The sequence below is a fragment of the Salvelinus fontinalis genome, chromosome 16 (assembly GCF_029448725.1).
Source record: "Salvelinus fontinalis isolate EN_2023a chromosome 16, ASM2944872v1, whole genome shotgun sequence".
In the NCBI taxonomy this organism is placed as follows: Eukaryota; Metazoa; Chordata; class Actinopteri; order Salmoniformes; family Salmonidae; genus Salvelinus; species Salvelinus fontinalis.
The window spans coordinates 41075414-41147502 of NC_074680.1; the positions used below are offsets into that span (position 1 = coordinate 41075414).

A 72089-nucleotide genomic window follows, 5' to 3' on the forward strand; every position below is an offset into this window, starting at 1 on the left:
ATAGCGCACTACCATTGACCAGGGCCCATATTGCTTTGATCAAAAGTAGTGCACTATAAATCGAGATTAGGGTGCCGTTTGGGACGCATCACATGATGGTAGGTTTGGCTGTGGAAACAGACTTATGTTGTAACTAAACCCTAGGCAGGGGATGTTTGGAGGACTAACAGCGCTGTGGGAGTAATGTCTGGTTCCGCGTGTATTTACACAGAAAACACCAGATGTAGTCTCCCTTCCAAATGGCACCCTATTCTCCTATATAGTGTACTACTTTTGACCAGAGGTCTATGGGCCCTAGTGCACTATATCGGGAATAGGGTATCATTTGGGATACAGTCTTATTCTCACATTCCTCTCTACAGGATGGGTTCATCTGAACAGCATTATGGTTAAAACCACTTGCATTGTTGGATGGTGCAAACGGACGCCATGTCCCTCTTCTCATTTGGTGGAACGTGTTGTGTTCCTATGGTGTGTGTGCCTGCGTGTGTGTGCCTGCGTGTGTGTGTGTGCCTGCGTGTGTGTGTGTGCCTGCGTGTGTGTGCCTGCGTGTCTGTGTGTGCATGTGTGTGTGTGTGTTATCTGTGGTGTGTATGGAAATAAAAAAACATTCTGATCATGAGAACTTGGACTCAACCCTCCGTCTTTCCCTTCAGAGGAACCACATTCCATTTCATCCCAGCAGAGAAACTCTGGACCACAACCTGATCCCACGCTGCTCCACAGACCACCTATTACAGTCATTCTCTGGTCTCTAGGCCGCGCAGAAAATGACTCCCTATTCCCTATGGGCCCTGGTCAAAAGCAGTGTACTATGTAGGGAATATGTTATCTTTTGGGACGCAGCCTGGTACTCTTACAGCATGGACAGGATGGTGCTGGTTGCTATACAGGAGCAAGGAGGAGGAGTGGGGTTTGGTTCCTGCTGGGCTGAACCACTCTGCTGGACTGAACCACTCTGCTGGGCTGAACCACTCTGCTGGGCTGAACCACTCTGCTGGACTGAACCACTCTGCTGGGCTGAACCACTCTGCTGGGCTGAACCACTCTGCTGGACTGAACCACTCTGCTGGGCTGAACCACTCTGCTGGGCTGAACCACTCTGCTGGACTGAACCACTCTGCTGGACTGAACCACTCATCATGGTGGCCTCAGTCACATTGTTCATGTCCTTGGTATCAAACAACGTTTTTAGGAAAGAAAGGACAGTGAGTCACAATTTGGTCAGAATATATGTGTGAAACGTCATGCCATGTTTCAACCTTTAGAAAGAGAGAGAAAGAAAGAGAGTGTGTTTTGTAGCATAAACAGGAAATGGACATACAATAGGTGTGGAGGGGAAAAAAAGTTCCCCCTTAACACTTCAGCCAATTCAAAAGATTCAAAAGATGCAGAATGAAATGAGTGCCTGGCCCGTTCTCCTCATTGCTTTGCCTGCCTGCCTGCCTGCCTGCCTGCCTGCCTGCCTGCCTGCCTGCCTGCCTGCCTGCCTGCCTGCCTGCCTGCCCGCCCGCCCGCCCGCCCGCCCGCCCGCCCGCCCGCCCGCCGGCCCGCCCGCCGGCCCGCCCGCCCGCCTGCCTGCCTGCAGTTAATGCCCAGTAATTGAGCCACATAAAAACATCTACAGCCCAGTGCTTTCCTATAGAGCAAGCCAGGACCACCTGACTGAACTGGGCCTGCATCTCAAATGCCACTCTGTTCCCTTTGTAGTGTACTACTTTTGACCATAGTCCTATGGGCTCTAGTGCACTACTTTATAGGGAATAGGGTGCCATTTTGGGAAGCATCTTTTGGAATAATACACTGTTTATCATTCCACAGTGTTGGCATGTACCACAACACAACCAAAATAACAACAAAAACAGTTCAGATGAAATGCATCATACTATGCATGCTGTAACTTGGATCTCTTTGGATCTCTCACAGAGAGAAAACACAATCCAATTGTTTAAATAGCTGGTTGTAAAAAGTCTATGATCTGTTTAAAACTTTTGTTGTTTTCAAGCTCTTTGGTAGATTGAAAAGTGTGACTCCAATTTGTGGTGAACTAGTCAACATTGTAACGAACTGCGTAACATTTCAAACTAATGTAACGGAAGACTTACAGCCGAGTATGAACCTTTTTCTTTTTCTTAAGGCTGGCTTGTCCCTCAGCCAATACTCCAGGACGCATTAGATCACTAGACTGGCGTGGCCCTCAGCCAATACTCCGGGACGCATTAGATCACTAGACTGGCGTGGCCCTCAGCCAAAACTCTGGGACGCATTAGATCACTAGACTGGCGTGGCCCTCAGCCAATACTCCGGGACGCATTAGATCACTAGACTGGCGTGGCCCTCAGCCAAAACTCTGGGACGCATTAGATCACTAGACTGGCTTGTCCCTCAGCCAAAACTCTGGGACGCATTAGATCACTAGACTGGCTTGTCCCTCAGCCAAAACTCTGGGACGCATTAGATCACTAGACTGGCTTGTCCCTCAGCCAAAACTCTGGGACGCATTAGATCACTAGACTGGCTTGTCCCTCAGCCAAAACTCTGGGATGCATTAGATCACTAGACTGGCTTGTCCCTCAGCCAAAACTCTGGGACGCATTAGATCACTAGACTGGCTTGTCCCTCAGCCAATACTCCGGGACGCATTAGATCACTAGACTGGCGTGGCCCTCAGCCAAAACTCTGGGACGCATTAGATCACTAGACTGGCTTGTCCCTCAGCCAAAACTCTGGGACGCATTAGATCACTAGACTGGCTTGTCCCTCAGCCAAAACTCTGGGACGCATTAGATCACTAGACTGGCTTGTCCCTCAGCCAAAACTCTGGGACGCATTAGATCACTAGACTGGCTTGTCCCTCAGCCAAAACTCTAGGACGCATTAGATCACTAGACTGGCTTGTCCCTCAGCCAAAACTCTGGGACGCATTAGATCACTAGACTGGCTTGTCCCTCAGCCAAAACTCTGGGACGCATTAGATCACTAGACTGGCGTGTCCCTCAGCCAAAACTCTTGGACGCATTAGATCACTAGACTGGCTTGTCCCTCAGCCAAAACTCTGGGACGCATTAGATCACTAGACAGTGGACTGGCTTGTCCCTCAGCATGGAGTATCATAAACACTTATCTTGGTGTAGAGTTAGGATTGATGCATTTCTTATACATGTTGTTTGCTGCTCTGTCCCTGACTGTCACGTCTGCGTCTACTGTTTCAGATATTTGCATGATTGCTGAGCTGAGTCTCTCTCTCTCTCTCTCTCTCAGCCCTTCCTAATACTCCCAGACTCTGCATGTATCTGTGTGATGAGTTAGATCCTGTCTAACCTGTGTATTGGCTCTGCTTGTCCATACCTGCCCAGGACACTTCCCAAAGACGGAAACAATATCGGCCCGTCCCAATTGACACCCCATTCCCTATATATTGTACATTGAACAAAAATATAAATGCAACATGCTACAATTTAAAATATTTTAATGAGTTACAGTTCATATAAGGTAATCAGTCAATTGAAATAAATGTGTTAGTCCCTAATCTATGGATTTCACCTGACTGGGAATACAGATATGCATCTGTTTGTCACAGACACTGTACAAAAAATTTTTTTTAAAGTTAGGGGAGTGGAAAGCCAGTCAGTATCTGGTGTGACCACCATTTGACTCATGCAGCGCAACACATGTCCTTCGCATAGAGTTGATCAGGCTGTTGATTGGGCCCTCTGGAATGTTGTCCCATTCCTCTTCAATGGCTGTGCGAAGTTGCTAGATATTGGCAGGAATTGGAACACACTGTCATACACGTCAATCCAGAGCATCCCAAACATGCTCAATGGGTGACATGTCTGGTGAGTATGCAGACCATGAAAGAACTGGGACATTTTCAGCTTCCAGGAAATGTGTATAGATCCTTGCCTCATGTATCCGTGCATTATAATGCTGAAACATGAGATGATGGCAGTGGATGAATGGCACAACAAAGGGCCTCAGGATCTCATCTCGGTATCTCTGTGTATACAAATTGCCATCAATAAAATGCAATTGTGTTCGTTGTCCGTAGCTTATCCATGCACATACCATAACCCCACCGTCACCATGGGGCACTCTGTTCACAACACTGACATCAGAAAACCGCTCGCCCACACGATGCCATACACATTGTCTGCCATCTGCCCTGGTACAGCTGAAACCGGGATTCATCCATGAAGAGCACACTTCTCCAGCGTGCCAGTGGCCATCGAAGGTGAGCATTTTCCCACTGAAGTCGGGTTATGACGCTGAACTGCAGTCAGGTCAAGACCCTGGTGAGGACGACGAGCACGCAGATGAGCTTCCCTGAGACGTTTTCTGCAGCAATTTCTACCCACAGTTTCATCAGCTGTCCGGGTGACAGGTCTCAGATGATCCCACAGGTGAAGAAGCCGGATGTGGAGGTCCTGAGTGGGCATGGTTACACGTGGTCTGCAGTTGTGAGGCTGGTTGGACGTACGGCTTACGGTAGAGAAACGAACATTAAATTCTCTGGCAACATCTCTGGTAGATATTGCTGCAGTCAGCATGCCAATTGCACGCTCCCTCAAAACTTGAGACATCTGTGGCATTGTGTCGTGTGACAAAACTGCACATTTTAGAGTGGCCTTTTATTGTCCCCAGCAATAATGATCATGTGTAATGATCATGATGTTTAATCAGCTTCTTGATATGCCACACCTGTCAGGTGGATAGATTATCTTGGCAAAGTAAATGTAAACAAATTTGTTCACAAAATGTTTGAGAAATAAGCTTTTTGTGAGTATGGAAAGTTTCTATGATCTTTTATTTCAGCTTATGAAACACGGGACCAACACTTTACATGTTGCGTTTATATTTTTGTTCAGTGTATAAAATGCACCCTAAGTTGTGCACTAAAGAGCGAAAAGGGTTCCATTTGGGATGAAGCCTATACCTCCTCTAACAGATACAGTTACACTCTTAAAAGTGAAAATGGAGAGGAAAAAAATGATGGTTCCAGGGTATCAGAATGACTCAAGAAAAGAGGTCATAGGTCAGAGTTCATAGGTCTTCTTGTATACATGTCCTGCTGGTGCTGTTCGTAATTTATGTTCTTGTGGAACAAAGCAACGTTAAAGTGTGTCCAATAAACAGTTTTTTTGCTGCCTGATTGGATTACGAGGGAGGGAGGGAGGGAGGGAGGGAGGGAGGGAGGGAGGGAGTGCAGGCGGAGACTTTTTCTCTCCTGTGTTATAGTCTGATATGTAGGAATGTAGCGATATAGGGGAGAGTGGAGTTAGGTATCTGGTCTGGTCTCTGGTCTGGTCTGCTCTCTGGTCTGGTCTCTGGGCTGCTGGTCTGCTCATCATCTGGTTGTCTGGGCTCCATGGGATAAAAAGTGGGTCTTCCAGAGCTGCCTGTCCTTCATTGCAGATGCAATCTCCTCCTCCTCCTGTCCGGTGTCGCTCCTGTGCTAGTCCACGTACGTGATCTCTGCCCTGCCCATTCTGCTGGTACTGTGCTGTGATTGCCAGAGGATCAGCTGACTAGAAGGGGAATTCTTCTGCCTGTAGACATGACCAGGGGTGGTGTGGAATTCATTGCAGCATCAGAGGGGTTATCAGAGGGGTGAGAGGTGAAAGGTGAGGGGTGAGCCTCTTTAGTCGCGGGACATGAATCTTCCACATTAGGCATAGAAGGAATCTCAAAATCCCTGATCCCTGCTCCAGACACTCTGGAGTTCCCTCCTGGGAGTTCTGGAATGACAGAATCCCTGCTCCCTGCTCCAGACACTCTGGAGTTCCCTCCTGGGAGTTCTGGAATGCCAGATGCCAGAATCCCTGCACCCTGCTCCAGACACTCTGGAGTTCCCTCCTGGGAGTTCTGGAATGCCAGATGCCAGAATCCCTGCACCCTGCTCCAGACACTCTGGAGTTCCCTCCTGGGAGTTCTGGAATGCCATAATCCCTGCACCCTGCTCCAGACACTCTGGAGTTCCCTCCTGGGAGTTCTGGAATGCCAGAATCCCTGATCCCTGCTCCAGACACTCTGGAGTTCCCTCCTGGGAGTTCTGGAATGGCAGAATCCCTGCACCCTGCTCCAGACACTCTGGAGTTCCCTCCTGGGAGTTCTGGAATGCCAGAATCCCTGATCCCTGCTCCAGACACTCTGGGGTTCCCTCCTGGGAGTTATGGAATGCCATAATCCCTGATCCCTGCTCCAGACACTCTGGAGTTCACTCCTGGGAGTTCTGGAATGCCAGAATCCCTGCTCCCTGCTCCAGACACTCTGGGGTTCCCTCCTGGGAGTTCTGGAATGCCAGAATCCCTGCTCCCTGCTCCAGACACGCTGGAGTTCACTCCTGGGAGTTCTGGAATGCCAGAATCCCTGCTCCCTGCTCCAAACACTCTGGGGTTCCCTCCTGGGAGTTCTGGAATGCCAGAATCCCTGCACCCTGCTCCAGACACTCTGGAGTTCCCTCCTGGGAGTTCTGGAATGCCAGAATCCCTGATCCCTGCTCCAAACACTCTGGGGTTCCCTCCTGGGAGTTCTGGAATGGCAGAATCCCTGCACCCTGCTCCAGACACTCTGGAGTTCCCTCCTGGGAGTTCTGGAATGCCAGAATCCCTGATCCCTGCTCCAGACACTCTGGGGTTCCCTCCTGGGAGTTCTGGAATGCCAGAATCCCTGCACCCTGCTCCAGACACTCTGGAGTTCCCTCCTGGGAGTTCTGGAATGCCAGAATCCCTGATTCCTGCTCCAGACACTCTGGAGTTCCCTCCTGGGAGTTCTGGAATGCCAGAATCCCTGCACCTGTGATGTTCCTCTTCTTTTCAGAGCTGTAATCTCTGAACAGCACGGAGTCTGATGTGTGTCGACTGAAGAATGAATCGGGGGAAAATAGAATATTGTGTTCAAACCCACACTTGGGTTACAGGGTTACCGTTATGTATTCTTATAAACCGCCCTCACCACACGCTGCCTGATCACCTACTGTTGAGAACAGAGCTTGATTTTGGGGCTTTTTGCATAAAGCCATCTGCTTGTCGTTTATCTACTCTGCCTGCTGTAAGCATGATGAATTTCATTAGGGTTTGTAGAAGTTAAATGAATTATAAACTGAGTGTACAAAACATTCAGGACACCTGCTCTTTCCATGATATAGGTGAATCCAGGTGATATCTGTGATCCCTTATTGATGTCACTTCAATCAGTGTAGATGAAGGGGAGGAGACAGGTTAAAGAAGGATTTTTAAGCCTTGAGACAATTGAGACATGGATTGTGTATGTGTGCCATTTAGAGGGTGAATGGGCAAGACAAAAGATTTAAGTGCCCTTTGAACGGGGTAGGTGCCAGGCGCACCGGTTTGTGTCAAGAACTGCAACGCTGCTGGGTTTTTCACGCTCAACAGTTTCCTGTGTGTATCAAAAATGGTCCACCACCCAAAGGACATCCAGCCAAACTTGTCACAACTGTGGGAAGCATTGGAGTCAACATGGGCCAGCATGGGGCAGCAGGTAGCCTAGTGGTTAGCGTGTTGGACTAGTAACCAAAAGGTTGCATGATCGAATCCCCGAGCTGACAAGGTAAAACTCTGAACATGGCAGTTAACCCACTGTTCCTAGGCCGTCATTGAAAATAAGAAGTTGTTCTTAACTGACTTGCCTAGTTAAATAAAGGTCAAATAATAATCCATGTGGAATGCTTTTGACACCTTATAGAGTCCATGTCCTGACGAATTGATGCTGTTCTGAGGGCAAAAGGGGGTGTGCAACTCACCATTAGGATGGTGTCGTTAATGTTTTGTACACTCAGTGGATATCTGTCTTCATAAAATGAAGCCTTGATTGTGAGCCATGTTACCACAAATAAACCTTTAAATTGGTGTTGGAATTCAGAGTTACGCACCTTTAAAACGCTGGCTTGAGTGCCATGGTTGTCATGGTTTGATGACAAATGCATGTGTTTCATATGACAGTGGATGAAAGGAGTAGAGCCCACAACATTTCTGCTTCTATTATGACAAGTAAAGCACACAGGGAACTTTCCCAGAAAGACATAACCCTCACCAGAGAGTGATGACACCATTACTCCACCACCTGAACACCAGAGGGCACTATATGTTGGGGTCATGGGTCACTGGTCTTGTGTGCACATAGGTAGCACAGGTGTACAAGATGGGTAAGCACAGGTGAGAGGAGAGCACATACAGATGTTACCGAATCACAGATACAGCTTATAAAATGCATCTCTCTGCACCTTTTCTACAGGAATATGTATTTTGGAGTTATTTATATTTATATAGGCAATAAATGGGAACTTCACCCCAGAAGAGGAACGTTTGAAAGCTGATTCTTGTGGCGGTAGTTATGGACAGCTCTCTCTTGTGCCAGTGGCTTTTCATAGTATATCTTCCCAGACAGACATAACCCTCACCAGAGAGTGATGACTCCGCTATTCCACCCACTGAACACTTGTGTTGCGTTCCAAATGGAGTACTTTTTGACCAGGGCCCATTTGCATCGGTTTCACATTTCATTTTATATTCTCTTTGTAGGTTGAACGTTTGAAGGAACGTGAATGTGATTTATGGTCACTATGACAACTGGAACTCAGGTGACAGTCGGTTCTGTTTGTGGTATGACTGAGACTGGGACCTGCACATGGATGGAAATTATTAAGCTATCCAAGGTTAGTACTTTTGTGCACAAAATACTTAAGTTCCATCACTGGGACATACAGTACCCTCCAAGTACCGAAACGGGTTCTTCCTCGAACCAAAACGGGTTATTGAAAGGGTTCTCCTATGGAGACAGTCGAACAAACATTTTAGGTTCTAGATAACACCTTTTTTTCTAAGAGTTTACACTGCCCTGTCTGAACAGTACTGACACATCCCCAGTATTCTCACATTACACTGCCCTGTCTGGACAGTACTGACCCATCCCCAGTACGCTCACATTACACTGCCCTGTCTGGACAGTACTGAGACATCCCCAGTATCCTCACATTACACTGCCCTGTCTGGACAGTACTGACCCATCCCCAGTACGCTCACATTACACTGCCCTGTCTGGACAGTACTGACCCATCCCCAGTACCCTCACATTACACTGCCCTGTCTGGACAGTACTGACCCATCCCCAGTACGCTCACATTACACTGCCCTGTCTGGACAGTACTGACACATCCCCAGTACCCTCACATTACACTGCCCTGTCTGGACAGACTGACCCATCCCCAGTACGCTCACATTACACTGCTCTGTCTGGACAGTACTGACACATCCCCAGTACCCTCACATTACACTGCCCTGTCTGGACAGTACTGACCCATCCCCAGTACGCTCACATTACACTGCCCTGTCTGGACAGTACTGACACATCCCCAGTACCCTCACATTACACTGCCCTGTCTGGACAGTACTGACCCATCCCCAGTACGCTCACATTACACTGCCCTGTCTGAACAGTACTGACCCATCCCCAGTACGCTCACATTACACTGCCCTGTCTGGACAGTACTGAGACATCCCCAGTATCCTCACATTACACTGCCCTGTCTGGACAGTACTGACCCATCCCCAGTATCCTCACATTACACTGCCCTGTCTGGACAGTACTAAGACATCCCCAGTATCCTCACATTACACTGCCCTGTCTGGACAGTACTAAGACATCCCCAGTATCCTCACATTACACTGCCCTGTCTGGACAGTACTGACACATCCCCAGTATCCTCACATTACACTGCCCTGTCTGAACAGTACTAAGACATCCCCAGTATCCTCACATTACACTGCCCTGTCTGGACAGTACTGAAACATCCCCAGTACCCTCACATTACACTGCCCTGTCTGGACAGTACTGACCCATCCCCAGTATCCTCACATTACACTGCCCTGTCTGGAAAGTACTGACATCCACTGAGTGATGGGACTTTTTATTTTGATATATTCCGGTTTCGGTTGCTTCTCACACAACTCAATTCATACTTTTATGGGGAGAAATAATGACCGTGTCAAAAGTATCAGCTGTTCAGTTTCATATCTGTCTGGATTATGTCTGATGCTGTGTCCTAAATAGCACCCTATCCCTTTGGTTCTGGTTAAAATGGGTCCTGGTCCAAATTAGGGAATAGGGAGGTAGCAGTGGGGGGGGGGGTCTTAGCAGGGGGTAGGAGAAGTGATGGAACAATGAAAATATGATACATGAGCACAGTCTATCTGATGAGTCCATTGCTGCAGTGAATTAACAGATGTGTTTCTCCTCTGTCTCAGTCTAATCAGCAGAGTCGTAAAATCTCCCTCCCCATCTCCTCCTCGCCTCTTCCTCCTCCCGACCTCTTCACTCCCTCCTCCTCCCCACCTCCTCACCTCCTCCTCCTCCCCACCTCCTCCTGTCCTCTTCACTACCTCCTCCTCCCCACCTCCTCACCTCCTCCTCCCCACCCCCTAACCTCCTAACCTCCTAACCTCCTCCCCACCTAATCACCTCCTCCTCCTCCTCCTCACCTACTCCCCACCTCCTCCCCACCTCCTCCTCCTACTCCTCACCTCCTACTCCTCTCCTCACCTCCTACTCCCCTCCTACTCCTCCACCCACCCTCCTCCTCTCCTCTTCTCTCTTCTCCTCCTCTCCTCTCCATATCCTCCTCTCCTCTCTTCTCCTCCCCACCTCTACCTCCTCCTTCTCTCCTCTTACTCATCTTCCTCCTCACCTCCTCCTCCTCACATCGTCCTCCCCACCTCCTCCTCCTCCTCCTCCTCCTCCTGCTCCCCACCTCCTGCTCCTCCTCCTCCTCCCCTCCCTCCTACCCACCTCCTCATCACCTCTTCACCTCCTTCTCCTCTCCACCTCCTCCTAACCTCCTCCTACTCCCCATCTCATCCTCCTCCTCACCTCCTCTTCACCTCCTCCTCCTCCTCCTTTCCTCCCCACCTCCTCCTCATCCCCACCTCCTCTTCCCCACCTCTTCATCACCTCCTCACCTCTTCTCTCCTCTCTCCACTCCTCTCCTCTCTTCTCCTCCTCTCCTCTCCATTCTTCACCCTCCTCCTCTCCCTATCCTCCTCCTCTCCTCCTCCTCCTCCTCCCCACCTCGTCCCCCTCCTCACCTCCTCCTCCTCCCCACCTCGTCCTCCTCCTCACCTCCTCCTCCTCCCCACCTCTTCCTCTCCTCCTCCTCCTCCTCCTCCACACCTCCTACTCACCTCCTCCTCCTCCCCTCCTCCTATTCCTCCTACCCACCTCTTCACAACTTCCTCATCACCTCACCTCCTCCTCCTCCTCTCCACCTCCTCCTAGTCTCCTCCTACTCCCCACCTCCTCCTCCTCCTCACCTCCTCTTCACCTCCTCCTCCTCTCCTCCTCTTCACCTCCTCCTCCTCCACACCTCCCTCCTTTTCTCACCACCTCCTCCTCCTCACCTCCCCTCCTCCTCCTCCTAATCTCCTCCTACTCCCCATCTCATCCTCCTCCTCTCTTCTCCTCCTCACCTCCTCTTCACCTCCTCCTCCTCCTTTTCTCCCCACCTCCTCCTCACCTCCTCCCCACCTCCACTCCTTACCTCCTCCCCCTCCCCACCTCCTCACCTCATCCCCACCTCCTCCTCCTCTCCACCTCATCTCATCCCCACCTCCTCATCACCTCCTCACTTCTCTTCTCTTCTCTCCTCTCCTCTCCTCTCTCCACTCCTCTCCTCTCCCTTCTTCACCCTCCTCCTCTCTTCTCCCCCTCCTCCCAACCTCTTCATCTCCTCCTCCTCGACATGAATGGGAGTGCCATACCACTGTTGCCAAAGCAATACAAATTATATTATAGTATAACAATTCAATTATTTAATAAGGTTAATTCAAACATAAAATGATTTCTCCCTCTGGCTAGCTACTCATAACTGCATTCTCTGCCAGAATATTGGTTGGGCCTCTTTGATGTCATGTGGGTTGATTCACTGCTATGTTTTCTTTTATAAAACCCTGTTACAAAACAAATCATCATTACTAACCTAGACATATGAGTTACCACCCCCGGTTTCAGAAATGGCTAACTCTGGAAATTCCACCAGTCTGTACTGAGTTGGGGAAATCTTTTTTTTGCACTGTATTTGTGGAACAATCTTCAAAATGTTCTTAAATGTGATGTTCTGGTGCCTCTAGGGCAAGTATTCCCTCAGGGGTACTGTAACGATTGTCTAGATCTTCCTCCTCCTCAGACGAGGAGAGGAGAGAAGGATTGGAGGACCAAAATGCAGCGGGTTGTGAATACATACTGAATTTATTGAAAGACGAAAACGAAAACACTTGGAGAATTACAAAACAAATAAACGATGTAGACAGACCTGACTTGAGAACTTACAAATAGACGAAGAACGTACGAACAGGAACAGACTACATACATGAACGAACAAACCGAAACAGTCCCGTGTGGTGCAACATACACAGACACGGAAGACAATCACCCACAAACAAACAGTGTGAACAGCCAACCTATATATGGTTCTCAATCAGAGGAAAACGTAAAACACCTGTCCCTGATTGAGAACCATATAAGGCTAATTACAAACGACCTAAACATAGAAACACAAAACATAGAATGCCCACCCCAACTCACGCCCTGACCATCTAAACACATACAAAAATAACATAAAACAGGTCAGGAACGTGACAGAACCCCCCCCCCCCCTCAAGGTGCGAACTCCGGACGCACCACCAAAAGTCTAGGGGAGGGTCTGGGTGGGCATCTGTCCATGGTGGCGGCTCAGGGCGTGGTTCCCATCCCACCATAATAAATCCCCGCTTCTTTATCCCCCTCACAATGACCACCCTCCAAATAACCCCACCTAAATTAAGGGGCATCACCAGGATAAGGAGCAGACCCGGAATGAGGGGCAACACCAGAATGAGGGGCAACACCAGAATGAGGGGCAACACCAGAATGAGGGGCAACACCAGAATGACTGGCGGATCCTGGCTGGCTGGCTCTGGCGGATCCTGGCTGGCTGGCTCTGGCGGATCCTGGCTGGCTGGCTCTGGCAAATCCTGGCTGGCTGGCTCTGGCGGATCCTGGCTGGCTGGCTCTGGCGGATCCTGGCTGGATGATGGCTTAATGCTGGATGACGGCTCTGGCTGGTCATGGCTCGCTGACGGCTCTGGCTGGTCATGGCTCGCTGACGGCTCTGGCTGATCCTGTCTGCTGGAAGGCTCTGGCTGATCCTGTCTGGCGGAAGGCTCTGGCTGATCCTGTCTGGCGGAAGGCTCTGGCTGATCCTGTCTGGCGGAAGGCTCTAGCGGCTCCTGTCTGGCGGACGGCTCTGTAGGCTCATGGCAGACGGGCGGCTTTGCAGGCTCATGACAGACGGGCGGCTTTGCAGGCTCATGACAGACGGGCGGCTTTGAAGGCTCAGTACCGACGGGCGGCTTTGAAGGCTCAATACAGACGGGCAGTTCATGCGGCGCTTGGCAGACGGACAGTTCAGACGGCGTTGGGCAGACGGACAGTTTAGGCGCCGTTGGGCAGACGGACAGTTCAGGCGCCGCTGGGCAGACGGCAGACTCTGGCCGGCTGAGACGCACTGTAGGCCTGGTGCGTGGTACCGGAACTGGAGGTACCGGGCTAAAGACACGCACCTTCAGGCTAGTGCGGGGAACAACAACAGGGCACACTGGACTCTCAAGGCGTACTATAGGCCTGGTGCGTGGTACCGGCACTGGTGGTACCAGGCTGAGGGCACGCACATCAGGGCGAGTACGGGGAGAAGGAACAGTGCGTACAGGGCTCTGGAGACGCCCTGGAAGCCTGGTGCGTGGTGCCGGAACTGGAGGTACCGGGCTAAGGACACGCACCTTCAGGCTAGTGCGGGGAACAACAACAGGGCACACTGGACTCTCGATGCGCACTATAGGCCTGGTGCGTGGTACCGGAACTGGAGGTACCGGGCTGAGGGCACGCACCTTAGGGCGAGTGCGGGGAGAAGGAACAGTGCGCACAGGGATCTGGAGACGCACAGGAGGCTTGGTGCGTGGTGCCTGAACTGGTGGTACCGGGACTGTTGGCGGGGAGGTGGCGCCAGAAATACCGGACCGTGCAGGCGTACTGGCTCCCTTGAGCACTGAGCCTGCCCAACCTTACCTGGTTGTATGCTCCCCGTCGCCTGACCAGTGCGGGGAGGTGGAATAACCCGCACCGGGCTATGTAGGCGAACCGGGGACACCATGCGTAAGGCTGGTGCCATGTAAGCCGGCCTGAGGAGACGCACTGGTGGCCAGATGTGTAGAGCCGACTTCAATACTCAATCTAGCCCGGCAGATACGTGGAGCTGGAATGTAGCGCACCGGGCTATGCACGCGTACAGGAGACACCATGCGCTCTACTGCGTAACACGGTGTCTGCCCGTACTCTTGCTCTCCACGGTAAGTACAGGGAGTGGGCGCAGGTCTCCTACCTGACTTCGCCACTCTCCCTTTAAGCCCCCCCCCCAAGAAATTTTTGGGGTTTACTCACAGGCTTTTCGGGCTTCCAGCCACGTCTCCTTGCTGCCTCCGAATACGCTCCTGGGCTTTAGCTGCCTCCCTCTCTTCAACAGAGTGGCGATATTCCCCTGTCTGAGCCCAGGGTCCTTTTCCGTCCAATATTTCCTCCCATGTCCACGAGTCCTGGTTACTTTGTTGCGCTCTCCCACGCCGCTTGGTCCTAGGTTGGTGGGTGATTCTGTAACGATTGTCTAGATCTTCCTCCTCCTCAGACGAGGAGAGGAGAGAAGGATCGGAGGACCAAAATGCAGCGGGTTGTGAATACATACTGAATTTATTGAAAGACGAAAACGAAAACACTTGGAGAATTACAAAACAAATAAACGATGTAGACAGACCTGACTTGAGAACTTACAAATAGACGAAGAACGCACGAACAGGAACAGACTACATACATGAACGAACAAACCGAAACAGTCCCGTGTGGTGCAACATACACAGACACGGAAGACAATCACCCACAAACAAACAGTGTGAACAGCCAACCTATATATGGTTCTCAATCAGAGGAAAACGTAAAACACCTGTCCCTGATTGAGAACCATATAAGGCTAATTACAAACGACCTAAACATAGAAACACAAAACATAGAATGCCCACTCCAACTCACGCCCTGACCATCTAAACACATACAAAAATAACATAAAACAGGTCAGGAACGTGACAGGTACGCGCAATGCCGTCACTGACGCCACTTGGGTTGCATGATGATGAGTTTGTCACACGACTGGCCTATCTGGGTGATGTTTTTTCTCACCTGGATCATCTGATTCTAGGATTACAGGGACAATCCGCAACTATATTCAACGTGTGGGACAAAATTGAGGCTATGATTAAGAAGTTGGAGCTCTTCTCTGTCTGCATCAAGGACAACACACAGGTCTTTCCATCATTGTATGATTTTTTTGTGTGCAAATGAACTCAACCTTACCGACATTCTTACTGTCAAATGTGATTTAGCGAAGCACCTGAGTGAGTTGGGTGCACAATTACGCTGGTACTTTCCCGAAACGGATGAGACAAACAACTGGATTCCTTATCCCTTTCATGCCCTGCCTCCAGTCCACTTACTGATATCTGAACAAGAGAGCCTCATTGAAATTGCAACAAGCGGTTCTGTGAAAATTTAATTTAATCAGAAGCCACTGCCAGATTTCTGGATTGGGCTGAGCTCAGAGTATCCTGCCTTGGCAAATCGCCCTGTTAAGACACTGATGCCCTTTGCAACCATGTACCTATGTGAGAGTGGATTCTCGGCCCTCACTAGCATGAAAACTAATTACAGGCACAGACTGTGTGTGGAACATGATTTAAGACTGAGACTCTCTCCAATACAACCCAATATTGCAGAGTTGTGTGCATCCTTTCAAGCACACCCTTCTCATTAACCCGCGGTGAGTTATTCACAATTTTCGATGAACAAATAAGGTTTTACATGTAAGATGGTTAAATAAAGGGCAAAATTATCAATTATTATTATAATATTATTTGTGCCCTAGACCTATAAGAGCTCTTTGTCACTTCCCACGAGCCGGGTTGTGACAAAAACTCACACTCATTATTATGTTTAATAAATGTATTGTATTCATTACAATGATGGCAAAAAACAACATTTGAGAGTGCCCTGACCCTGGTGCTAGAGGGGGTACGCAGCTGGAGGTTGAATGTTTGAAGAGGTACGGCACTATAAAAAGTTTGGGAACCACTGGTCTAGGGCAATTCAGAAAGCTGATTGAAGAACTTATAACTGATGGCTGTGTCTGGTTTTTGTTATGATTTTGACGTGTGTTTTTATGTAATTTATGTAATTCAGGGCTCATCTGTAAAATAGATATTGACCTCAGTATGACTCCCTGATAAAATAAAGGTTAAATAAGTCAAATGTATCTCTCTATTCTGCATACACACTGATTTGACGTATCAAGTTTGTTCTGCCTGCCTGTCATCTTACATGATCTATGCACTCGTTGCTCTCACATGCCGTTCAATACAGTAATAGCTTTACCTCTGCAGACTGAGGTGAATTCAAAGTTACTGTGTCCTTAAATAGTAGCCTACTCCTTATACAGTGCAGGTGCAGGTCAAGGGTAGGGAGTAGGGTGCTATTTGGGAGGTGCCACTGTGCACAGGACATTCCTAAAGGGCATAGCAAGCTGTCACTATCGGTTACAGGGAGCACTCAAATCAAATCACATTGTATTGTCACGTGTGACGAATACAACAGGTGCAGACCTTACCGTGAAATGTTTACTTACAAGCCCTTAACCAACAATGCAGTTAAGAAAAAAAATAAGTATTTACTAAAATAAACAAAAATTTAAAAAAAAATGTTTTGACAAAAATGTAAAAATAAGAAAAATGACTAATAATTAAGGAGCAACAATAAAATAACATTAGCGAGGCTATATACAGGGGTTACCGGTACAGAGTCAATGTGTGGGGGCACCAGTTAGTCGAGGTAATTGAGGTAATATGTACATGTAGGTACACTTTGATGCCACATCTCACTGAGTGCGCTTCCCAAATGGCACCCTATTCCCTATATGGGCCTTGGTCAAACGTAGTGCACTATCAAGGGAATATGGTGGCATTCGGGCCGGAGCGCTGAGTAAAGGTAGCCCTAGAGCGCCAGGCTAACGCCAGCAGTAGTGCACTAAATAGGGAATAGGGTACCATTTGGGACGCAAGCCCAGCTGTTTGGCGAAGACCTCCGCACATCATTATCTCTGGGTCTGAATAAACATAAACCGCATTCCAACCAGAAACAACTATCCCTTTACATCCTGGTCACCACAAGCCACCTCAAATCCCCAAGTTACGACTTACCTAGCAGGGTACCTCGATCACGAAGGAGGTTCCCCCAGGCCAAGGCTCGGCCATTGATGACCCCTGCAAATTTCACAAACGTAGGAATCTCGACTGCATAATTAGTGGTAGTGGCGCACTGCGTCCACAACCTCCCCTGAGTAAAAAACAAAAACAAACAAACAAGGGTAGACTTTACTATGGCGTCACTCAAAGAGCTGAGACATCTTCATAGGAAGTTCTGTCATTATAGAGTTTCTTTCCCCGTGTTTCCCACCTCCAGTTGTCTATTAGACCTGTGTGAAACCCAGCAGTTACATTTCCCTATCTGCGTCTCAGATGGCACCCTATTCTCTATTTAGTGCACTACTTTTGACCATGGCTCTGGTCAAAAGTAGTTCACTATGAAGGGCATAGGGTGCCATCTGGGATGCAACCCTGTGTTTATTCTCACAGGAGCCCATACTGCTATTTTAGTCCAGTGTACATATACACAGAGAGACAGACGCATGGATGGAGACAGAAACAAGGGCATGATTTTCTCCCTAAAAATACTATCTGAGGTTTAACAGCCTGCACTTATAGAGAGAGGAGACCTGTTAGCAGAGTCCATTTCTCAACAACATGTATTCATGAAACAACGGAGTTTCATACCACAAACACACAATTACTCACAGACAGTCATGCTTATTGAGAAATGTTACTGTATACAAAAGGCATAAGCCCGAAAACACTATCCCCTGAAGGCAAACACCAGTCCAGACTTAACAAAACAAGTGATGCCTTGTCCGTCTCCTACACCCCTTGCACCTCGCACACGCACACGCACACGCACACACACACACACACACACACACACACACACACACACACACACACACACACACACACACACACACACACACACAGGGCAGGCGTAAGAGGCAGAAAATACTCCCTATGTACTGATGTCATCCAGCTCCTTAATAAAACAGGGTAAGTGTAGCAGGAGAGAGTGAGGACAGTGTTAATGGGGGACCATAGTTACTATTGGCTGTACCACATGCTCAGGGTATTGTTTTCCACCTCCCTCTATGGAAGCCCCCTGAAAGCACAGTGTCACAGTACAGAATGACCATGCTGCTGGATGAGTGTTAGGCCAAGGGGGAGGGGGGGGGGTAGAAGGTGTATTGAGACTCGCTCCTCTTGTTGCCGGATGAGCTGTCATTCTACTCGGGAAGCACTTCCCTTTACATGGGTGGGGAGGAGGACATCTGTGAAACCACCCTGCATGGGTAGGAATGGGAGGGGAGCACCCTAACCCGAGTCACTGTCTCCACCCGAGTGGTGGTGTTGGTGAGAGCACCAGACCATTAAAGAAAACAGTGATTTTAGAGGTCCTGCTTTTCCCATCTTCTGCTCAATGGTTGGATATATTACATGGGCTGTTTCAGGGCTGCGTTTCAGAATACAACTTAGGAAGAAACCACATGGAATTAGTGGTAGGCAAGTTAGGTCCAAAAAACTGTTTTTTAACTGTAGTAACTGTAATTAATGTATTGTATTAAAGGTTTAATGATGCTTGCATCTAAACCAAAGTAGATATTTTTAAGATTGTACTATACATGAGTTGGGGTCTCTAAAAGCTTTAATATGAGGTCATAAACCTAGCATAAAGTGCATCCTTGTAGCTGGTTGGGCTAATATAGTCAAAATGTTTGCCTTGGGTAAGTTGAGCCGATGGCCATGGGGCCTTCGTAGTACAGTATATATGGTATAGTGTAGTATAATACGGTGTACTATAATATAATGTAGTAAAATATAGTGTAGTGTAGTATAATATAATGTAGTATAATATAGTGTAGTATAATATAATGTAGTATAATATAGTGTAGTGTAGTATAATATAATGTAGTATAATATAGTGTAGTGTAGTATAATATAATGTAGTATAAAATAGTGTAGTGTAGTATAATATAATGTAGTATAATATAGTGTAGTGTAGTATAATATAATGTAGTATAATATAGTGTAGTGTAGTATAATATAATGTAGTATAATATAGTGTAGTGTAGTATAATATAATGTAGTATAATATAGTGTAGTGTAGTATAATATAATGTAGTATAATATAGTGTAGTGTAGTATAATATAATGTAGTATAATATAGTGTAGTGTAGTATAATATAATGTAGTATAATATAGTGTAGTGTAGTATAATATAATGTAGTATAATATAGTGTAGTGTAGTATAATATAATATAATGTAGTATAATATAGTGTAGTGTAGTATAATATAATGTAGTATAATATAGTGTAGTGTAGTATAATATAATGTAGTATAATATAGTGTAGTGTAGTATAATATAATGTAGTATAATATAGTGTAGTGTAGTATAATATAATGTAGTATAATATAGTGTAGTGTAGTATAATATAATGTAGTATAATATAGTGTAGTGTAGTATAATATAATGTAGTATAATATAGTGTAGTGTAGTATAATATAATGTAGTATAATATAGTGTAGTGTAGTATAATATAATATAATGTAGTATAATATAGTGTAGTGTAGTATAATATAATGTAGTATAATATAGTGTAGTGTAGTATAATATAATGTAGTATAATATGGTGTAGTGTAGTATAATATAATGTAGTATAATATAGTGTAGTGTAGTATAATATAATGTAGTATAATATAGTGTAGTGTAGTATAATATAATGTAGTATAATATAGTGTATTGTAGTATAATATAATGTGGTAAAATATAGTGTAGTGTAGTATAATATAATGTATTATAATATAGTGTAGTGTAGTATAATATAATGTAGTATAATATAGTGTAGTGTAGTATAATATAATGTAGTATAATATAGTGTAGTGTAGTATAATATAATATAGTGTAGTATAATATAATGTAATATTATACAGTGTAGTGTAGTATAATATAATGTAGTATAATATAGTGTAGTGTAGTATAGAATTGTGTAGTATAATATAGTATAGTGTAGTATAATATAGTATAGTGTTGTATAATATAGTGTAGTGTAGTATAATATTATGTAGTATAGTGTAGATTCTGGGTTGGAGTCCAGGCTCTGTCGCAGCCGGCCGCGACCGGGAGGCCCATGGGGTGGCGCACAATTGGCCCAGCGTCGTTAGGGAGGGTTTGGCCGGCAGGGATATCCTTGTCTCATTGCGCACTAGCGACTCCTGTGGTGGGCCGGGTGCAGTGCATGCTGACACGGTCGCCAGTTGGACTGTGTTTCCTCCAACACATTGGTGCAGCTGGCTTCCGGGTTGGATGGGGGGTGAGGCTTGGTTGGGTTGTGTTTCCTCCGACACATTGGTGCAGCTGGCTTCCTGGTTGGATGGGCAGTGCGGCTTGGTTGGGTTGTGTTTCGGAGGAAGCATGGCTCTTGACCTTCACCTCCCCGATTCCGCACGGGAGTTACAGTGATGAGACTAGACTGTAACTACTACCAATTGGATACCATGAAATTGGGGTAAAAAAAAATATTAAAAAATAACAAATATCTGACAAAAATATCTAGACACTGAAGCAGCAAACTTTGTGAAAATGTATATTTGTGTCATTCTCAAAACTTTTGGCCATGACTGTAGTATAGTGTAGTATAATATAGTGTAGTGTGGTATAATGCAGTACAGTATAATATAGTATAATATAGTATAGTATAACATAGTGTAGTGTCACAATAGATGTGTAGTACTGAGCTGCAGTGTTGTGTTAGGTCACCCCTGGTGCTTGTTTCCTGAGTGTCCCTCCTCATTAATCACACAGGAGGCAGAAGGGCACACACACAACCTCTCTGTGGTTGAGTCAGCCAGTGAGAGAGGCAGGATCATATAACACAAGGTTGTTTTTCAGTTTGAGGCAAACAACCCCATCTGGTCTCTGGCCCAGGGGCTTCAAGTCAAACAGGCCTCTCTCTCCCACAACTTACCCCTCTTCTGGTCTCTGGCCCAGGGGCTTCAAGTGAAACAGGCCTCTCTCTCCCACAACTTACCCCCCTTCTGGTCTCTGGCCCAGTGGCTTCAAGTCAAACAGGCCTCGCTTTCCCACAACTTACCCCCCTTCCGGTCTCTGGCCCAGTGGCTTCAAGTCAAACAGGCCTCTCTCTCCCACAACTTACCCCTCTTCTGGTCCCTGGCCCAGGGGCTTCAAGTCAAACAGGCCTCTCTTCCCCACAACTTACCCCTCTTCTGGTCTCTGGCCCAGTGGCTTCAAGTCAAACAGGCCTCTCTCTCCCACAACTTACCCCCCTTCTGGTCTCTGGCCCAGGGTCTTCAAGTCAAACAGGCCTCTCTTCCCCACTACCAACTTAAATACATGTGTGCTGTGCTGTATAGAAGTCAAAAGGAAAAAGGACTGGACTTCCAGAGTTCTCCCATGGATGTTGGGTAGTAGGGGAGAGTGGGGTACGTTGAGCCATGTTGTACATTCAGCATCACTCCATCAAGGGAAATATGGTATTCTTTCTAACAAAGACATCTACATACTGTATATTTCAGGATGTTGTGTGATCCTGTAAATAATGAGAATTTATGTAAACATTACAAATTTGAAAACATTGCTGGTCCAAAATAAGTGGTCTCTTGGTACACTCATGATAACATATACACTGTACACACACATAACATACACACTGTACCCACACTTAACATACACACACATGATAACATACGCACTGTACACAAACATGATAACATACACACACATACATGGTAACATACGCCCTATACACACAACATACACACTATACACACACATAACATACGCACTGCACTCTACACACATGATAACATAAAACCTTTTCTATCTTTGTTTCCCAAACACAATTCAACAATCAGATTTTTTTTGTTGGTATTTTAATAATTTTAAGCATCTTTTAACACACTTTTTCCATTATACTCTTGAGTCCTCTCTCTGCACCTTCACCAGCTCCAGTCTGAGTCCTCTCTCTGCACCTTCACCAGCTCCAGTCTGAGTTCTCTCTCTCTCTGCACCTTCACCAGCTCCAGTCTGAGTTCTCTCTACACCTTCACCAGCTCCAGTCTGAGTCCTCTCTCTGCACCTTCACCAGCTCCAGTCTGAGTTCTCTCTGCACCTTCACCAGCTCCAGTCCCTGAGTACTCTCTCTGCACCCTCTCTCAGCTCTAGTCAGTGTCTATAACAAATGACACCCTATATAGTGTACTACGTTTAAGGGTACTGCACTATATAGGGAATAGGGTGCCATTTGGGACGTACTAAAAGGTATCCCCCAGAGGCCAGAGAGCACAGCAAGCTTCAAGTTTTATTAGTCGTATGTATAGGATACACATGGTATACATCATCCAACGAAATGTTAACTTGCAGGTTCCTTCTGAACAATGCAACAATAATAAGAAATAAAACAAGATAAGAAAACAAACAATGTAAATGGCTCAGCAGAATAAACATTGTAATAACCCCACAACAACAACATCTAGTAAAAATCAACATGAGTAGGATTGCAATTTCCTCTTTCCAATTCCCATTTTTATTAAAGCTACTAACACATTGACCTAGCAAGTACCAGTATGCACTGAACATTTACAGTAGGGTTTTTGGCATTACTGAAAAGTATGCAGGATAAATAGCTACTATGGTAGCACAAATGCAATTGTTTCAAGACAGTGGAAAACATTGCCACCTATTGGACATTAGTAGTATTACAAAACTGCTATAACACTAAGCTGTACTGTAGGCCAACTCGGGCTCAAACCCTGTCATGAATACAGGAATTAAAAGCTTGGGGTCTTTCATTGTACAACTCTAAAAGGTACATACATCTAGAAGAGTGGTCTCGCTCTCTCTCCCCTCCCGGAGGACCTGAGCCCTAGGACCATGCCTCAAGACTACCTGACGACTCCTGGCTGTACCCCATTCCACCTGGTTGTACGGCTGCTCTGCCTGCAGCTATGGAACCCTGACCTTGTCCCGGACCTGCTATTTCAACTCCCTCTGTCTGTATTTCGCTCTCTCACCTGCTGTCTCGACCTCTGAATGCTCAGCTATGAAAAGCCAACTGACTTTTACTCCTGACCTGTTGCACCCTCTATAACCACTGGTACTATTATCTGACCCTGCTGGTCATCTATGAATGTTTGAACATCTTGAAGAATTATCTGGCCTTAACGGCCACATACTCTTATAATCTCCACCTGGCACAGCTAGAAGAGGACTGACCACCTCTCAGAGCCTGGTTCCTCTCTAGATTTCTTCCTAGTTTCCTGCCTTCTAGGGAGTTTTTCCCAGCCACCGTACTTCTACCTCTGCAGTGCTTGCTCTTTGGGGTTTTCAGCTGTGTATCTGTAAAGCACTTTGTGACAAATCATGATGTAAAAAGGGCATTATAGAATACATTTGATTGAGTTCATCTACGCAATTTCTAGAAGTTATTGTAAAACCTCACAGTATTTAACTCACTGTCACCTAATAAAAATGGACATTGCAGTCACACAGAATGCCAAGTACAGACCGATTCAAACATGAGTTGATTCTTTATTGAAAGAGGGTTCGTTGGACACAGGTAAGAACATAGTTGTCTCAGTGTCCTACGTGACACCTCTCTATGACTCAAATGGCACCCTATTCCCTATATAATGCACTACTATTGACCTGCACTATATAGGGAGCCATTTAGGATAAGCCCTGCAGCTGAAGCGAGGAAAGCTAGAAGCCACAGTTAAATTTCAAACCAAATGAATCCATGTCAAATGTTCAGGTGGGCGTATTTTGATGTGGTACCCTTGTCACAACATGAGGGAATAGCTTGTAGGAAAGAAATAATATCATTTAAAAAGAGAAGTCAAAAGAAAAGTCATTGCTAAAAATGTGGACCGTCGACACAGGTCATAGGTCATAGGCCTAAACCGGTCTGTTATACAAAGCTGAAATACATAAAACAGGTTTTTGTGAGCATCTGTCAGTTCTTACAGATAATGAAATGTCAGTAAAATACTCGTCCCGGTTACAATGCCACTTCTACTGCCCACTCAGAAAATGTAAAACTACATGTCCTATACGCACAACACCATTTTATGAACGATGCACAGTACAGTCACAAAGTCATTCTTGTTTGACGTCCTGTTCTTCTGAAAGAACAAGACCAAATATATTCATAAAGCGTCTCAGAGTAGGAGTGCTGATCTAGGATCAGTTCCCCATCTTATTCATATGATTCAAAAGGTAAAACTGATCTCAGATCAGCACTCCTACTCAGACCGTTTACGGGCCATGGCTTTGACCATTGGTATTCTGCATAGACTGCCCTGGGGATTTACTTTAGCCTCTTTTCAAACCATGAAAATAGGTTAACGACCTCGAGTTCAAACTCTTAGGGGACAGTTTCCTGGACACCAATTAAGCATAGTCCTGAAGAATGTCCATTGAAATAGCATTTAAATCCAGGATTAGGCTTAAAATCGGCATCCAGGAAATTTCTGTTAAACTTCAAAAAACAGTCTCTCACACACACCTCTACCCCCATCCCCCTTCTCCCTCTACCCCCATCCCCCTTCTCCCTCCACCCCCTCCTCTCTCCACCCCCCTCCCCCTCTACCCCCATCTCCCTCTACCCCACCCCCCCTCCCCCCCCATCTCCCTCTACCCCCCCTCCCTCTACCCCCCCCCCCCCATCTCCCTCTACCCCCCCTCCCTCTACCCCCCCCCCCCATCTCCCTCTACCCCCCCTCCCTCTACCCCCCCCCCCTCCCCCTCTCTCTCCACACACAGAGTAAAGCAGGAGCCAGAAGACTAAGGAGCAGAAGTAGGGTTAAAATAACATCCCCTCCACACATCCCAAATGGCTCCCTGTTCCCTATATAATGCACTACTTTTGACCAGACCTATATGGGTCTTGGTCAACAGTAGTTAACTATATAGGGGATAGAGTGCCATTTGTGACCAGGATATTGAAGAACCCCCATAATAATTGTAAAGACGGCATGCATTGTGTCTGACTGACATGACAGCACATTAATAAACTATTTTCTGATTTATATGGAAGAACTTCTCACACAGAGATGAACACAACATAAGATACAAATCGTATGTTGTCATGCTGCCAGCTTTACAAAGGGGCTTTACAGTAGAGATCAACAAAACAAGATAAACATTTTAACACCACAATATCTTCGTATCATGCTGGGGTTGTGAACGCACCCCTGTGCAGCCCTGTTCTGGCCAAACTTCACAACAGTTAAATCCTTAATGATCCATACTGACCAATATCCACCTCCAGGGAGGTTTAGTAAGCACCACGATATTTGTATAAAGTGGAGTGAGACTTCATCAAAACCAGGCAGGTAGTAAATAGCAGTTCCCTTCCACCAGAGATGAAAGCAACAACTGTACAACTCAACATCTTGGTGTCGACCAAACAGAAACATATGAAGGGCCCCGAAGAGATTTGATCTTAGTTGCCTGTAGAAAAGCATGCAAACTGCACTGCGCTCACTAAAGCATGATGAAGTTCAATGGTGGACGGATACAAGGTCTGTCAAGGACGACTTGGATGAAAACAATAAGCTTTGAGGTAAAAAAATAATAATAATAATAATTAAAAATAAAAAAGTGGAAAAGGAGAAACAGAAAATTACATCAGATGGAAGATATACACTGAGTGGACAAAACATTAAGAACACCTACTCTTTCCATGACAGACTGACCATGTCACTTATTAAATCCACTTGAATCAGTGTAGATGAAGGGGAGGAGACAGGTTAAAGAATGATGTTTAAGCCTTGAGACATGGATTGTGTGTGTCATTCAGAGGGTGATTGGGGCAAGACAAAATATTTAAGTGTCTTCGAAAGGGGTATGGTAGTAGGTGCCAGGCGCACCGGATTGTGTCAAGAACTGCACCGCTGCTGGGTTTTTCACACTCAACAGTTTCCTGTGTATCAAGAATGGTCCTCCACCCAAAGGACATCCAGCCAACTTGACAACCGTGGGAAGCATTGGAGTCAACATGGACCAGCATCCCTGTGGAACGCTTTCGACACCTTGTAGAGTCCATGCCTCAACGAATTGAGGCTGTTTTGAGGTCAAAAGGGGGTGAAACGCTATATTAGGAAGGTGTTCCTAATGTTTTGAACACACAGTGTACAATGAAATAATGCTCAAAAGCTGTATATAATTTGTTAAAACAGGGATTAATGTTGAATACAATAAAAAACATGCATAACACACAAAGCGGTACAATTATCCTGTTCCAGTGCACTCCATACCTTCAGGTAAACTCAACCCAAACACAATCCTTTGGTATTTGTTTCATTAGTCCATTGCTGACATAGTCACTAAATGTTTTGCTTGTCAGCACTCAAGTTTTCAGGATATGCAACTTTCAAAATACAAAAATCATCCCCGCATGACGCAGTTTGTATCATATGATGCAAAAAGTAGCATCATATGAGGCTAAATGCATCACACGGGGATGATTTCTGTATTTTGAAAGTTACATATCTTTTGGGACTATGTCAACAATGGACTAATAAAACAAAAAACAAAATATTTTGGGGTGGAATTTTCCTTGAAACCTCAACCACCCAATCGATCAGTTTCAAAAGAACTAGGATGAACAGCTTTGTGTTCATTAGGGACAATAAAAAAATGTGTTTACCAACGGAAAATGAAAAAGGAGCATTTCATATTGAACCTGGATAAACCCTTCCTGTTCCTGTCTGTGTCCTTCATTGGATGCCTAAAGAACATGATAATGGTGTTGGGAGTGTGCAGTAGCACCTCCAATCCAGGGGAGGGTGCTGGTGGTGAGAGCAGAGCGGTCAGAATACGGGGCACTCCCGGTGAAGCTGAAGGGAGAAGAAGCAAGGAAGCAAGTCGCTGAGGCCTTGCCAGCGCGTTGCTAGGGCTCTGTAAGCCGTCTGCTGTAAACTCTACTGCTGCTCAGGACCAGGTCCCGTATTCATAGAGCACCTCAGAGTAGGAGTGCTGATCTAGGATCAGTTCCACCTGTCCATGTCATCTTAGTTATCATGATCGAAAAATCCTAGATCAGTACTCCTATTCTGAGGCACTTTATAAAAACGAGCTTAGGCCCCAAACCAGGCCCCCTCCCCTTCCTCACTGTTTGAAGGGGCATCTTCAATTCCCCTCTGGGCCTCTAGGAGTCCTCATCCTGGTCCTCACGGTTGCCCACCACCCTCTTTCGCAGCACCTCCTCTGGACGCCCCTCGGGAGATGCTCTCCTCCTCCTCCAGACATCTTCCTGTTCTTCATCGTCCTCATCATCCTCTTCTCCGTCTGCCTCCTGCTCCTCCTCCAGCTGCTGAATCAGCCTGGCTTGTTCCATCGTCTGTTTCTCTGGAATGGGACAATAAAGACTATATGAATAACAGGCCAATAAGAATAACAGGATAAAGACTATATGAATAACAGGACAATAAAGACTATATGAATAACAGGACAATAAAGACTATATGAATAACAGGCCAATAAGAATAACAGGATAAAGACTATATGAATAACAGGACAATAAAGACTATATGAATAACAGTACAGGACAATAACAAAGTCATTATATTACATACTGCACCCTCCATGCCACTACTCCCACACTAAAAACAGAACTGTCCACAACTTAAGAATACAAAAAAGACAAGTCTGTTCTCTGTAAAGACAAATGATAAAAGACTACCATAATCTTCTACTACTATATCCGCTCCAAGAGTTCAGCACATAACCCAGAGTTACATTTGCATGGACATGGATTCTCTGTCATCTCATACTCACTCTGGTAGTAGTTTGGGGAGTTAAATCGTCGTGATGGGAAGACAAAATCTGCAATGAACACCAGTATCTGGAAGAGGAGACAAGAGAAGTTGGCTCGATTGGTGAGGAGAGCAGAGTTGATGGTACTGTAAGATATTGACATCTCTCTGTTTGCCTCCACAGCCTGTCATTTTTCCAGCAAAATATAAAATGGGATGCATTTGCTCCATTGTTTACATGTGTCTTGGTGGTCCACTATGTGAGGGCACGCACATAACACTAAATAATAACAACACTTTTTATATAACCAGACGCCTTTCAGGACACCTTACATTAAAAAGTACATTAAAATCAAAAGTGTAAGATAAATCAAATCCTAGCTCAATTAAAATCAAACAAAGACACATCACATAGGGATTGAATATCAAGGAGTGTGACTAACGTACCAGTCCCAAGACGAGGCCAGAGAAGAGAGTGGCCAGTCCAAAGATGACATATGAGCCCCACACTGGAATCCCCAAATGCTCTATTAGGTAGTTATGGCAATGCTGGAGGGGAGAAAACAACGAGAAGTCAACTTTCAGTTACAACTTGGCAATGTCTTTGCAATTTTTTACAAACAGGCGAAGGATAAAATATGCTTGAAATGAAGACTGAGATGACGGCATTAAGAGATAAAGTGTAACTACAATATAGGCTATATACACTGAGTGTACAAAACATTAAGGACACCTGTTTTTTCCGTGACAGACTGACCAGGTGAAAGGTATGATCCCCTTATTGATGTCACCTGTTAAATCCACTTCAAATCAGTGTAGATGAAGGGGAGGAGACAGGTTAAAGATGGATTTTTAAGCCTCGAGACAATGGAGACATGGATTGTGTATGTGTGCCATTCAGAGGGTGAATGGGCAAGACAAAATATGTAAGTGTCTTTGATCAGGGTGTGGTAGTAGGTACCTTTGAACGGGGGGTGGCAGCAGGTGCCTTTGATCGGGGTATGGTGGTAGGCGTCTGATCAGGGTATGGTAGTAGGCGTCTGATCAGGGTATGGTAGTAGATGCCAGACACACCGGTTTGTGTCAAGAACTGCAAAGCTGCTGTTTCCCCCCCCACTCAACAGTTTCCTGTGTGTATCAATAATGGTCCACCACCCAAAGGACATCCAGCCAACTTGACACAACTGTGGGAAGCATTGGAGTCAACATGGGCCAGCATCCCTGTGGAACGCTTTCGACACCTTGTAGAGTCCATGTCCCGACGAATTGAGGCTGTTCTGAGGGCAAAGGTTAAGGTGAGATTTGAATGGAGAAACCTGATCTGAGAGCAGCACTGCCTTTCGTTCCATTCGATCAGTATCAACACATGCCTCAACGACACACTTCTGGAACGTTCTCTCTGCATGGTGTTCTGGGAAACATGTTACATCTTTGGCGTTGTAGGAAAGATGCATCGTTAAACTTTGTAAGCCTAAATTCCATCGCTATCGGGAAACCGGGCCCTGGTCAAAGGTCAAAGGTGGTGCACTACATAGGGAGCCATTTGGGATGCAGTCATAGTGTTGGTGTGGTGTGGGGGTGTTGGTGTGGTGCTGGTGTGTGGTGCTGGTGTGTGGTGTCTGACAGCTCACACAGTGAAGGCAAAAGCAGCGTGGTGTTGGGGTGTGGTGTCTGACAGCTCACACATTGAAGGCAAAAGCAGCGTGGTGTTGGGGTGTGGTGTTGGGGTGTGGTGTTGGGGTGTGGTGCTGGTGTGTGGTGTCTGACAGCTCACACAGTGAAGGCAAAAGCAGCGTGGTGCTGGGGTGTGGTGTCTGACAGCTCACACAGTGAAGGCAAAAGCAGCGTGGTGTGGGGGTGTGGTGTCTGACAGCTCACACAGTGAAGGCAAAAGCAGCGTGGTGTTGGGGTGTGGTGTCTGACAGCTCACACAGTGAAGGCAAAAGCAGCGTGGTGTGGGGGTGTGGTGTCTGACAGCTCACACAGTGAAGACAAAATCAGCGTGGTGTTGGGGTGTGGTGTTGGGGTGTGGTGTCTGACAGCTCACACATTGAAGGCAAAAGCAGCACTCACCCTAATGAACATTGACAGCTTGAAGAGAGCGGACATTGTGTTCATCCTTCAGGGGGAGAAAAGGGAGAAATATCTTTTAGACATTTTAATTTAGATAATTTAAGAATTACCAGCTAACCTGATTAAAGTGTCAAACTATCATGGTCCAAACACACCAAGAAAGTAGTGAAGAGGGTACGACAACGCATTTTACCCCCTCAGGAGACTGAAAAGATTTGTCATCGGCCCCAGATCCTCAAAAAGTTCTACATCTGCACCATTGAGAGCATCCTGACCGGTTGCATCACCGCCTGGTATGGCAACTGCTCGGCATCCGACTGTAAGGCGCTACAGAGGGTAGTGCGTACAGCCCAGTACATCACTGGGGCCAAGCGTCCTGCAATCCAGGACCTATATACTAGCCTGTGTCAGAGGAAGGCCCAAAAAATTGCAAAAGACTCAGGTCACCCAGGTCATAGACTGTTCGCTCTGCTACCGCACGGAAAGCGGTACCGGAGCGCCAAGTCTAGGTCTAAAAGACTCATTAACAGCTTCTACCCCCAAACCATAAGACTGCTGAACAACTAATCAAGTCGCCACCCAGACTATTGCATTGACCCCCCCCCCTTTGTTTTTACACCGCAGCAACTCGCGGTTTATTATCTATGCAGTCCCTTTACCCCTACCTACATGTACAAATGACCTCTAACCTGTACCTCCGCACATTGATTCGGTACCGGTACCCCCTGTATATAGCTGCATTATTGTTATTTTATAGTGTTACTTTTTAAAACTTTAGTAAATATTTTCTTAACTCCATTTTCTTAAACTGCATTGATGGTTAAGGGTTTGTAAGTAAGCATTTCACTGTAAGGTCTACACCTGTTTTATTCTGAGCATGTGACAAATACAATGTGATTTGAAGTGTCAGAGTGGCTGACAGGCACCCTATTCCTTATATTCCTACCTTTGACTAGGGCTCTGATGAAAAGTATTGCACTATGCAGGGAATAGGGTGCCATTTGGGGTATACAGACTTGGGCGTGTTGGTTGGATGTTTAAACACAAAACTAAGAGGCTGAGTAACTAGTGTAGTGTTTGGATATGTCCTGTTGTCCTGAAGTGTAGTGTTTGGATATGTCCTGTTGTCCTGAAGTGTAGTGTTTGGATATGTCCTGTTGTCCTGAAGTGTAGTGTTTGGATATGTCCTGTTGTCCTGAAGTGTAGTGTTTGGATATGTCCTGTTGTCCTGAAGTGTAGTGTTTGGATATGTCCTGTTGTCCTGAAGTGTAGTGTTTGGATATGTCCTGTTGTCCTGAAGTGTAGTGTTTGGATATGTCCTGTTGTCCTGAAGTGTAGTGTTTGGATATGTCCTGTTGTCCTGAAGTGTAGTGTTTGGATATGTCCTGTTGTCCTGAAGTGTAGTGTTTGGATATGTCCTGTTGTCCTGAAGTGTAGTGTTTGGATATGTCCTGTTGTCCTGAAGTGTAGTGTTTGGATATGTCCTGTTGTCCTGAAGTGTAGTGTTTGGATATGTCCTGTTGTCCTGAAGTGTAGTGTTTGGATATGTCCTGTTGTCCTGAAGTGTAGTGTTTGGATATGTCCTGTTGTCCTGAAGTGTAGTGTTTGGATATGTCCTGTTGTCCTGAAGTGTAGTGTTTGGATATGTCCTGTTGTCCTGAAGTGTAGTGTTTGGATATGTCCTGTTGTCCTGAAGTGTAGTGTTTGGATATGTCCTGTTGTCCTGAAGTGTAGTGTTTGGATATGTCCTGTTGTCCTGAAGTGTAGTGTTTGGATATGTCCTGTTGTCCTGAAGTGTAGTGTTTGGATATGTCCTGTTGTCCTGAAGTGTAGTGTTTGGATATGTCCTGTTGTCCTGAAGTGTAGTGTTTGGATATGTCCTGTTGTCCTGAAGTGTAGTGTTTGGATATGTCCTGTTGTCCTGAAGTGTAGTGTTTGGATATGTCCTGTTGTCCTGAAGTGTAGTGTTTGGATATGTCCTGTTGTCCTGAAGTGTAGTGTTTGGATATGTCCTGTTGTCCTGAAGTGTAGTGTTTGGATATGTCCTGTTGTCCTGAAGTGTAGTGTTTGGATATGTCCTGTTGTCCTGAAGTGTAGTGTTTGGATATGTCCTGTTGTCCTGAAGTGTAGTGTTTGGATATGTCCTGTTGTCCTGAAGTGTAGTGTTTGGATATGTCCTGTTGTCCTGAAGTGTAGTGTTTGGATATGTCCTGTTGTCCTGAAGTGTAGTGTTTGGATATGTCCTGTTGTCCTGAAGTGTAGTGTTTGGATATGTCCTGTTGTCCTGAAGTGTAGTGTTTGGATATGTCCTGTTGTCCTGAAGTGTAGTGTTTGGATATGTCCTGTTGTCCTGAAGTGTAGTGTTTGGATATGTCCTGTTGTCCTGAAGTGTAGTGTTTGGATATGTCCTGTTGTTCTGAAGTGTAGTGTTTGATATGTCCTGTTGTTCTGAAGTGTAGTGTTTGATATGTCCTGTTGTTCTGAAGTGTAGTGTTTGATATGTCCTGTTGTTCTGAAGTGTAGTGTTTGATATGTTCTGTTGTTCTGAAGTGTAGTGTTTGATATGTCCTGTTGTTCTGAAGTGTAGTGTTTTGATATGTCCTGAAGTGTGGTGTTTGGATATGTCCTGTTGTTCTGAAGTGTAGTGTTTGATATGTCCTGTTGTTCTGAAGTGTAGTGTTTGATATGTCCTGTTGTTCTGAAGCATAGTGTTTGATATGTCCTGTTGTTCTGAAGCGTAGTGTTTGATATGTCCTGAAGTGTAGTGTTTGATATGTCCTGTTGGTCTGAAGTGTAGTGTTTGATATGTCCTGTTGGTCTGAAGTGTAGTGTTTGATATGTCCTGTTGTTCTGAAGTGTAGTGTTTGATATATCCTGTTGTTCTGAAGTGTAGTGTGCGTGCGGGAGTGATAAAAACAATGTGCGTGGTTAGGAGTAAAAGCAGGTTGTTGTTTTAGAGACGACTACACGCGGAAGTGGACTTTTTGTGGCGCCAACCCCATTAAAGTTGCCCATCCCGGTTAAAGTCTTAAAGGAGGCCTGGCTGAGGCCAAAATATCCCAACTTCAATTCATTATTTCTCAACAATCCTTTTAGACAGAAAAGTAAATAAACGTCCTTCCTTCAAAAAGGACCTTTTCATGCATTACATTTCAGTATTTTCCCCCTCCAGTTTCACACATTAAGGCCCCCTAATGAGAGTAGACTCACATCAATCAATCACTCAATCAATCAATCATGAATCCACTCACATGAAGGAAGATGGTCCAAACCAGGAAGACACAGGCTCAATGCCCTGCCACTTCTTCTCATCAATAAAGCTTAGCAAGTCATCTTTGGTGCGAGCCCCCTGGTACCTCCTGAACAAACCATCCTTACAGCTGACACACACACACACACAAACAGTGTCATCATAGAGATCTACCACAATTAAAGCCAATATTGTGGCATTAAGCACAATAAAGAAACAGTCAGATTATTTGCCCATTGTGCCACTAAGCTATAGTAAGGTCATATATTTACAGTTCTTCTACCATTGACAGACAACGTTTTATAGCAACATATAAGGCTAGTGTGTAAACTGGGTCTAGAATCATAACAGTAGCAACAACAACAAAAATAACATGTTAGAAAGACACTTCCTCTTCCCGACAAAGTCTGAAGCTAAAGTATATAACAGCATCTCACATTCCAGTGAGGGTTATTGGTTAAAATGCGGTTGTAAGATTATCATATTTCCTGATTAGTCTAAATAGGATGATGGGTGGTGGTTGAGTTTTGTTGGCCTGCGTCTGTGAGAGGAACAGGATGTGAGACATTGCTTAAGGCCCTTACTGGTAGACGGTCGGAAGTGAAGTGATGATGAATCGCCCGCTCAAACCTAAGGCGTGGGTGGTGGGGGCAGGAGGAGAGAGCAGAATGTTAGTGAATATGACTAAATATCTCTCTGAATGAGTCCAACATCATCTTGTTCTTGACTGATATTACAAAGGGTCTACAAAAACATGAGATAGACCTAACAAATTATATCAATGGTAATAGTGGACTATAGCTGGATCAGATTAGATGCATTGTCTCAACTACAAAACATAGTGGACCTCTCCCCTCCTCATTCCTCTGAAAGCAGTAGGGTGCAGCTGGCCCAAGAGACAGTGATCTTTGGTCTGTTTAGCATTTTACCCACTAAAGGTTAAGATTTGGATTGGAGAAGCTAGGATGATCTGTACCATGGGAAACTTCGTGAAACGTGAAGGGAAATTATTGATAGGCAGTCAGGAAGCCAGGGAGATATACATAACGTACCAGGCTGTTCAGTAACGTCCACCTTCGCTATGTTGACGCCCATGTCCTCACCCCAGTCGGCAAACTCATTCCACACGGGCTGGAGCTGTTGGCACGCCGGACACCACGGAGCAAAACTGCCGGGGACGAGTGAGGTGGGGTCAAACATTGGCATGACAATAACATTAACATTAGATACCGTTTTTCAACAACAGACATATCTGACACGGCTATCCAAGATTCAATGGCAGCAGGTGTCAACATGTTATGAGTGACAGGTCAACATGTCTTTACTACACCATACAACTAACGTTAGCTACCTAACAAAACCACTCAGTAGTCCAGCAGCCTAGCCCTATCTTTCCAACTCCACCATGTCATGGTCTGTCACATCATCTGAGATGAATCTGAAAGCATGGATTTTAGATTGTTAGCTGCAAGCCTATGAAACAATGTAACGTTAGCAAGCTATCTAAGATAAACTATCTAGCTAGGTGTGCCCTCGTGGCGTGGTAATTAAAAAGTGCCGATTCAAGACTAGAAAACAACCTATTGCAAAGTAACGTTAGCTGTATGTATTGCCAGCCTCACTAAGCAGTTAGCTTATCATGCTTGCTACCTAGCTAGATGGACTTACAATTCAATCATCCATTCCCCTGCCAAGATGTCTTCCCAGTTTCCGTCAGTGATCTCTTTGAGACTGCTCGGTTTGGCCACGGCTGGATGCGACGTCAGGTAAATAAGCAAAAGGAGTGAACATGTCAAGAGATTCGATTTTGATCGCCAAGGTAAAGAAGATAACATAGCGTCGCCAATTTTGTGATCCAGCAAAGGCGCCATGTTTAGGTCTACCGTTTCTACTTCCGTTTACCTAGTTACCTCTGAACCCGCCCTTCTCAGCAGTTTTCTAAACAACTGTAAAATATACTGCTCACATTGACAGGTCTCTAAAGTCACAGAAAAACACACAATGTGTAGTATTTTATTTTCTAGTTTAGCAATTTAGCAATGCTAAATATGTGTGTTTATTGTATCTTCCCTTGCCGCTTTTGGCACGTAAATGAAATGTTCCATTCAAGACCGCAACGTTTTGCAACGTCTTGAAAGAATCAGTTTCTGCTTTATGTTTACCACCAGAAAGTGGTACTGTGGCCCATAAAGTGTTTGTGTGTTTGTGATGCGGTTTGAATAAAGAGGAAACAATGCATTAAAAATACCTAAATGTATCATTTTTTGTGCAATTCATATCAATAGGCTACATTAGGGGTTTCTTTCATTATTTTTTCTGATGTTAGTGCGTCACCTATGCCTAAACTTTAGGGCATAACTGTACTTTAGCCAAATACATGGCAATTGCAAATGCAAATGCTTTTTGGAACTTGGGCAGAACAATTTAGTCGATCCACTGAGGCAAAAAAGACAATGGGAAAGGGGGATGTTTATTATCTATTTCAGTTGGTTTGGCAATGTGACCATGTTTCCCATGTCAATAAAGCCCTTTGAATTGAATTTGATATTAAAGCCACGTTCACGTGCTAGTCAGAACTAGGAAACTCTGAAATGTTCTACTTGTTAACTGATTGTAGTTATACACGTGCCGCGTTCAACCTGTAGCAAGTTGAAAAGGTTCGAGTGTCCTAGTTCCGAGTAGCACATGAATGCGGCATTAGCTATAATGAAACAACTGAATGCAAATTCCCATAAATGAAAACAATGCAAACCATAGTAGTTGTAATGTACATAAACTGAGTTTAGGAAACGTTACAACAATCTACCAGTTGAGGGTGAGTAACTACAAACCAATACAGTACCAATACAATACACGATTTTCAAGACTGATCCCTCCCTCGGATCAACCCTTTAGTCCCTTGGCTAGTCATGTGACAAATAAACTGCCGCAATATTCTGGGGGCGGGGGCTTGTTCAAATTCAAGCGTCCAATCAATGGTGGGTTTCTGACAAAATCACTATAATTATCCAATCAAACGCCATTTCGGAGATTACTAGGCGCGTTGGGGGATTTTGAATTTTCAGCAGCATTTTGTCTTTCGGAGCGAAATCACAAGAACAAGAATCACCGCTTTTAGGTGAGTTCGGATTTCTACCTAAACATTTTTTTTGCAACAAGTTGGTAAAGCAGAAAGTTAAATTGGACACAATATTGTTTTGAACAGTTTTGGTAGTTGCAAAAACTACTCTCTGTTCGTCCGCTGTAAATTTTACTTTGTTTACATTCGATATGAAAAGCGGTCTAGCTAGCGCTAAATTAGGCTAACGTTAGCTTGATTAGCTAGCGGTGGCTATCTAAGCTAAAGTGCATAAACGCAGAGAAATAATATATTTGATAAAAGGCAGTAGTTATGCCTCATTTATAACCAAGACATATGATTCAAAACGAGTCAGTAGCAGAGAGTTTGAGATTTCTTTTAGTTTTTGATAGTTCATGATTCTCCACTAACGAAAGTATGTGATACATTTGATACAAATTCTTGCTAAATATCACATCTATAAAAATATATTTTTTTTTGTGGGGGAAACATCTTATTCAATATATTTTAAGGTGTACTTAAATAATGACTTTGCCACATTGAATAGTATGAATAAGGTATTGAAATCAATTGATACTGTTAATTAAGCTTTTGCCAAAAATGTTTTATGTAAATACCCTGTATGTGTTTTTGTCTTTATCTGTTTGATGTTTTGTGTAAAAACAATTTATAGATTTTTGTAACACATTCGAATTTGTAACCTTCAAAATGTATGGAATTTCAATACCCCCCACTTGCACTCATTCGTCCCAGTTAGTTATACATGTGTGTGTGTAAACTGTGACGATCAAACACTATTTACTGAGTCAAAGCTGTCAAATAAACTTTGTCACTAGTAGCCCTATAAATATGACAAATTCCTGATAATTTTATATGCACTTTTACATTTGGATATTGTATTTTTTTATTATTTAACATCAATCAAATAAATATCAGAATTGTGAAATTCAATATAAAACATTATGAATCTGGTGTACTATTTAGTGCTATGTCACTAGCACTGCCTCCATTCAAATATGCTTAGCTAGCTAACTTTAGTTTTGGTACTTCTCCCCTCCCAGGATATGCCGGTTGAGGCTTGACGTAGCTAGCTACAGATATTGAAGCAGTATGAGCTGGGTAGTGGAGGAGTGGAAGGATGGTCTTTCAGGTAAAGCCCTGCAGAAGATACAAGAGATTGAGGGACAGCTGGACAAGCTGAAGAAGGAGAGGACTCAGAAACAGTTCCAGCTCGACTCACTGGAGGCTGCTCTACAAAAACAGAAACAAAAGGTTGCTGACTTAAGTTATGGTGTTGAATTCCAAAACATTAACAATACTTTATCCTAGGGGAATTTCTGTTTTTACATTCAGTTTGTGTGTTTGACATTCAAAGTTGTGTGTTCTCCAGGTTGACAGTGAGAAGAGCGAGGCGTCTGCCATTAAGAGGGAGAACCAGGCCTTAGTAGAGTCATGTGACGCCGTGGAGAAAGCCCGTCAGAAGGTGACCCACGACCTGGGGGTCAAAGTGCAACAGGTCAGCAACCTGGAGGGTCAGCTCAGCACCAGCAAGAAGACCATAGAACGACTGGAGCAGGAACTCAGGAAGTGAGTCGCTTGCTCAGTACTACTGTAAACTAGGGCTGTACGAGAAATCTGTTGGCTTTGTGCACATACTGGAGATGCTTAGCTAGCCTAGAAATCGGATGGTTACAACAGGGTAATAATAACACTGTATTCCTCTCTACAGATATAAGAATGAAAAGGACCGTTCGCAGCTCTCTCACTCCTCTGATCTACAGTCCTACAGCACTCCTCAGAAGACCTTTGCCACTCCTGCTGCGACTCCCAGCTACAGGCAGCATGGTAGAGTACCACAATATGGCCCACTTACATTCTGTGCAATTGGCTCATTCATCCCCCTCCTCTCCCCCGTAACTGTTCCCCGGGTCGTTGCTGTAAATGAGAATGTGTTCTCAGTCAACTTCCCTGATAAAAAAGTGTCACGGTGCAGTTGTAGCCATGGTTGGAGTCCATTCCATTTAAATTCAGAAAGTAAACCAAATTCGGATTTGGCTGATGTAAAAAGGGCATTATAAATACATTTGATTCCAATTCCAAATATTACTAATTGGGAAAAAATTGAGAGAATTTCAGTGTACTTCCTGAATCGACTGGAATTTAAAGGAAGTTGACCCGAACCCTGGCAGAGGCCTCCATACCTAGTATCATCTGTCTATTTTAAGTGCATGGTTGTGGTGTGAACAGTTCCTCTCCCTCCCAGACTCCAGACTGGAGGACCTTCAGGAGAGATACAACCAGGAGGTGGAAGAGAGGAAGAGACTGGAAGCCGAACTGAAAATCACACAGGTCAAAGTGAGTTGAAATGCTCAGTAGCACAACCACACAGTCAGATGCAGTGCAGGGACTACAATTGGAGTGGTTTTGTTAGCATGATAATCCTTTATGACACTCTGGAACTGAAAGGTCCCTGTTTCAAATACCAGAGTCTTTTGATGTGCCTTTGAGCAAGGCACTTAACCCTAATTTGATCCAGGGGCGCCGTACTACTATTGCTGACCCTGTAAAACAACACATTTCACTGCACCTATCCGGTGTATGTGACAATAAAACATCTATACCTGTTGAACTAGTCATACAAATCAAAGCGTTGTTGTTGCTTTGAAGTAGCATAACATAGATGCGGTCAAAAGTATTGGCACCCTTGCATAATTCACTATTTCTTCTAAAATAGTTTGAAATGGAAAACACTGTTGGTGTTTACAGATGTGATTGTTTGATTTCCAACTGCACAGGAGCAAGAAGAACAAATCTAAACTGACACTGTTATTTTTCACTTTAAAGTTTTTTAAAAAATTGCCTGGACTAAATTATTCTAAGTTATAGTTAGTTTGGTTGGAGGCTGATTCTCGTTTATTGTGTAATTTAATTCATCTGTAGTGCAGGTGCCTATAGGTAAAAATAGCAATTAAACATGTTTTTTTTTTTATATATAAAATTGCAGGGGTGCCAATACATTTGACCACATCTGTATGGTGTAATACCAGCCCCTCCAGGATTGTACTGTGTTTTTCTGTTATATTTGTGGGCAGAAATGTTTGATTTTGCTATTGCAGCTCTTAGACTTTGCATGGCAATTTACTATGCTTTTTATCCAATTGTCCCAAAACTCCGCTGACTCATTTTATGTGGTTAAAGTGCAGCGATAAGCTAAAATTGCGAGCCCTCCTTTTGTAATGCGGTGAGCAGACAGTTTTATGCTGTAATATTGCAGTGATTTTCCCAATTTCCAAGCCCTCGTAATATGCAGGGAATTGTTGATTTTGCACACAGAAGAGTTGCATTTGCAAAATCCTGGAGGGACTTTAATACGATGCATACTGATGCATGGTTCTGTCTTGTCTTCTAGCTGTTGAACCAGTCGTCCGTCAGTCATAAGGACATTGCCACCCGGCAACAAGCAGGCTCCTCCATATTCCCATGGCAACAGCAGGACAAGGGCCGCCAGTCCCAGGGCACCATTGAAACACCCCTGGCTAGGCGGGCAGGGGGCGGGACATCTGCTGGCGGCTTCCTGTGGAACACAGAGGATACACCAATCAAATCCATCCAGCGAATCAGCACATCTGTATCCCAGTTTGATTCTGATGGCTCCTCCCAGCAGATGGAACAGTTGAGGATGTTGAATCAAGGTTAGGCTACTCCCTGTTATACTAAGACTATCCTTTAGGCCACTCCCTGTTATACTAATACTATCCTTTAGGCCACGCCCTGTTATACTAATGCTATCCTTTAGGCCACTCCCTGTTATACTAATACCATCCTTTAGGCCACGCCCTGTTATACTAATGCTATCCTTTAGGCCACACCCTGTTATACTATTGCTATCCTTTAGGCCACGCCCTGTTATACTATTGCTATCCTTTAGGCCACACCCTGTTATACAAATGCTATCATTTAGGCCACACCCTGTTATACTAATGCTATCCTTTAGGCCACACCCTGTTATACTAATGATATCCTTTAGGCCACACCCTGTTATACTAATGATATCCTTTAGGCCACACCCTGTTATACTAATACTATCCTTTAGGCCACACCCTGTTATACTAATGCCATCCTTTAGGCCACACCCTGTTATACTAATGCTATCCTTTAGGCCACGCCCTGTTATACCAATGCCAACCTTTAGGCCACACCCTGTTATACCAATGCCAACCTTTAGGCCACGCCCTGTTATACTAATGCCAACCTTTAGGCCACGCCCTGTTATGCTATCCTTTAGGCCACACCCTGTTATACCAATGCTATCCTTTAGGCCACACCCTGTTATACTAATGCTATCCTTTAGGCCACGCCTTGTTATACTAATACTATCTGTTAGGCCACGCCCTGTTATGCTAATACTATTCTTTAGGCCACACCCTGTTATACTAATACTATCTTTACAAACCCTGTCAGTAGGCACAATTGTGAGAAAACGCATTGTAACGGAAAAACAAAATGTTCTGACTGGGAAAACTCCGGTGGTGTAGTCGCGTCTCCTTGTTTCTCAATGTTTGGTCCTGTTTTTTTTAATGCCCTGTCAGAGCTGAAGAGTAAAGTGTCTGAGCTGGAGCAGCGTCTGCAGTCACAGGAGAAGGACGCGAGGATGCAGAGCGGCAGGCTCCAGGAGCTCCAAGGCCAGCTGGACCAGGCTAGGAGAGACCTGACCGACAGAGACAGGACCCTGGGCAAGAGCATAGATGAACTTAGCAAGGCTACCACTCAGCACGAACAAGCTGTCGCCAAGGTAGGGGATACATGGAGTATTAAAAAATGAAATCATTTGCTAATGCATTCCTGTTGTGTTTCTGAGGGCTGTTTTGAACACAAGAAAATGTATGAATCATTACTGTGCCTCCTCCCAGTGTGTGTCAATGGAGCAGAAATTGAAACAGGTCTCTGAGGAGATGTCCTGCCAGAGGCACAACGCTGAGAGCTGCAGACGAGCTCTGGAACAGAAGGTCAAAGACCAGGAGAAGGAGAGCCAGAAGGTCTGCTCCATTTGTCCTCTGTTCTTTCAGACTTTGTAGTTGAAATTAATACTGTGAATCCACCTGTGGCAACTTCAATCTCTGTTACCCATGTTTTGTTTTTTTGTGGAACAGCTGTTGCTGAAGGGAGGTGTAAAATGTATGTTTTCTTGTGTTTGTGTGTAGGAGCTGTCCCACCTCCAGAGCAGCCACCACGCCTTAGAGCAGCAGTTTAACCAGACCAAGACCAAGCTGAACCAGGAGATACAGCAAGCCAAGAAAGACCACAACATCCTGCAGGCTGAGATGGACAAGGTAATGTAAAACGTTGTGATTATGGGCCGAAGTTATTCATTTCTACACGTCACTGACAACCACTCAAAGTTCACTTCCTGTTACCAAGTATGTCAATTCCCTCTCTGACAGGTGTCATGCCAGAGGAGCCAGCTGGAGAGAGACCAGGAGGAGCAGAAACAGAAGCTGCTGAGGTCAGAACAGAGCCAACAGGCCAGCCAAAACAAGGAGCAGGACCTCAGGAAGAAATTTGAGGTGGGCCATGATTCATGGAATTTCTCTTTAAACCTATTATGTATTCTTCTGTAACGTGTTAATTTGTGGGGAAATGTGCTGGGCAAAATTTAAAAAACACAATGAAACCACACACAACAAAAAAAACTATTTTAATATACGCACACAATGTTTCACCCCTAGCCTGGGTGGTCATTGAGGACATTGGATGTCCTCTATCTTGGAACCAGAGGTAATCTGACTGTTGTGTGTTTAACTTGTCCAGGAGCTGCAGAGAGAGAAGAACATTGTGAGCGCCCAGCTGGACCAAGGTAGCAAGAGGCTGTCTCAGCTGGAGGAGGAGAGGAAGACCTCCGAGCAGAACCTCAAACGCACCCAGAGCATGCTGGATGACTTCAGAGGTAGGTTTTGTTTAACCTTTATTTATCCAGGTACTCATTGATATAAAATCTCTTGTTTAAGTGAGACTTTGTGCATGGTTTCCAAACCTATCGATTATGATTTAGCAATATAAAAGTCATGTTTTAAATCCTGTTTGATGTGGAATGAGCTCATTTTCATTCCATGCCTTGTCATTTCTCTGGTTTTGGCTTCCCCACATTAGATGTTGTTTCTGTGTGTCTGTTGTTCAACAGCCAAAAATGAAGCTCAGTCCGAAGAGCTGAAAGGACTTGTCACTAAACTTGAAAGCCAGACCAGATCGTCAGCCCAAGATCTAGAGAACCTAAAGAAAACGCTCGCAGACGCAGAGACCAAGAATGACAAGACTCAGAGTGAACTGAATACCCAAAAACAGGAAGTGGAACAGATCACAAACAAACACAGAGCTCTGGAGAAGGAGATCCAGGAACTGAAGATAACCCTGACCACCACTCAGAGCGAGTTTGTGCAGCTGAAGAAGGAGTACGAGACACTTCAGGGATGGAAAACGGAGAAGGAGACGCTCGTTAACGAGACTGAGGCTGTGCAGCAAGGCTTTGTCGACAAAATCACTGAGCTGGAGAAGAGTCTGAGCTCGTTGAACGACGATAACAGAGGTCTAAAGGAGCAGCTGAAGACTCTGGAGGCTGAGAAGGCTTGTCTATCGGGGCAGATTGACTCTCTGAAGGGAGAACTCCTCAACAAGTGTACCGACCTGGAGGAGAAGGGCTGCATGTACGAAGAGCTTCAGAAACAGCTGATGGAGTCTGACCAGAAACACTCAAAAAACCTGGAAACCGTTGGGTTGCAGGTGACCCAGCTCGAGGGACAAGTGAAGGACATGGAGTCCAGGCTGCAGGTGGAGACTGGCAGGGCGAAGCGGGCCGAAATGTTTCACACTGAGCTCCAGGAGCAGTACCAGGCGGCCTGCGACCTGGCCCGGTCCAAAGATGCTCTGGTAGAGTTAGGCCAGAGCGAAGCAGCCCAGCTCAGGGAGAGCCTGGCTCAGACCACGGCCCTACAGGAGGAACAGCTGGCCAGGTTTACCCAGGAGAAGACCGCCCTCCTGAAGGAGTGTGAGGAAAGCGTAGCATTGAAGGCAGACGAGGCTGAGCAGGCCAAGCTGAGTCTGGTTACGATTCAGCAGGAGCTGCCGTTCCTCCAGGACCAGGTGTCTTCACTGGAGTCCAACCTGAAGATCCAGAAAATTTTGGGTGTTAAACTACAGGCCAAGTATGACAACATTGTCAATACTAAAGAGGATATTGTGCAGAAGCTTTCCGAGGCAGAAAAGAGAGGGGAAAATCTTCAGGGTGAAGTCAATAGTCTCTCAGAGCAGGTGAAAACTGTTGGCTCTCTACAGGAGCGCTGTGATAATCTGACGGCTGCGGCACAGGAGTCCATAAGCGCTCTGCAGAACATGACCGAGACCCTGACCCATACTGAGACAGAGCTGCAGAAACTGAGAGACTTAGTTGAGAAACTAGAGGCTCAGGTGAACGAAGCTGAGACCAAGGCCTCAGATCTTGAGAGGGAAAAGGCAGAGATGGCAGAGAAAGTAGAGAAAATCCAGAGGGAAGCTGAAGAGGTTTCTGTGAAGTATCAAAGCCTTCAGGACTCCCAGGAAGAGGAGAGGAATGGTTTGCTGAAGCAGATCTCTACATTGAAGGACAGACTCGCTGAGAATAATGCTGCTTCCACCCAGCTGTCTTCTGACCTGAATAACTCCCTGGAAGCTCTGCAGAAGACCCACTCGGCTGCCGTGGAGCTCAACTCCAACCTGGAGAGCAGCCTGGTGGAGAAAACAAACCTAATCTCTTCTCAGGAGATGCAAGTCAAAGAGCTCTCAGAGAGACTCCGTAAGGAAGCCGAGAGCCATGTCACAGAGCTGGAGACTTACCTCCAGAAACAAAGAGGCCTGAAGGAGCAGCTTGAGATTGTAAAGAGCCAGCTGGAGAGTAAAAGCCAGGAGGCAGCCGAGGCTAAGGAGAAATGGGAGAGGACCTCATTAGAACTGTCTAAGCTGAGAGAAGATTTGTCTTCTGCCAGAAACGGTGTCGATGAGAAAGACCGTAAGATTAAGAGTCTGAAAGAGAGGTTGAACCAGGCTGAGTCTGAACAAGACAAAGCTACCAACGCCCTGAAAGAGAAGGTCATCAGCATGAACAAGATCAAGGTCCAGCTGGAGATGCTTCAGATGGACCTGGAGGACAACGAGGCCTGCATGAACACCTTTGACACCCAGATAGAGGAGCTTAAAGGAACTGTGGAGGAACTCAGAGGAACCGTGGCCTCTCTGAACGGGAGACTGGAGGAGAGCGCAACGCAAAGGGGCACCTTGGAGACCGAGCTGGGCTCTGTCAAAGAGCAGCTGTCAGAGAAGAGCTGTGAAGTCACCCAGGTGACAGCAACTCTTGAAGACACTCGCCAGCAGATGCAGGCTGCCTTGTCCACAGCAAGTTTAGTGGAATCACTCCAGGCCACTGTTGATGGGCTGATGGAGACCCTGGAGGAGGAGATTAGAAAACACAGCCAACTGGAGATGGACATCATTCAGCTCACTGTGGAGAGGGAGCAGTTGACTGTGGAGAGGGAGCAGTTGACTGTGGAGAGGGAGCAGTTGACTGTGGAGAGGGAGCAGTTGACTGTGGAGAGGGAGCAGTTGACTGTGGAGAGGGAGCAGTTGACTGTGGAGAGGGAGCAGTTGACTGTGGAGAGGGAGCAGTTGACTGTGGAGAGGGAGCAGTTGACTGTGGAGAGGGAGCAGTTGACTGTGGAGAGGGAGCAGTTGACTGTGGAGAGGGAGCAGTTGACTGTGGAGAGGGAGCAGTTGACTGTGGAGAGGGAGCAGTTGACTGTGGAGAGGGAGCAGTTGACTGTGGAGAGGGAGCAGTTGACTGTGGAGAGGGAGCAGTTGACTGTGGAGAGGGAGCAGTTGACTGTGGAGAGGGAGCAGTTGACTGTGGAGAGGGAGCAGTTGACTGTGGAGAGGGAGCAGTTGACTGTGGAGAGGGAGCAGTTGACTGTGGAGAGGGAGCAGTTGACTGTGGAGAGGGAGCAGTTGACTGTGGAGAGGGAGCAGTTGACTGTGGAGAGGGAGCAGTTGACTGTGGAGAGGGAGCAGTTGACTGTGGAGAGGGAGCAGTTGACTGTGGAGAGGGAGCAACTTGAGGCTGACTTGCAGAGGCACAGTCTGAACGCTGGGGATGAGAGGGATGCGGTCAAACAGGAGAACGAGTGTCTCCAGCGTACGTTACAGAGCCTGGCGGAGAACTACGAGGCTGTTCAGTCTGCGTTTGAGAGAGCGACCCGGCAGAGCGACGACGAGGCCAGAGAGAGGATCGGGACGTTTGAGAGGGAACAAACCGAGCTCCAGCAGAGACTGAGCGGACTGCAGGGTGAACTAGCCCTGTTCAAGGAACACTATGACAGCCTGATGACTCAGGTAAATCGGAAAGTGGGAGAGCTAATTGTGTATGTAATTTTGGGATTTTGTTTTTAGTGTTTATTTTACAAGGCAGGTCAAATTCTTATTTACAACGATGGCCTGTATTGTATAGGTCCTTGGAAGTAAAATGTGTTTTGTAAATGTATTATAATTATTATGACAGGCAAGCCAGCAGCAGTCTCTCATAGAGCAGCTTCAGACCAAGAGAGACCAGAAGGTCTCTACAGGAGAGGCGGACAGACCGACTTCCAGACTGACGTCAGGCTCCTTTTTCAACGTCAGCTTACCCGTAAAAGAAGATACCGTGGAGATGAAACCAACAGGTTTGTTGATGATATGATAAGACATTGAATTTCTAGTAGTTATGCTTTCCATTTACATAAATCTTGATGTTAATATAATGTATGCTTCGGGTTCACAAGGATTTACTTTATTTCCTTGATCTCATCAGCTGAGCAATCAGATGACCTCCACAACTCTGAGGTACCTCTACAGGCAGGAAGTGACGGCAACGATGAGCCAACTGTAGAGTTCAGTGACTGCATGGATAAAGTCCCTGTAGAGCAGCAGATAGCGCTCAGTGAAAGCCTAGATAATGATGATGTGACCGTCAGAGGTGAACATCCAGCAGTCTCTGAAACTCCCCGTGACCAGGACCAGCTGGCCCTGAGCAGGGAGGCGCTCAGAAAGCTAGAGGAGGAGCTTCAGACCCTCCACTCCCAGCTTGACCTCGCTACCTCTGAGATGACCCTCAAGAAGGAGCTGTGCTCTGAGTTGGAGGTCAAAGTTGAAGAGTTAGAGGGGAAGGTCCAACAGATGGAGGAGGAGAGGTGTGGTGCCGCAGAGAAGATTAGCGCTGCCATAGTGGAGAGACGGACGCTAGGTTGGTTTTTAACGAAACACTATCTCCTTTGTTGACCCACCCGCCCCCTCCCTAATATAAACAAACACCATACTGTTGTACTTGTCTTTCTTGCACTAACACTTACTAGCACTGATGTGGCTTATAGCTGCTTTTATGTGGATGGTTTCTACTCTCAATAAAGTTGATACATGATTGTCTTACCAACCTTAGTTTAATGCAGTAACTGTAAGTTCCTCTGGATAAGAGCCGGCGCTAAATGACCAATATGTCCAAAAAAAGTTGCTGTTTTAGTCTTTTGTCCTGTTTATTATGTTTACTCTCAAGGGTGTTTTAATGATGGCAATAACATGTATTTATTATCAGGTGACCAGATCTCAGAGTTGACAGAGGAGTCCGAGTCCCTGAGACTGGCCCTGCAGACCTCTAAATGTCAGCTCTCTGATGTCATGGAGATGCTGGAGACGCTGGAGCTGGCCAAAGGTAAGGACCAGAAACCCAAATTGTGGACCTCTGGAAATTACAAATTCTATTATCTAATTTTATCTTTGTAATATGCCTCATTTTAATAGTGCTAGCATCTAATTGGTTTAATTTTAGTGCTTTAGGCAAATGTATAGAAAGTGAAAAGCTTTTTATTTTATTTATGAATTAATGAAGATATGATTCTTCCATCCTGAAGGTGGTTGGAGCGAGAGGTTCTTCCAGGTGGAAAGCGAACTGAAGAGGGTTCGTTCTGAGAAGGCCAATCTGGAGAAACACATCCTCTCCATGGAGGCTGATTTGGAGTGCCTGACAGAACAGAAAGTCACGCTGGAGAGGGAGATGGAGGCTAGCCGCAAAGCTAAATGTGACCTGGCCCAGCAGCTTGCCACCCTCACCTCAGAGAACGGACAACTCAGACAGGAGCTAGTGTCTTGCAGCGAGGATAGAGATGAGCTGGAACAGTCAGTGGCACAGTGGAAGGATAAGGCAGAGAGTCTGGAGAAGACAAACGTGGATACTAGAGAGGTTATTAAGATCTTAGAGGAAGATATCAGAAATGGGAAGAGGGAATCTGATGTGACGTCCGCTAACCTGGAGAGTCTGCAGAAGGAGAGAGGTCAGCTGGTGCTGCAGTGTCAGACGCTAGAGAAGACCATCACCCTGCAGAGCGGGGAGAAGGACAACCTGATTAACCAACTGAACAGCTTCAAAGATAACCAGAGCTCTGCGAGCAGAGACACTGAGTCCATGGCCTCTAAGATCCAGTCTCTGGAAGGGGAGATATCTAGACTTGCTCAGTCTCTGGAGTCTTCTCTGCTAGAGAAAGGAGAGATAGCCTCACGCCTCAACTCAACCCAGGAGGAGGTGGCCCAAATGAGGTCGGGCATCGAGAGGCTCCAGGTCCGCATAGAGTCCGACGAGAGAAAGAAAAAACACATGAGCGAACTGCTGAAGGCTGCCCGGAGGAAAGCTGATGCTCTTCAGGACCAGATAGACAAACAGGAGAGGGAGAGGGAAGACGCTGACCAAAACCTAGAGGAGGCTGTGCTTCAGGCAGACACGGCCATGGCCCAACTGGAAGAGTTGGAGGAAGAGAAGAAGGAACTGGCCAGGAAGATTGAGGAGATGACCGCTGAACTGGACAGCCTGAGAAATGAGAAGGAGAGGCTTGAGGGAGCGCTCTCCCTGAAGAACGCAGAGATTGAGGAGCTGAAGGCAGCAAACCGAGCTGCCACTGAGGAACTGGAGAGAGGGATGAGAGAGGCGGAGGACAAACAGAGGGCAATGGTGGAAGAGTTACAGGCCCAGTTTGGCTCTGTGAGCTCTGAGCTGCAGAAATGCAGAGAAGACCTGGGGGGAGAGAAGGAGAGAAGGCGGTCTCTAACGGAGGAATGGGAGAAAGAGCGCGAGAGGCTGCAGTACTTAGTAGGTGAATGGAAGACTGAGGGGGAGAGGCTGAAGAAAGAGGTGGATCGACTGCAGGCTTTGGAGGTCGAGCGGCAGAAGGAGAGAGAGTTGCTGACTCTGAGACTGCAGGAGGACCTGGAGGCACAGCAGAACGAGATGGGGGACATCAGAGAGAACAACAACACCCTGCAGCAAGAGATGGAGAAGCTGCAGGCGCTACTGTCGGAGTGGGAGCAGAAAGAACAGGCTCAGTCTGCAGAGAGACTAGAACTACAGCAGCAGGCAGAAAGCTACAAGGTCAGTGGTTTTCTATAGTTCTATTGATATCATGTAGAATAGCCTATATTCTTAGTATTTGGGGTTTTCATTCATCCATACGAGACTGGAATGATCTTTGTACTTTTCAACCATGGTTAATGTGTTGGAAACCGAGACGTGTTCCCCTGTGCCAGTATTCTAGTTCAGTAATGCAGTGTGTCAGTCACACTATGTATGTCCTCTTTCTAACACACTACGGACTCCTCCCTAGTTATCCCTGGAGGAGGTTACCTCAGAGAAGGAAGTGCTGAAGGCACAGCAGGAGGAGGAGGTGGCAGCCCTTAGGGGTGAGCTGACCTCGGAGCAGGAGGTGCTGAGGGGACAGTTGGCTGCAGCGGAGGAGGAGGTCAGAGGTCATCTGTCAGAGCTGAGCAGCCTGAGAACCAGAATGGAGGAGCTCAGCACTACCATCACACAGCAGGACAGCAGCAAACAGGTATACAGCCCTTGTCACATTGTTGCTTTACGGCCTGGAAATTCATTGCATTAAATTAGGAGTGAAAACCACTTGAAAATGTATTATTTAAATTTAAAAAAAAATATATATACATCTGTGAGTGATTATTATGGTGACTAATATTATTTATCTGTGTCCTGTCTGGAGGTGTCTGAGCTGAGCTCCAGAGTGGCCCGTCTGTCTAAGGAGAGGGACTCAGCCCTCAGTAAGGTTAACTTGTGGATGAACTCCTGTAAACAGCTGGAGAAGGAGAGGGAGGCTCTTGTACTGGAGACCCAGCAACTACAGGCCAGCCAGACACCAGGTACCATTATCTACTACATTACCATCAATAATAAATGTCATTGATATATGAAAACAGTAGGGGCCCAAGAATTGAACCCTGGGGAACCCCACATTAATACTTACATTATTTGAAACAAGTGGTGGAAAAAGTACCCAATTTGTAATACTTGAGTAAAAGTAAAGATAACCTAATAGAACATTTCTCAAGTGAAAGTCACCCAGTAAAACACTACTTGAGTAAAACTATTTGGTTTTAAATATACTTAAGTATCAAAAGTAAATGTAATTGCTCAAATATACTTAAGTATTGAAAGTAAATGTATAAATAATTTAAAATTCCTTATATTGCAAACCAGGCGGCACCATGTTTTTATTTATTTTATTTACGGATAGCCAGGTGCACACTCCAACACTCAGACATAATTTACAGTGCATTTGGCAGGGATACAAACATTTGCCGTTTTGAATCCAAAATAGGTGACCTACATGATTCGTGTCGATCCGATGAGAAAGTTTGGGGGGGGGGTGCTTTGGATCACTAAGGCTCAGCCAATCATTCACATAACAACAGAATGCAACGCGACTGAAGAGAGAAGAGACAACCAATTCTCTAGTTACAGCATCAGCTTTGTAAAGTCGAGAGTATAAAGGCAGTTTGTCAGTTAACAGCAGCGCGTCCCCTGAACCATAACCAGGAGGTAACGTTAGGTGAGAAGCCTGACCACGGAGACCAGGGGGTGAGAAGGTGATGAAAGTGTACTTCATGAGCTGTAACCGAAAAACAACTGGCATTTGGAAAGTTTGAGGTGGGGGAGAAAGTGTGGTGGAACAAGTATTGTTAGCATTGTTAAGTAACGTTATCTTGCTAGCTTGATCGAATTATCCATTAGCTAGCCAGAGAAATGTTGAGCAACATTAGCCAACTTAACTGAACAAATAATTGAGTTTATGGTGTGAAAAATTGCAGGCTAATAACGTCAGACAGCTAACGCCAGCTAGCTAACGTTACATCAGATGAGCTAACGTTAGTAACCTAAACAATTCGCTATAATATTAAAACTTCTTACGGCTGAGATCCCGTTAACGGGATCGATATGACAACAGCCAGTGAAAGTGCAGGGCGCCAAATTCAAAACAACAGAAATCTCATAATTAAAATTCCTCAGACATACAAGTATTTTACACCATTTTAAAGATACACCTCTTGTTAATCCCACCACAGTGTCTGATTTCAAAAAGGCTTTACAGCGAAAGCACCATAAACGATTATGTTAGGTCAGTGCCAAGTCACAGAAAAACAGCCATTTTTTCAGCCAAAGAGAGGTGTAACAAAAAATTTAAATAGAGATAGAATTAATCACTAATCTTTGATCTTCATCAGATGACATTTATAGGACTTCATGTTACACAATACATGTATGTTTTGTTCGATAAAGTTCATATTTATATCCAAAAATCTTAGTTCACATTGGCGCATTATGTTCAGTAATGTTTTGCCCCCAAAACGTCCGGTGATTTTGCAGAGAGCCACCTCAATTTACAGAAATACTCATAATAAACATTGATAAAGATACAAGTATTAAACATGGAACTTTAGATAAACTTCTCCTGAATGCAACCGCTGTGTCAGCTTTAAAAAAAACTTTACGGAAAAAGTACACCATGCTATAATCTGAGTACAGCGCTCAGAGCCCAAATAAGCCATAAAGATATCCGCCATTTTTTGGAGTCAACAGAAGTCAGAAATAGCATAAATATTCACTTACCTTTGATGATCTTCATCAGAATGCACTCCCAGGAATCCCAGTTCCACAATAAATGTTTGTTTTGTTTGATATAGTCCACCACCCTGCATACCACTGCTGGCTTGCTTCTGGAGCTAAGCAGGGTTGGTCCTGGTCAGTCCCTGGATGGGAGACCAGATGCTGCTGGAAGTGGTGTTGGAGGGCCAGTAGGAGGCACTCTTTCCTCTGGTCTAAAAAATATCCCAATGCCCCAGGGTAGTGATTGGGGACACTGCCCTGTGTAGGGTGCCGTCTTTCGGATGGGACGTTAAACGGGTGTCCTGACTCTGAGGTCATTAAAGATCCCATGGCACTTATCGTAAGAGTAGGGGTGTTAACCCCGGTGTCCTGGCTAAATTCCCAATCTGGCCCTCAACCCATCATGGTCACCTAATAATCCCCAGTTTACAATTGGCTCATTCATCCCCCTCCTCTCCCCTGTAACTATTCCCCAGGTCGTTGCTGCAAATGAGAACGTGTTCTCAGTCAACTTACCTGGTAAAATAACGGTAAAATAAACAAAAATAAAAAATTTATGTCCAAATACCTTCATTTTGTTTGCGCGTTCAATCCAGTAATCCACATTCATGACGTGCAGGTCAGACGAAAAGTCAAACAATTCCATTACAGTTCGTAGAAACATGTCAAACGATGTATAGAATCAATCTTCAGGATGTTTTTAACATAAATCTTCAATAATGTTTCAACTGGAGAATTCCTTTGTCTTCAGAAATGCGATGGAAAGCAGGTCGCTCTCACGTGAGCGTGCATGTTCAGCTCGTGCCAGACACCTGACTCAAAGAGCTCTCCTTCCCTCATTCTTCACAGTAGAAGCATCAAACAAGGTTCTAAAGACTGTTGACATCTAGTGGAAGCCTTAGGAAGTGCAAAATGCCCAATATCCCACTGTATATTGGATAGGCAAACCTCAAATTTCCCACTTCCTGGTTGGATTTTTTTCTCAGGTTTTTGCCTGCCATATGAGTTCTGTTATACTCACAGACATCATTCAAACAGTTTTAGAAACTTCAGAGTGTTTTCTATCCAAATCTACTAATAATATGCATATCTTAGCCTCTGAGCCTGAGCGGCAGGCAGTTTATTCTGGGCACATTTTCATCCAAGCTACTCCATACTGCCACCCAGCCATAAGAAGTTAACTGGTCTACGACTTCTTGCCGTTTCTCAACTTGCGTTAATTTCTTACTGGACTCAAGTAATCTGTGTGAAATGTTATCTAGCTAACGAACTAACTAATATCTGTGAACTCATGTTTTCCCTCTACAGTATGTGGTTAATTTTCAGAACCAGAGAGTTAGGTGAAAATAAGGCATTTGTTGTTAAACAAGTGTATTGAGGGATCAAGTGGAGCTGGGCCTGGCTTAAGCTGGATGCCACTATAGAGGTGAAAGGAACACCACACATTCATCTCTTTCAGGCAGAGTACACCTGGCATAGCCCATTTTCTCACTTGTTCAGTATTGTGGATTAAAAGGGCTATGCCAGGTGTACTCTGCCTGAAAGAGATGAATTATGCCAACAAAGGGTATCGTGCTCTGCTGGCACATTGTAGAACAGATGTCCACAGGCAGAAAGTGTAATATTGTGCAGTGTAGTCCAAAGACATTGCTTTTGTTGTGTTGAACTTGACAGTAACACTTGTGAGTGAAGGGGGATTATAAAATGATTTACTCAGTGAACGTTATTTTTGCACCAATGTAGCCTTGTGCATGTGATCGTCGTCTACTATAGTGGCCAGAATAATAGAGCAAAAATATAGTGCCTGTTTGCCTGTTTGTTTTATTATATTTCTACTTTAAGATGGGGGGGTTTCCTTTCCCAAGTACAATATTTAGATGTGTGTGTTGTCACAAGTGTTCTATTATAAAGGCTGTCGTGGGTAACTGTTATATTAGTGTATCGTTCTCATTTGCAGTAAAGTCTAGGCAACTAATAACCTTGGATTGCTTTCTTTACATTTTTTTGCTGTGAGTTAGCTTCACATTAGCCACTTTTTCTTTTACACACACAGACTGATCATGTAGATGGTATTGGTTGTTGTTTAATTAGTTAAAACCTGCATTTCCCCCTGACGGGGATTTGTTGCATGTTTCACCTTTTTGCGCCTTCAGCAGTTTGCATCCCTGATTTGGAAAGTGTTCAAACCACTTGACTTTTGTTACGTTACAGCCTTATTCTAAAATGGATTAAATGAATTAAAAATCCTCATCAATCTACACACAATACCCCATAATGACAAGGCGAAAACAGTTTATTCCAATTTTTTTGAAATTTTATTATAAGTAAAATAAAAAACAGAAACCTTGATTACATAAGTATTCAGACCCTTTGCTATGAGACTCTAAATTGAGCTCAGGTGCATCCTGTTTCCATTGATCAACCTTGAGATGTTTCTACAACTTGATTGGAGTCCTCCTGTGGTATATTAAATTGATTGGACATGATTTTGAAAGGAATACACCTGTCTATGTAAGGTCCCACAGTTGACAGTATGTCAGAGCAAAACCCAATCCATGAGGTTGACAAAATTGTCCGTAGAGCTTCGTGACAGGATTGTGTTGAGGCACATCTAGGGAAGGGTACCAACAAGAACACAGTGGCCTCAATCCGTCTGAAATGGAAGAAGTTTGGAACCACCAAGACTCTTCCTAGAGCTGTCCGCCTGGCCAAACTGAGCAATCGGGGGAGAAGGGCCTTGGTCAGGGAGGTGACCAAGAACCCGATGGTCACTCTGACAGAGCTCCAGAGTTCCTCTGTGGAGATGGGAGAACCTTCCAGAAGGACAACCATCTCTGCAGCACTTGCTTGAAGTTTGCCACCTAAATGACTCAGACCATGATAAACAAGATTATCTGGTCTGATGAAGCCAAGATTGAACTCTTTGGCCTGAATGCCAAGTGTCACGTCTGGAGGAAACCTGGCACCATCCCTACGGTGAAGCATGGTGGTGGCAACCTCATGCTGTAGGCATGTTTTTCAGAGGCAGGGACTGGGAGACTAGTCAGGATCGAGGCAAAGATAAACGGAGCAAAGTACAGAGGGATCCTTGATGAAAACCTGCTCCAGAGTGCTCAGGTCCTCACTGGGGCGAAGGTTCACCTTCCAACAGGACAACGACCCTAAGCACACAGCCAAGACAACGCAGAAGTGGCTTCAGAACAGGTCTCTGAATGTGCTTGAGTGGCCCAGTCAAAGCCCGGACTTGAACACAATCGAACCTCTCTGGAGAGACCTGAAAATAGCTGTGCAGCGACAATCCCCATTCAACCTGACAAAGCTTGAGAGGATCTGCAGAGAAGAATTGGAGAAACTTCTCAAATACAGGTGTGCCGAGCTTGTGCGTCATACCCTAGACTCGAGGCTATAGTCGCTGCCAAAGGTGCGCCAACAAAGTACTGATGAGGAAAAATAACTATTTCACCCATTTTAGAATAATCCTGTAACATAAACAATGTGGAAAATGTCAAGGGGTCTGAATACTTTCTGAATGCACTGTACAAACTAAGCACTTGTGTTAAGTGAGTCCTCCAGACCAGAGACAGTGGGGTGGACCCAGGGATGATCTCTTTATAAGTGCATGAATTTGACCATTTTCCTGTCCCACTAGCCATACATTTACATTTAAGTCATTTAGCAGACGCTCTTATCCAGAGCGACTTACAAATTGGTGCATTCACCTTATGATATCCAGTGGAACAACCACTTTACAATAGTGCATCTAACTCTTTTAAGGGGGGGGGGGGGTTAGAAGGATTACTTTATCCTATCCTAGGTATTCCTTAAAGAGGTGGGGTTTCAGGTGTCTCCGGAAGGTGGTGATTGACTCCGCTGACCTGGCGTCGTGAGGGAGTTTGTTCCACCAGTGGGGTGCCAGAGCAGCGAACAGTTTTGACTGGGCTGAGCGGGAACTGTACTTCCTCAGAGGTGGATGAACGCAGTGCCCTTGTTTGGGTGTAGGGCCTGATCAGAGCCTGAAGGTACGGAGGTGCCGTTCCCCTCACAGCTCCGTAGGCAAGCACCATGGTCTTGTAGCGGATGCGAGCTTCAACTGGAAGCCAGTGGAGAGAGCGGAGGAGCGGGGTGACGTGAGATACAAAATGCAAGGAGTACTTTTGGGTGTCAGCGAAAATGCATGGAGTAAAAAGTACATTATTTTCTTTAGGGATGTAGTGAAATTAAAAGTAATTGGTCAAAAATATTAATAGTAAAGTACAGATACCCCCAAAAACTACTTAAGTAGTACTTTAAAGTATTTTTTCCTAAGTACACCGCTGTTTGAAACAACTTCAGATTGTAGAACGTCATTAGATTTAATTGACAGGGACAATGCACATTAATCATCATTTCTGTAAATGTTGCTAAAACAGATTTTGTTTTTTTTGCCCCTTTTTTTTCTCTCCATGTAAAACACAAACCCATTTTCATGTAAAATCTCCCTGTCGTTCCAGCTGGTGAAGAGAGCAGTGATGAGGCACAGAAGAGGAGCATTGAGGAGGTGCAGTCTGAACTCAAAGAGTTGAAGAAAGCTCTAGAGGAGAGGAGTGAGGAGGTACAGGTGCTCAGCAAGACTCTAGCAGAGAGAAGCAGGGAGTTGGAGGTGCAGAAGAGGAGCAGTGAGGCTGAACTGGAGGAGCTTACTGCAGCCTTGGAGGAGAGGAGCAGGGAGGCGGACGAGAGCATGGATAAATACTGCAGCCTGATGGTCCGTGTCCACAAGCTGGAGGAGACCAACGACACGCTGGAAACTCGTCTGGAGCGCTTTGTCACGCAAACCACTAGCAGCACGGCTAACAATGCTAGCAGCACGGCTAACAATGCTAGCAGCACGGCTAACAATGCTAGCAACACGGCTAACAATGCTAGCAACAATGCTAGCAACAACACACCCAGGCGAAAGTCAGGCAGGAGGTCAGCCGCCAGGGTACAGGAACCACTCATACCGTCGTGTCCCGCAAAGATGGACTCTGAGAACACGGTGCCTGCTGGTCAGGGTCAGGGTTCGTTGGGGAAGAGGGGTTGTGGTGCGCTAGCAGCTAGCGACAACAGCAACACTCCATTTAAAGCACAGGAGGCCCTGCTGAACACTGCCAAGAGGATCAAAGCAACAGCAACCACTCCCAAACCAGGAAGTAGACAGGAAGAGGAGGAGTTTAGGCCAGAGGGACTTCCTGAGCTGGTGCAGAGAGGTGAGACCTGGGAACATGGTGTATGGATGATGGATTCCAACAATAACTTTGTTCTTATTGAAGCATAATAACCTGAGCTACTACTATCAGCCTCATGTTCGATTTGTCTCATGTCTCAGGGTTTGCTGATATCCCTCTAGGAGAGGCCAGTCCCTTCATCATGAGGAGAACCGCAGTGCAGCGCTGTAGCCCTCGTCTGGCCGCCGCACGACACACTGCCACCACCCCCTCTGTAACCCCCCAACACAAGGTGAGTTTCAACACACACACACACACACACAAGACGGAGCACCTGCAGATTGTCACATGCAGCCAGAAACACGGCCCCACACTGCACACGAGACACCCACAGGGGGCAGCAGAGTCCTGAAGGTGAGCCACACACTGCAGTTAAATTACAGTGTGTCATTGTTCAGCAGAGAGTGATATAAGCCAAGATAAGCCATGGGAGAGATGGAGGGTAGAGAAGAGACTTGTCAGTAAAAGGTGTGAGATGGTTGTATTCAGTCAGTCAGCCTAACCTGGGTCACATCTGCAATGGGGACCCTCTTTTCTCGGCTTAGAAAATCACTCTTGACTACGGCTCGCTGGAGACCTGATAACATACACATTCACTCACACACACGTCTCCATCCAATTGGCAAACAGATTTTTGAAAGATGCTACCATGTCAAATGAACAATAGAATTGTACCGGCCTTTCCCTGTTTCCATCAGGCGGTCGTGACTTTTTTTCGCAAGACATTTGTGAGACGGCTTCCTCTCTCGGGCCCATTTCAGGATTAGCACTTAAAAGAACACCCTCTCCATAAGTTCAGTCTAATGAAAGATCACATCCATATTGGGGGTATATTAACTTGTGGTGAAGCCTCCCTGTGGTAGTTGCACAGCACAGGAGGTTGGTGGCACCTTAATTGGGGAGAATGGGCTTGTGGTAATGGTATCAAATACATCGAACACTTGGTTTCCATGTGTTTGATGCCATTCCATTTGCTCTGTTCCAGCCATTATTATAATCCGTCCTCCCCTCAGCAGCCTCCAGTATTGCAGAGGAACTTTGTTATGCTGTAACTAGTTTGTCATACCACCGGGTACCTTAGAAGCTGGGGGGGTGGACCATTTAACTTTAGGAAGCCAGGGAGAGTCCACTCATGTCTCTGTCCATAACATGACCATTTAAAACCCTTTCTTACTCTTGCAGGGGCTGGAGTCCCTGTCCCTTCAGAGCCCTGTCGGCATGGCAACTCTGTCTGACAGCCCTGGTGGGAAAGGCCTGTGTGTTAGTCCCGCCCCCAGTGGCGAGGAGAGGCGTGGCCGTCGGTCCCTGAGCACACGGAAGACTCCGGAACAGAGGGAGAAACGCAAAGAGGCCATGATGACATCATCACGCCAAGAGGAGAACTGCCAAGTGCAGTAACATAGCAATTAACTAACCTGTACAGTCATTACCAGCAGTAGATGCCAGTAACACCTCAGCCCAAACCAATGCGATGACAGAATACTGATGTCAGAATGTCTGAAATAGCAGACCTGTAAGCTGCATTACTAATGTCATTTATCTGCTGTCTGTGGTACAGTAGTACAGATGGAATGTGATTCTCCAATGTGAGCTGTAGATATGAAATGTTTCTGTGTTTTGTTCTGAACCTGTTTTATACTTTCTATTCCTCCTGATTTACTACTGCTGTTAATAGCACAACAATAAAAAGCTTTTATAGGGCTGGTTTTCCAGACCCAAATGCATCCTACTGGACTAGAAAGCATGCCTCGATGGAGAATCTCCATGCCATTGGAACTTAATGTGTGTCTGTGGAAACTAGCCCATAAAGTCGTATAGGATAAACTCCAATACCTAGTTCTGTAGCGTTACGGGTCTTTTCTGTGTCAATAACTAATAATTCCACTTCACTCCAGCTCATTGGTTGTTCATAATGATATAACTGCTGTTTTACTAAACATTGTAATCACATTTGCTTGACTGTCTCTTTTAACCTATGGTCTCACATCAGTGTACATATGATTTCATTTTGCTTTGTCTTACATGGTATTTTCTCACTCAGACGGCGACTAGTCTGTCGACACACACACACAGCTCAGGAAATCAATAATCCTGCTTTTTGAAGCCATAGGGAGAGAGATCTAACTGCACAAAATACCCCTGTATCAAGATCTGACACATGTCAATCACCACCAATCATATTCGTTGACACGTCCTCACATCTCAAGTATGCGTTTGATTCCTTGTTGACTAATTGTATGAAATTAATCTTAGAAGTTACGGTACTCATTGCTGTCACCATGAAAATATTCCCCCCCAAATAACAAAATGTTAGACTTACAGACCAGGGCTTTTGATAATTAAACTTAATACTGGGTCTAAAAACGTGAATGAAATGTTTCCCTATGGGATCACTATTATACAAACCATGGGAATGTACCATTTCTCTATTTAAACAGGGAAGTTTATACCTTAACTTCAAGTCTTGTCAGTCAAATTTCAAGATGTAACGTATAGCCCTACGGTACTTGATACAGTCGACACTACAAAGAATCATCATTTATAACCCGACAAACGTAATAGGGTGATGGATTTTGTATTTGTTTACAGTACCAAAAACCACACAAACCAGTATAACTCCAGCACTCCCAAATAAAGAATGAAAAAGGCAGAGTTTTTGTTAGTTTGACTTAAAGAATCTGTGCATGAAGCTGTTCCTTCTGGGATTGAACTGAGTCTACCACAGACAGGAATAAAGTTTATAATGTTTAATCACAGTCCTGGCAGAGACTCTGCACTTTAAATGGCTGTTACCTTGCAGCACCACTGTTAAAACAGGCCCCAGGAGCGGAGATAAGACACGTTGAAATACAAGTTTAATATAAAAATGATGGTATGTTCAGGTTTTAAGCTTCATCTTCCATTCTAAAGGGTAATGTGAGTACCCATATTGTTTGTGTTTTGGAACCTAGACTGGTGCACCTCTAACTGTAAAATGTATAATTTAATGTAATCCACAGTGGAAATATATTTCAGTTAGCAAATTGTAGAAATGGGATATTTGTGTGGAGGTGAAGGAGCATCTTTATTTTGATATCAGTGGAGGCTGCTGGAGCGAATGGAATGGTACCAAACCATGTGTTTGATGCATTTGATACCTTTCTACACATTCCGTTCCGGCCATTACCACGAGCCCGTCCTCCCTGATTAAGGTGCCACCAACCTCCTGTGGTGTGTAGTGTATGTTTGGGTATTATACATGTAAGATTCTTGCTTCTGCAGGGATCACCTGAACCGTCCTTTCAGCTGTAAAGGAGAAATAATTGGTTGAGAGTATTGTGTGTGTGTGTGTGTGTGTGTGTGTACGTAGGCTATATCGGCATGTATGTTGGATGTGTGAGAGAGCAAAAGAGAGACCAATGGGAAAAAGAGAAGATGAGGACAGTTAATATTATATCTGATGGACAGACCACGTAAACATAGCATCTGCCCAGATTACGCAAGGTTTTAGTTCTGGGTTAACTGAAATTACACCCAAAATGTCATACATCTCAGTTTCTACGGTCACTCTACTGTTCAGAAACAGTCAGTTAGAAAAAGTCCAGTGAAAGGTGCAGTAGTCCGACTTACAGCAGGGGATAGGCCTTCATCTTCACATCCGGATCAATATACACTGAAAAAATATATATAAACGCAACATGTGAAGTCTTGGTCTCATGTTTCATGAGCTGAAATTTTTCATACGCACAACAACAAAAAATCGTTCAAATTTTGTGCACAAATTTGTTTACATTTCTGTTAGTGCCAACATAATCCATCTGCCTGACAGGTGTGGCATATATCAATGAGCTAATTAAACAGGATGTTCATTACACAGGTGCACCTTGTGCTGGGTACAATAAAAGGCCACTCTAAAATGTGCAGTTTTGTCACACAACACAATGCCACAGATGTCTTTTTTGAGGGAGCGTGCAATTGGCATGCTGACTGCAGGAATGTCCACGAGAGCTGTTGCCAGAGAATTAAATGTTAATTTCTCTACCATAAACCGCCTTCAATGTCATTTTAGATAATTTGGCAGTATGTCAAACCGTCCTCACAACCGCCGCCACATGTAACCACGCCAGCCCAGGACCTCCACATCCGGCCTCTTCACCTGCGGGATCGTCTGAGACCAGCCACCCAGACAGCTGATGAATCTGTGGGTGTGCACACCCAAGAATCTCTGCACAAACTGTCAGAAACCGTCTCAGAGAAGCTCATCTGCGTGCTCATCGTCCTCACCAGGGTCTTGACCTGACTGCAGTTTGACGTCCTAACCGACTTCAGTGGGCAAACACTCCCTTTTAATGTCCACTGGCACACTGGAGAAGTGTGCTCTTCACGGATGAATCCCGGTTTCAGCTGTACCGGGCAGATGGCTGAGTGTCCCATGGTGGCGGTGGGGTTATGGTATGGGCAGGCATAAGCTACGGACAACGAACACAATTGCATTTTATCAATGGCAGTTTGAATACACAGAGATACTGTGACGAGATCCTAAGGCCCAATGTCGTGCCATTCATCCGCCGCCATCACCTCAACATGATAATGCATAATGTCGCAAGGATCTGTACACAATTCCTGGAAGCTGAAAATGTCCCAGTTCTTCCATGGCCTGCATACTCACCAGATGTTACCCATTGATCAGGTTTGGGATGCTCTGGATCGACGTGTATGGCAGCGTGTTCCAGTTCCAGACAATATCCACCAACCTCACACAGGCATTGAAGGGGAGTTGGATGACATTCCACAGGCCACAATCAACCGCTTTATCAACTCTGCTAAGGAGATGTGTCTCTCTGCATGAGGCAAATGGTGGTCACACCAGATACGGACTGGCTTTATTTTCTCTGTCCCCTAACCTAATACATTATGAAACACTTGAGTAGTTGAATCGGGTGTGTTAGTGCTGGGCTGGAACAAAAGTGTGCAGTCCTATGAGTTGGATTTGTGGGTACCAGAAAGTGGGACATACCGTGCCCTCAGAAAGCATTCAGACCCCTTGACTTTTTCCAAATTTTGTTATGTTACAGCCTTATTCTAAAATGGATTAAATAAATACAAATCCTCAGCAACCTATACACAATCCCTCATAATGACAAAGTGAAAACAGGTTTTTAGAATTTTTTGCAAATGTATAAATATATACAACTTGATTGGAGTCCACCTGTGGTAAATTCAATTGATTGGAATGATTTGGAAAGGCACACACCTTTCTATATAAGGTCCCACAGTTGACAGTGCATGTCAGAGCAAAAACCAAGCCATGAGGTTGAAGGAATTGTCTGTAGAGCTCCGAGACAGGATTGTGTTTAGGCACAGATCTGGGGAAGGGTACCAAAAAATGTCTGCAGCATTGAAGGTCCCCAAGAACACAGTGGCCTCCATCATTCTTAAATGGAAGAAATTTGTAACCACCAAGACTCTTCCTAGAGCTGGCCGCCCGGCCAAACTGATCAATCAGGGGAGAAGAGCCTTGGTCAGGGAGGTGACCAAGAACCCGATGCTCACTCTGACAGAGCTCTAGAGTTCCTCTGTGGAGATGGGAGAACCTCCCAGTAAAAGGCACGTGACAGCCTGCTTGGAGTTTGCCAAAAGGCACCTAAAGACTCTCAGACCATGAGAAACAAGATTCTCTGGTCTGATGAAACCACGATGGAACTCTTTGGCCTGAATGCCAAGCGGCACGTCTGGAGGAAACCTGACACCATGGAAGCACGGTGGTGGCAGCATCATGCTGTGGGGATGTTTTTCAGCGGCAGGGACTTGGAGATTAGTCAGGATTGAGGGAAAGATGAACGGAGGAAAGTACAGAGAGATCCTTGATGAAAACCTGCATTAGAGCACTCAGGACCTCAGACTGGGGCGAAGGTTCACCTTCCAACAGGACAACGACCCTAAGCACACAGCCAAGACAACGTAGCACCAGTGACTAGATCAATAACAAAGTGGTCAGATGACGCAGATGCTAAGCTACAGGACTGTTTTGCTAGCACAGACTGGAATATGTTCCGCGATTCCTCTAATGGCATTGAGGAGTACACGACATCTGTCATTGGCTTCATCAATAAGTCCATCGACGACGTCGTCCCCACAGTGACTGTAAGTACCCCAACCAGAAGCCATGGATTACAGGCAGCATCTGCACTGAGGTAAAGGCTAGAGCTGCTGCTTTGAAGGCGCGGGACTCTAACCCGGAAGTTTATAAGAAATCCCACTATGAGCATGCGCTGACCAACTAGCAAGTGTCTTCACTGACATTTTTAACCTCTCTCTGTCCGAGTCTGTAATACCAACATGTTTTAAGCAGACCACCATAGTGCCTATGCCCAAGAACACTAAGGTAGCCTGCCTAAACAATTGCCTTTAAATTGTTTATCTTGGGTCAAACGTTTCGGGTAGCCTTCCACAAGCTTCCCACAATAAGTTGGGTGAATTTTGGCCCATTCCTCCTGACAGAGCTGGTGTAACTGAGTCAGGTTTGTAGGCCTCCTTGCTCGCACACGCTTTTTCAGTTCTGGCCACACATTATCTATAGGTTTGAGGTCAGGGCTTTGATGGCCCTGACCTCAATGAAATGCATCCTCCAATAGCAACGTCTGCCTGTGCCCACACACACATTGTCTCAAGAAAATGTTCTATTTTTAATACCCTCAAACACCAAATTAGGCTATCACTGTCAATCATGAATGATCATTTTACCGGTGAAACTACATCTGCATGGCAATTATTTGATTGATCTCAATCAGTTTCATGGGAATAGCCAACGGATTGGGATTTTCTTGAATTGCTGTTTGGTGAGCGAATTAGAGCAGAGGAAGTTAACAAACTAGTAGCCTTTCTTGTATTTTGTTTCAATCAAAGCGTATATCCTGCTTGGAGTTTTGGCGCATGATAAATTTGTGTATTCTTTTTTTTTTTTTACATTTTACCCCCTTTTCTCCCCAATTTTCGTGGTATCCAATCGCTAGTAATTACTATCTTGTCTCATCGCTACAACTCCCGTACGGGCTCGGGAGAGATGAAGGTCGAAAGCTATGCGTCCTCCAAGGCACAACCCAACCAAGCCGCACTGCTTCTTTAACACAGCGCCGGAAGCCAGCCGCACCAATGTGTCGGAGGAAACACCGTGCACCTGGCCCCCTTGGTTAGCGCGCACTGCGCCCAGCCCGCCACAGGAGTCGCTGGAGCGCGACGAGACAAGGAAATCCCTACCGGCCAAACCCTCCCTAACCCGGACGACGCTAGCCCAATTGTGCGTCGCCCCACGGACCTCCCGGTCGCGGCCGGCTGCGACAGAGCCTGGGGGCGAACCCAGAGACTCTGGTGGCGCAGTTAGCACTGCGATGCAGTGCCCTAGACCGCTGCACCACCCGGGAGGCCCTATAAATTTCTGTTTTACTATTCATTTTCAGCTAAACAGACTAAAATCTTATTAGAAATTAGGAGGTATTTTTGGTCTACCAGTAACTTTATAGGCCTACAATGCTATGTTATTATGTTCAGTTCTGTAATGTAAAATACTAATTCATTGTTATGTGATCTTGCGAGACATTGATTCAGCTATGATCTAACTTTACTAAACAAGCACCATTGTGGGAAGTGATAATCTTCTATTTGTAATGATAGGTGATGAGTAGGACTACTAGCTGTAAAGACAACAGGTCTTAATGAGTAGGACTACTAGCTGTAAAGACAACAGGTCTTGATGAGTAGGACTACTAGCTGTAAAGACAACAGGTCTTGATGAGTAGGACTACTAGCTGTAAAGACAACAGGTCTTGATGAGTAGGACTACTAGCTGTAAAGACAACAGGTCTTAATGAGTAGGACTACTAGCTGTAAAGACAACATATCTTAAAGAGTAGGACTACTAGCTGTAAAGACAACAGGTCTTAATGAGTAGGACTACTAGCTGTAAAGACAACAGGTCTTAATGAGTAGGACTACTAGCTGTAAAGACAACAGGTCTTGATGAGTAGGACTACTAGCTGTAAAGACAACAGGTCTTAATGAGTAGGACTACTAGCTGTAAAGACAACAGGTCTTGATGAGTAGGACTACTAGCTGTAAAGACAACAGGTCTTAATGAGTAGGACTACTAGCTGTAAAGTCAACAGGTCTTAATGAGTAGGACTACTAGGTGTAAAGACAACAGGTCTTAATGAGTAGGACTACTAGCTGTAAAGACAACAGGTCTTAATGAGTAGGACTACTAGCTGTAAAGACAACAGGTCTTAATGAGTAGGACTACTAGCTGTAAAGACAACAGGTCTTAATGAGTAGGACTACTAGGTGTAAAGACAACAGGTCTTAATGAGTAGGACTACTAGGTGTAAAGACAACAGGTCTTAATGAGTAGGACTACTAGCTGTAAAGACAACAGGTCTTAATGAGTAGGACTACTAGGTGTAAAGACAACAGGTCTTAATGAGTAGGACTACTAGGTGTAAAGACAACAGGTCTTAATGAGTAGGACTACTAGCTGTAAAGACAACAGGTCTTAATGAGTAGGACTACTAGCTGTAAAGACAACAGGTCTTAATGAGTAGGACTACTAGGTGTAAAGACAACAGGTCTTAATGAGTAGGACTACTAGGTGTAAAGACAACAGGTCTTAATGAGTAGGACTACTAGCTGTAAAGACAACAGGTCTTAATGAGTAGGACTACTAGGTGTAAAGACAACAGGTCTTAATGAGTAGGACTACTAGCTGTAAAGACAACAGGTCTTAATGAGTAGGACTACTAGGTGTAAAGACAACAGGTCTTAATGAGTAGGACTACTAGGTGTAAAGACAACAGGTCTTAATGAGTAGGACTACTAGCTGTAAAGTCAACAGGTCTTAATGAGGGTTATTTTAAGGGATTGGACCACCCGTTGTGACTCTAAAAGGACAGCTTTGATTTGATTAGCTTGAGCACATGGTTAGAATATACCCTATTACAGAATAAAATCATAACAGGGGTGAACTATCAATTCATGTAATTTATTTGCATAGATGTAATGCATGTATTCATGCATCTCAATAAACTAGAACCTAAATGCATTATTACATCCAACTTGGCCCAATTCACATTTCCAATTTCCCACCCTGACATAGCCTACCAAGCTATAATGGGCCCTGCGTCTCAACCAATAACCAATAGGCTAAGTATCCCAAGCAACTACAGCAGGCTCTTGGGCCTCGGCAGAAGTGTCGCTGTAACCAAGTGGTCACATGTCGTTCTGGGTTCCACTGCAAAACAGCAGGTCGGTGGAGTTTTATGAACAGGCAGACACGGCAGACATGGCAATTTTTTTTTTTCTCCAAACAGGCCTCTGCAGTGCTCACATGTAGCCTACAGTTCTTCGTCATTAGCCAGAGAATAGACAGGGAAGAAACCACAATTTACCTCTAGACTGCTGTAGTCTACATATTTATTTGGTTTGTAATTCTGTCCTTTTCATGGAATTCTTGCGGGGATGAAATAGAATTGATTTAGAATTGATCTAAATAAATGTTCCTTGTATTTTCAAATGGAAACAAGCAAGGTCCCTCAGGCTCTCCCAGCACTACACATGCTTACTTGTGAAGCGAGGGCAGCTGCACTGCACTATTTCATCAATAAAAATTGCAGCACCTTCAACCCCAAGCTACTTCCAGTGGCTATGTGCCCAGTGCCCGGTCTGATCAGTTCTAGCCTCGGGCTAGTGGGCTAGATCCTACTACCCCAGTCTGAACAGTTCTAGCCTCGGGCTAGATCCTACTACCCCAGTCTGAACAGTTCTAGCCTCGGGCTAGATCCTACTACCCCAGTCTGAACAGTTCTAGCCTCGGGCTAGAGGGCTAGATCCTACTACCCCAGTCTGAACAGTTCTAGCCTCGGGCTAGATCCTACTACCCCAGTCTGAACAGTTCTAGCCTCGGGCTAGATCCTACTACCCCAGTCTGAACAGTTCTAGCCTCGGGCTAGTGGGATAGATCCTACTACCCCAGTCTGAACAGTTCTAGCCTCGGGCTAGATCCTACTACCCCGGTCTGAACAGTTCTAGCCTCGGGCTAGTGGGATAGATCCTACTACCCCAGTCTGAACAGTTCTAGCCTCGGGCTAGATCCTACTACCCCGGTCTGAACAGTTCTAGCCTCGGGCTAGTGGGATAGATCCTACTACCCCGGTCTGAACAGTTCTAGCCTCGGGCTAGTGGGATAGATCCTACTAGCACGATCTGAACAGTTCTAGCCTCGGGCTAGATTCTACTAGCCCGGTCTGAACAGTTCTAGCCTCGGGCTAGTGGGATAGATCCTACTAGCACGATCTGAACAGTTCTAGCCTCGGACTAGTGGGATAGATCCTACTAGCACGATCTGAACAGTTCTAGCCTCGGGCTAGATTCTACTAGCCCGGTCTGAACAGTTCTAGCCTCGGGCTAGCGGGCTAGATTCTACTAGCCCGGTCTGAACAGTTCTAGCCTCGGGCTAGATTCTACTAGCCCGGTCTGAACAGTTCTAGCCTCGGGCTAGTGGGATAGATCCTACTAGCACGATCTGAACAGTTCTAGCCTCGGGCTAGCGGGCTAGATTAATATCCATATTATATCCCCCTCTGTTGTTGTTCTCTCTGTCTACTGTTTTGTTCTGTTGTTGTTCTCTCTGTCTACTGTGTTGTTCTGTTGTTGTTCTCTCTGTCTACTCGATTAGACAGTAAATTGATTCGGTCTACTGTAAATGGGGTTGGCTGTGCTGAAAACACATATTTTAGCCCTGTGTGTGTGTGTGTGTGTGTGCCTCTCCATTTATCCTGGAGTGTCTTTACATGTATAAAGAAAAGCTGTATTCAGAGGGTTTATTGAAGTATTTGGTCCTATTGTTTGATAATTCCCTCAAGTCAATGTATTGATCCCTAAACCTCCCAAGTCTAGCTTTTGTAAACAGAACTACTGCTTTATAAGCAGAATTAGATTCAGTTATTGATTGAGTCCATTGGCCTAGATCCTGTCTTCTCAGTCTAGGCTTATAAACAGACACCTCACAAGTCCTCTATAGGCAGCTTCATGAAATAGTACCCTGCAAAACACCAATCTCAACGTCAACAGTGAAGGATGCTGGCCTTCTAGGCAGAGTTCTCCTGTCCAGTGTCTATATTCTTTTGCCCATCTTAATCTTTTATTGGCCAGTCTGAGATATGTCAGAATGTCAGATATGGTCAGAATACCTGACCACTGTGACTGACCCAAACTTAAGGAAAGCTTTGACTATGTACAGACTCAGTGAGCATAGCCTTGCTATTGAGAAAGGCCGCCGTAGGCAGACATGGCTCTCAAGAGAAGACAGGCTATGTGCACACTGCCCACAAAATGAGGTGGAAACCGAGCTGCACTTCCTAACCTCCTGCCCAATGTATGACCATATTAGAGACACATATTTCCCTCAGATCACAAAGATCCACAAAGAATTCGAAAACAAATCCAATTTTGATAAACTCCCATATCTACTGGGTGAAATTCCACAGTGTGCCATCACAGCAGCAAGATGTGTGACCTGTTGCCACAAGAAAAGGGCAACCAGTGAAAAACAAACACTATTGTAAATACAACCCATATTTATGCTTACTTATTTTAACTTGTGTGCTTTAACCATTTGTACATTGTTACAACACTGTATATATTTAATATGACACTTGTAATGTCTTTATTGTTTTGAAACTTATGTATGCGTAATGTTTACTGTTAATTCGTTTTGTTTGTTTCACTTTTTCGTATTGTCTACCTCACTTGCTTTGGCAATGTTAACACATGTTTCCCATGCCAATAAAGCCCCTTGAATTGAAATGGCTTTTTCTTTGCAACTCTGCCTAGAAGGCCAGTATCTCAGAGTCGTCTCTTACATTTACATTTAAGTCATTTAGCAGACGCTCTTATCCAGAGCGACTTACAAGTACATACATTCATACTTTTTTTTGTACTGGCCCCCCGTGGGAATCGAACCCACAACCCTGGCGTTGCAAGCGCCATGCTCTACCAACTGAGCCACACGGGACCGCACACTGTTGATGTTGAGACTGGTGTTTTGCGGGTACTATTTAATGAAGCTTCCAGTTGAGGACTTGTGAGGCGTCGGTTTCTCAAACTAAACACTCTAATGTACTTGTCCTCTTGCTCAGCTGTGCACCGGCCCCTCCCACTCCTCTTTCTATTCTGGTTAGAGCCAGTTTGCACTGTTCTGTGAAGGGAGTAGTACACAGCGTTGTACGAGATCTTCAGTTTCTTGGCAATTTCTCACATGGAATAGCCTTCATTTCTCAGAACAAGAATAGACTGACGAGTTTCAGAAGAAAGATCTTTGTTTCTGGCCATTTTGAGCCTGTCATCGAACCCACAAATGTTGATGCGCCAGATACTCAACTAGTCTAAAGATGGACAGTTTTATTGCTTCTTTAATCAGCACAAAAGTTTTCAGCTGTGCTAACATAACTGCATAAGGGTTTTCTAATGATCAATTAGCCTTTTAAAATGATAAGCTTGGATTAGCTAACACAACGTGCCATTTGAACACAGGAGTGATGGTTGCTGATAATAGGCCTCTGTACGCCTATGTAGATATTCCATTAAAAAAAGCTGTTTACAGCTACAATAGTCATTTACAACATTAACCATGTCTACACTGTATTTCTGATCAATTTGTTGTTATTATAATAGAAATAAAAGTGTTTTTCTTTCAAAAACAAGGACATTTCTAAGTGACTCCAAACTTTTGAACGGTAGTGTACATAAAAGTACAGTTGAAGTCGGAAGTTTACATACACCTTAGCCAAATACATTTAAACTCAGTTTTTCACAATTCCTGACATTTAATCCTAGTAAAAATTCCCTATCTTAGGTCAGTTAGGATCAACCACTTTATTTGAAGAATGTGAAATGTCAGAATAATAGTAGAGAATGATTTATTTCAGCTTTTATTTCTTTCATCACATTCCCAGTGGGTCAGAAGTTCACATACACTCAATTAGTATTTGGTAGCATTGCCTTTAAATTGTTTAACTTAGGTCAAATGTTTCGGGTAGCCTTCCACAAGCTTCCCACAATAAGTTGGGTGAATTTTGTCCCATTCCTCCTGACAGAGCTGGTGTAACTGAGTCAGGTTTGTAGGTCTCCTTACTCACACACGCTTTTTCAGTTTTGCCCACAAATGTTCTATAGGATTGAGGTCAAGGCTTTGTGATGGCCGCTCCAAAATCTTGACTTTGTTGTCCTTAAGCCATTTTGTCACAACTTTGGAAGTATGCTTGGGATCATTGTCCGTTTGGAAGACCCATTTGCGACCAAGCCTTAACTTCCTGACGGATGTCTTGAGATGTTGCTTCAATATATCCACATAATTTTCTTCCCTCATGATGCCATCTATTTTGTGAAGTGCACCAGTGCCTCCTGCAGCAAAGCACCCCCACAACATGATGCTTCCACCCCCGTGCTTGACGGTTGGGATGGTGTTCTTCAGCTTGCAAGCCTCCCCCTTTTTCCTCCAAACATAACGATGGTCATATTGGCCAAACAGTTCTATTTTTGTTACATCAGACCAGAGGACATTTCTCCAAAAAGTACGATCTTTGTCCCCATGTGCAGTTGCAAACCGTAGTCTGGCTTTTTTATGGCAGTTTTGGAGCAGTGGCTTCTTCCTTGCTGAGCGGCCTTTCAGGTAATGTCGATATAGAACTCGTTTTACTGTGGTTATAGATACTTTTGTACCTGTTTCCTCTAGCATCTTCACAAGGTCCTTTGCTGTTGTTCTGGGATTGATTTTCACTTTTTGCACCAAAGTACGTTCATCTCTAGGAGATAGAACACGTCTCCTTCCTGAGCGGTATGACTGAGTACTTGCATACTATTGTTTGTACAGATGAACGTGATACCTTCAGGCGTTTGGAAATTGCTCCCAAGGATGAACTAGACTTGTGGAGGTCTACATTTTCTTTTTTGAGGTCTTGGCTGATTTCTTTAGATTTTCCCACGATGTCAAGCAAAGAGGCACTGAGTTTGAAGGTAGACCTTGAAATACATCCACAGGTACACCTCCAATTGACTCAAATGATGTCAACTAGCCTATCAGAAGCTTCTAAAGCCATGACATAATTTTCTGGAATTTTCCAAGCTGTTTAAAGGCAGTCAACTTAGTGTATGTAAACTTCTGACACACTGGAATTGTGATACAGTGAATAATAAGTGAAATAATATGTCTGTAAACAACTGTTGGGAAAATTACTTGTTTGTCATACACAAAGTAGATGTCCTAACCGACTTGCCAAAACTATAGATTGTGAACAAGAAATGTGTGGAGTGGTTGAAAAACGAGTTTTAATGACACCAACAAGTATATGTAAACTTCTGACTTCAACTGTATATGGACACACCTTAAAATTAGTGGATTCATCTATTTCAGCCACACCCGTTGCTGACAGGTGTATAAAATCGAGCACACAACCATGCAATCTCCATAGACAAACATCGGCAATAGAAAGGCCTTACTGAAGTGCTCAGTGACTTTCAATGAGGCACCGTCACAGGATGCCACCTTTCCAAAAAGTTCAGATCATCAAATTTCTGCCCTGCTACAGACACCCCGGTCAACTGTACGTGCTGTTATTTTGAAGTGGAAACATCTGGGAGAAACAACGGCTTAGTCGCGAAGTGGTAGGCCACACAAGCTCACAGAACGGGAATGCCAAGTGCTGATGCTTGTAATGTGTAAAAATCGTCTTTCCTTGGTTGGAACACTCACTACCGAGTTCCAAAATGTCTCTGGAAGCAACATCAGCACAATAACTGTTTGTCGGGAGCTTCATGAATTGGGTTTCCATGGCCGAGCAGCCGTACACAAGCCTAACATCACCATGCACAATGCCAAGCAACGGTTGGAGTGGTGAAAAGCTCGCCGCCATTGGATTCTGGAGCAGTGGAAACGCGATCTCTGGAGGGATGAATTCCTCTTCACCGTCTGGCATTCCGAAGGAAGAATCTGGGTTTGGTGGATCCCAGGCGAACGCTACCTGCCCGAATACATAGTGCCAACTGTAAAGTTTGGTGGAGGAGGAATAATGGTCTGGGGCTATTTTTCATGGTTTGGGCTAGGCCCCTTAGTTCCAGTGAAGGGAAATCTTAATGTTACAGCATACAGTGACATTCTAGATGATTCTGTGCTTCCAACTTTGTGGCAACAGTTTTGGAAAGGTCCTTTCCTATTTTAGCATGACAATTCCACCATGCACAAAGCGAGGTCCATACAGAATTGGTTTGTCAAGATCAGTGTGGACGAACTTGACTGGCCTGCACAGAGCCCTGACGTCAACTCCATCGTACACCTTTGGGATGAATTGGAAT

At 45.1% G+C, this 72089-nt stretch overlaps 2 protein-coding genes across 3 annotated transcripts; one reads left to right on the top strand and one right to left on the bottom strand.

Annotated features, from left to right (window-relative positions):
- Window positions 1–25063: 25063 nt before the first annotated feature.
- LOC129813192 (thioredoxin-related transmembrane protein 1-like) lies at window positions 25064–35325 on the bottom strand. The gene is made up of 8 exons (XM_055865460.1): window positions 35069–35325; window positions 34453–34568; window positions 33985–34030; window positions 33402–33530; window positions 30151–30196; window positions 28525–28626; window positions 28100–28166; window positions 25064–27670 (listed from the first exon to the last, which is right to left on the bottom strand). Exons 1-8 carry the CDS (start codon window positions 35269–35271, stop codon window positions 27471–27473), a joined length of 909 nt encoding a protein of 302 aa, XP_055721435.1. The 5' UTR covers window positions 35272–35325; the 3' UTR covers window positions 25064–27470.
- A 1120-nt stretch (window positions 35326–36445) lies between these two features.
- Window positions 36446–58664, top strand: cenpf (centromere protein F). Of its 2 annotated transcripts, none has more exons than XM_055865458.1 (21): window positions 36446–36518; window positions 37541–37751; window positions 37870–38066; window positions 38209–38324; window positions 38743–38834; window positions 39889–40171; window positions 41069–41271; window positions 41390–41515; window positions 41681–41809; window positions 41921–42043; window positions 42288–42423; window positions 42658–45887; window positions 46054–46213; window positions 46342–46773; window positions 47119–47235; window positions 47435–48942; window positions 49175–49399; window positions 49568–49724; window positions 55959–56696; window positions 56816–56946; window positions 57897–58664. In XM_055865458.1, exons 2-21 carry the CDS (start codon window positions 37590–37592, stop codon window positions 58110–58112), a joined length of 8481 nt encoding a protein of 2826 aa, XP_055721433.1. In that variant the 5' UTR covers window positions 36446–36518; window positions 37541–37589; the 3' UTR covers window positions 58113–58664. The 2 variants fall into 2 exon arrangements, with proteins under 2 accessions (XP_055721433.1, XP_055721434.1); XM_055865459.1 differs by having other exon boundaries at window positions 56837–56946.
- The last annotated feature ends 13425 nt before the right edge of the window (window positions 58665–72089 follow it).

What these genes read in the sequence shown, in the direction of transcription:
- LOC129813192 (XM_055865460.1), bottom strand. Translation starts at nt 35,271, where the DNA reads ATGGCGCCTTTGCTGGATCACAAAATTGGCGACGCTATGTTATCTTCT. An exon ending in GGGGAATGGATGATTGAATT is followed by an intron (nt 34,569 to 35,068) that starts GTAAGTCCATCT and finishes CGTCCCCGGCAG; the next exon opens with TTTTGCTCCGTGGTGTCCGG. An exon ending in CTGGCCTCGTCTTGGGACTG is followed by an intron (nt 28,167 to 28,524) that starts GTACGTTAGTCA and finishes CTCCTCTTCCAG; the next exon opens with ATACTGGTGTTCATTGCAGA.
- cenpf (XM_055865458.1), top strand. Translation starts at nt 37,590, where the DNA reads ATGAGCTGGGTAGTGGAGGAGTGGAAGGATGGTCTTTCAGGTAAAGCC. An exon ending in CATGCTGGATGACTTCAGAG is followed by an intron (nt 42,424 to 42,657) that starts GTAGGTTTTGTT and finishes GTTGTTCAACAG; the next exon opens with CCAAAAATGAAGCTCAGTCC. An exon ending in ACAGGCCAGCCAGACACCAG is followed by an intron (nt 49,725 to 55,958) that starts GTACCATTATCT and finishes CTGTCGTTCCAG; the next exon opens with CTGGTGAAGAGAGCAGTGAT.